The sequence below is a fragment of the Pinus tabuliformis genome, chromosome Q (genome assembly GCF_031772625.1).
Source record: "Pinus tabuliformis cultivar Carrire ecotype Pingquan chromosome Q, CPIR1, whole genome shotgun sequence".
Classification (NCBI taxonomy): Eukaryota; Viridiplantae; Streptophyta; class Pinopsida; order Pinales; family Pinaceae; genus Pinus; species Pinus tabuliformis.
This window is the reverse complement of record NC_142296.1, coordinates 733,956,645-734,011,584: the sequence shown is the minus strand read 5'-3', so window position 1 is coordinate 734,011,584 and position 54,940 is coordinate 733,956,645. Positions and strand designations below refer to the sequence as shown.

The 54,940-nt window shown below is 36.0% G+C and overlaps 1 long non-coding RNA gene and 2 pseudogenes across 2 annotated transcripts; 1 reads left to right on the top strand and 2 right to left on the bottom strand.

Moving 5' to 3' along the window:
• Positions 1-7,149: 7,149 nt before the first annotated feature.
• On the bottom strand, positions 7,150-8,242 carry LOC149221624 (deoxyuridine 5'-triphosphate nucleotidohydrolase pseudogene; annotated as a pseudogene).
• Positions 8,241-14,702, top strand: LOC149221623 (deoxyuridine 5'-triphosphate nucleotidohydrolase pseudogene; annotated as a pseudogene).
• A 736-nt stretch (positions 14,703-15,438) lies between these two features.
• LOC149221622 (uncharacterized) lies at positions 15,439-25,190 on the bottom strand. Of its 2 annotated transcripts, none has more exons than XR_016248865.1 (3): positions 24,991-25,190; positions 24,652-24,778; positions 15,439-16,008 (listed from the first exon to the last, which is right to left on the bottom strand). It is a non-coding gene; the product is annotated as an uncharacterized LOC149221622 (long non-coding RNA). The 2 variants fall into 2 exon arrangements; XR_016248864.1 differs by lacking the exon at positions 15,439-16,008 and adding an exon at positions 16,427-16,538.
• Between the last annotated feature and the right edge of the window lie 29,750 nt (positions 25,191-54,940).

Sequence of the window (54,940 nt, the reverse complement as noted above, 5' to 3'; positions counted from 1 at the left end):
AACTAGAGTATTTCACCACCATAAAAGATTTACCAAAACAAATACTCTACCTCTTTTACAAAATGATTTTTACACTGCTGTGTAAAATCTTCATCCACTGCTGTAAAATAAAATTTACATAAGTTTACTGCTGTAAACAAAATTCACTCAGACTTACAAAAAAAACTTCACCATTTTCTTTATGCACTGATGTGCAAAACCACACATGGTTTTTTTTTACACCAAAAATTACATCATCTGGTTCTTTCTTTCTTTCTTTTTTTTTTTACACACTGCTGTGTGTTCAATACATACCACACATGGTTTTCGCTTCACCACACTGATTTTTTGCTCTACTGTGAACTCACACTAAAACCTCCCGTGTGCCATCCAAGAAAAAAAATGGTCAACACAGTAATAAATTACATACTCATATCCCATACAGAATTTATGTAATAAGTACATACGCCCATACCTTTTCATAAAAAACTTACGAACTCTATGTAAAACTTTAATATTTTACCTACCACTATGACATTTCATTAAGACGTATGGTCAACCAAAACTTAGATTTACTCCACGCAACATTTAATATTTGCCGTCGGGTGAATTTCAAACATTATGCAATTTGGTTTTGGGAAGCCATCGGGTCCACTCCATCGCATCGCAACTTTACTCATGTCAAAGACCCCGACCCTATGATATTGCCGATAGCGATGTGCCGATGCGATATCGGCGATCGCTTATCGCAAACACAAAAGCTTCTTTATAACTCCTTCACTTTGACTTTGCCGATGCGATATCGGCGATCGCTTATCGCAAACACAAAAGCTTCTTTATAACTCCTTCACTTTGACTTTGCCGATGCGATATCGGCGATCGCTTATCGCAAACACAAAGGCTCCTTTATAATTCCTTCACTTCATTTTGCCGATGCGATATCGGCGAATGCAGTTGAAATTATATTTTCAACACTCCCCTTTAATTTCAACTGTCGGGCATTCAATCATACCCAAACACTTCCTCAAAAATTCAAAGCTCTTCTGATCCAATGGCTTTGTCAAAATGTCTGCTACCTGTTCCTGAGTACTGCAATGTTGTAGCACAATTTCTCCATTGTTCACCAATTCTCTGATATAGTGAAACCTTGTATCAATGTGTTTCGTTCTCTTATGAAACACTGAATTCTTTGACAATGCAATAGCTGAGCTATTGTCACAAAAGATGACTGTCGCTTTTGCCTGCTCTTGGCCTAAGCTTCTCAACATTCTTCTCATCCACACTGCTTGACATGCTGCTGCTGTAGCTGCCACATATTCAGCCTCTGCTGTAGACAGTGCTACAATGGACTGCTTCTTGGAAGCCCATGAAATGGCTCCTGAACCCATATTAAAAACATAACCGGAAGTGCTCTTCCGATCATCTACACTTCCAGCCCAATCGCTATCTGTGTACCCAACCAAATCTGAATGTTCTGAGGCATGATATAGAATTCCAAACATTTTAGTGCCTTTGACATACCTCAAAATTCTCTTTGCTGCCTGCCAATGTGCCTCCTTTGGCCTCTCCATAAACCTGGAAATCAAACTAACAGCATACATTAAATCAGGCCTAGTTGCTGTTAAATACATAAGGCTGCCCACAATGCTTTTATACAAGCTAGGATCAAAATCCTTGCTGCTGTCCTCTCTGCTAAGTTTTAATCCCATTACTGTGGGAGTGATGGCTGTCTTGCATTCTTCCATGTTAAATCTGCCCAAAACTTGATTTACATATCTTGCTTGAGATATAAAAATTCCTTTTTCATTTTGATCTACTTCTATGCCTAAGAAGTATCTCAACAAACCCATGTCAGTCATTTCAAATTCATCCTTCATGACTGATTTAAAATTCTCAATAAGATAACTATCATTTCCAGTGAAAATAACATCATCTACATACAAGACAACAATTAAAATTTTACCATCCTTTTCCTTGATGTAGACTGTGGGTTCTCCTTCACATTTGTCAAATTCATTCTCCAATAGATATGAATCTATCCTGCTGTACCATGCTCTTGGTGCTTGCTTCAGCCCATAAAGAGCTTTCTTCAATTTGCACACTTTGTGCTCTTCACCTTTCTTCTCATATCCGAGAGGCTGTTCAACATAAACCTCTTCTTTTAACACTCCATTTAGGAATGCTGACTTCACGTCCATTTGGTAGACTTTCCATTTGTTTTGTGCTGCTATGGACAGCACTGCTCTCACGGTTTCCATTCTTGCAACCAGGGCGAAAGTCTCCTCATAATCTCTCCCATACTGCTGCTTGTAGCCTTTAACAACCAGCCTTGCTTTATGCCTTTCAATCTTGCCTTCAGCATTGCTTTTGGTCTTGTAGACCCATTTCACACCAATTACTTCTTTGCCTTTTGGTAACTCAACCAAATCCCATGTTTTGTTTCTCTCTATGGCATTCATTTCCTCATCCATAGCTTCTATCCATTTCCTATCTTTAATTGCTTCTTCGAAATGAATAGGATCATCAACATGACAATACAAGGCAAATAAGGAATTCATTCCTTCTTCATAAATTTCACTTAGATTTCTAAATTTTTTACCTCTTTCACTTGGTGTGCAAGTGCTTGAAGATGCACTTGAATTTCCTCCTTGTGGTGTGCTTGGAGAAGCACTTTCATTGATCCTCAATGGTGTACCTTGCTGTCCTTGTGTTGGTGCTGCTGTTTGGGGATGTATTTCAACCACCTCCTCATCATCTTCATCATGAGACAAACAGTTTTTGACATTCACTGTTTTCTCTATGCTTCCATCCCAAGCTTCTTCCTCAATGAATTGAACATCCCTGCTTACAAAGAACTTCTTGGTAGATGGAATGTACAGCCTGTAGGCTTTGGATTCATCACTGTATCCAATGAAGATGCATTTCTCCCCTTTGCTGTCCAACTTCCTCCTTAGCTGATCTGGTATGTGTGCATAGGCCACACACCCAAAAACTCTCATGTGGGTGACTCCTTGCTTTCTCCCACTCCATGCCTCTTCTGGCACCTTGTTCATGACTGCTTTTGTAGGACACTTGTTCAATATATAAACTGCACAATGTACAGCTTCAGCCCAATACTCATTTGGCAAATGCTTTGCCTTCAACATGCTCCTTGCCATATCCATAATGGTCCTGTTCTTCCTTTCAGCAACTCCATTTTGCTGTGGGGTGTACCGAGTTGTAAACTGTTTATGAATTCCATTTTCTCTACAAAATCTTAGGAATTCCTTGGAGATATACTCACCTCCTCTATCAGTTCTCAAAACTTTTATATGCAGCCCGCTTTGGTTCTCCACAAGTGCTTTGAAATTTTGGAATTTCTCAAACACTTCACTTTTGTTTTTAAGGAAATATATCCAAGTTCTTCTTGTACAATCATCAATGAATGTCAAGAAATATTGGCTGCCAGCTAATGATGGAGCTTGCATTGGTCCACATAAATCTGAGTGGATAATCTCTAAGGGTGTCTTTGCCCTTATGCTCTTACCTGATGGAAAACTTTCTCTGTGTTGTTTTCCCAAAATACAGCCTTCACATAGGCTGTCCGGTTTCTCTATCAATGGTAATCCTCTTACCATTCCTTTTCTGCTCAATAAGTTGAGGCCTCCAAAATTTAGATGCCCGAATCTCAAGTGCCATAACCAGTTCTCATCCTTTGGCACGCTTTGGAAGGCCTCTTGGGTGACTGCTGCAATTTCACCTTTGTTTTTCATGTCTGCCCTGATCCTGAGAGGGAACATCCTGTTCCTTGTCATCTTCACTTCAGCAATGCATCTTTTGCTGGGTGGTATGTCCATGATGGTGCACACATCATTTTTAAAGAAAACATTGTACCCCTTATGGACAAGCTGTCCAATACTCAAGAGATTACATCTCATTCCGGGGACATAGTATACATCTGCTATGGTTTTCCTTTCTCCTTGCTTTGAAAGTATTTTTATTTCTCCTTTTCCCATAACAGACACTTTACTATCAGTTCCTAGTGTGACTTCTGATTTCACATTTTTATCTAGAGCAGAAAAGAAGGCTATATTTCCGGTCATATGGTTGCTGCAACCTGAGTCTAAAAACCATATGTCCTCACTATGTGTTTCAGCCATGTTACAAGCTAACAGAACATTGTCTTGACTGCTGTTTTCTCTTGTAACATTTGCATTTTGTCTGCTGTTCATATCATGTTGTTTCATTCTGCAATCACTAGCATAATGTCCATACTTTTTGCAATAATAGCATTGAACATTAGATTTATCATACCTTTGTCCTTGAGCATGATGTTGATGTCTTTGTTGGCTGCTGCCTTGACCTTGGTTCTGATTTGGATTGCTGCCTCTTCCTTGTGCATTTGATGGGTTGTTCCTTCCACCTCTGTTCTGGCTTCTGCCTCTTCCTCTTTTGTTTCCTCTGCCTTGACCTCTGCCTCTTCCAAAGGACATCTGGGTCTTGAAGGCTTGCTCAAGAGATGAGTTTTCATTCCTACTCAACCTCTGCTCATGTGTTATCAGTGATGCATGTAGCTCATCAACTGAATAGCTTGAGAGATCCTTTGTCTCTTCAATGGTGGTGACTATGGCATCAAACCTTGAGGGTAAGACCCTCAATATTTTCTCCACAATTCTTCTGTCTTCAATGGTTTCTCCATGAGTTCTCATTTGTGTGATTACACCAATCACATGAGTGAAGAATGAGTCAATATTATCTGACTCTTTCATGTTCAAGTTCTCAAAATCCTTTCTCAGCAATTGTAGTTTTGCTGTCTTCACTCTCTCCATGCCTTGATAGGCTGTCTTAAGGGTTTGCCATGCTTCATTGGCTGTCTTAGCTGCTGCTAACCTTGGAAACATACTCTGGTCTACTGCTAGATACAACAACACACGGGCTTTTGAGTCCTTCTTCCTATTGTTCTTCAGCAGATCCTTCTCTCCCTGAGTTAATGCATTGAACTCAGTTTCATCTGCTGGTTCTTCAAACCCTTCTTCAACTATTTCCCATAAATCTTGGGAAGCAAGCAGGGCTGTCATAGTTATTGACCAATAATCATAGTTCTTCCCATTAAACTGTGGGAGCTGGGTGTTAAACAAACCCATACCAGTGCTTGTGCTGGCCATTCCTTGACTGTGTATTTAAAAAAAATGACTGTTTCTTTCAGCAGCAACACAAAGAAAAATCTTTGAGAAATACCTGAACCCTTGTTGTCTGAGTCTTCTGTCTGACTGAGAAGTTTTGCTGCAGCAACAACCTTCTCCCTTCAGCTTCTTTAACCTCTTTAAAGAGCCTGAGCCTGCTCTGATACCACTGTTGGATATTTTTCTTTAAATGGGAAAATACCAAAAACCAATATTTTAAACACACTGAGGCAATGCTCTGTTTTTACTTTGCTCCAGGATCTTTTGTGCATAGAAGACTTAAAAGAAATTTCACTCAGAGAACTAGAGTATTTCACCACCATAAAAGATTTCTATTCATTAAAACAAGAACTGATACATCCTCTTTTACTGAGAGGGATTTACCAAAACAAATACTCTACCTCTTTTACAAAATGATTTTTACACTGCTGTGTAAAATCTTCATCCACTGCTGTAAAATAAAATTTACATAAGTTTACTGCTGTAAACAAAATTCACTCAGACTTACAAAAAAAACTTCACCATTTTCTTTATGCACTGTTGTGCAAAACCACACATGGTTTTTTTTTACACCAAAAATTACATCATCTGGTTCTTTCTTTCTTTTTTTTTTTTTTTACACACTGTTGTGTGTTCAATACATACCACACATGGTTTTCGCTTCACCACACTGATTTTTTGCTCTACTGTGAACTCACACTAAAACCTCCCGTGTGCCATCCAAGAAAAAAAATGGTCAACACAGTAATAAATTACATACTCATATCCCATACAGAATTTATGTAATAAGTACATACGCCCATACCTTTTCATAAAAAACTTACGAACTCTATGTAAAACTTTAATATTTTACCTACCACTATGACATTTCATTAAGACGTATGGTCAACCAAAACTTAGATTTACTCCACGCAACATTTAATATTTGCCGTCGGGTGAATTTCAAACATTATGCAATTTGGTTTTGGGAAGCCATCGGGTCCACTCCATCGCATCGCAACTTTACTCATGTCAAAGACCCCGACCCTATGATATTGCCGATAGCGATGTGCCGATGCGATATCGGCGATCGCTTATCGCAAACACAAAAGCTTCTTTATAACTCCTTCACTTTGACTTTGCCGATGCGATATCGGCGATCGCTTATCGCAAACACAAAAGCTTCTTTATAACTCCTTCACTTTGACTTTGCCGATGCGATATCGGCGATCGCTTATCGCAAGCACAAAGGCTCCTTTATAATTCCTTCACTTCATTTTGCCGATGCGATATCGGCGAATGCAGTTGAAATTATATTTTCAACAGCGGACTGAAGCTTGGGGTATCTTTCTGTTTCAATATCTATCACATGACATATGACTTTGTCTAGATACTGGCAAACATCGACGTTTAAGTTTCTGCTTATCTCAAAGACATAGTCTATCTGTTTATTCACAGAGTCATGAAAGCAAGATGAGGTAAAAAGTTCGAAGTATTATGCCTTGTGCCTCTTCCAATAACACTACTTCCTCATACAGGAAACGATTTCCTGATGCTTCTCTCTTTCAACAGATCACAAAAATAACTCTTGAATTTATAGCTTAGGCAAGGAGCGCAATGCATTTCAGGTTCATCCTCGAAATCCTCAAATTCACCCGTAATCATGTGCAAGATACCTTTAATGGCATCCATCACTTTCATAAACTAAACCATTCCTTCAGCAGAATTATAAAAATGTCGAGGCAATGCATCCAATTGTGACTACCTATTGGAAAATGTTAAGTTTCTTCTGATCTTAAAGACACAGTCTATCTTTTTTTTGAAAAGAGTCATGAAAGCAGGATGAGGGAAACACTTCGGAAGTGTTATGCCCTGTGCCTCTTCCAAAAGCACTAATTCCTCATACAGAAATCATTTTCCAGATTTATTGATGAAGAAAGAACAAAGAGTTTCTCACAGGTATTCCAATTGCCATCCATTTTACAAAAATGAGATAATATGGAAGCAATTTTCACCTATACATGGCCTTCTAAACAGGCGTGAAGAGGCTAAAACGATAAACAAGCATCCTCAAAAAATTACATTTAAACCCCATAGACCCAAACCCACAAACTCCCCTGAAAGTGGAATCCAAATCCTCCACTTCCAGAACCTGCGGGGTGAGAATTTTCTCAATAATTAACTGAGCAATATGATCTCCAGCCTTAATCTCAAAACCCTGCTCAAAGTGATTGAAGAGAACAACACTCATTGGACCACGGTAATCTGCAAGAATTTTCTCAATAATTAACTGAGCAATATGATCTCCAGCCTTAATCTCAAAACCCTGCTCAAAGTGATTGAAGAGAACAACACTCATTGGACCACGGTAATCTGCATCTATGACACCAGCACCAACGTCTATCGAGTGCTTCCAAGCAAAGCCCGAACCTAGGAGTTATACGAGCATATGTGCCTTCGGGTATGGCAATGGACAAATCTATTGGTACCAAGGCCTTCCCTCGGGCGGGCACCACACAAGAAGTCGCACTAGATAGATCATACCCAGCGACCAAAGAAGAACTTCCAGACGGAAGAATAGAATTAGGCGAAAGATTCTTTACATGCAATATTGGCTCATAGGCAACTTTCACGCCCTTTTTATTAAAATATGTAGCATTCCCACTCAGCTCCATGCCCCCTGGTAGCCTGTGCCAATAATTCTTTTATTGTTTTTTTCTAATCATCTTTAACTTAAGATTACATGTAAGGTGAACATTCTACTATTCCAGGGATCCAAAAATATATTTCTATTGTTCTTCATGGTAAATAACACATGTCCTCTGATGCATATTCACTATATTTAGTCTCTATAAATCAATGAGTATATCTTTGAATGTAGTTGGTAATACCAATTGCACATGTCTTCTTATGCATATTCACTATATTCATCCTGTATAAATCAACGAGTATATATTTGAATGTGTTTGCTTTTCAACAATGAGTAAATATTTGAATGTGTTTGCTTTTCATATAAGTAAATTTGTTAGGCATAAATCAACTCCTCTGGACTTTCATAGCTTGTGGGATGGTCATGGAGGAAAGCAATTTTGAGACCCATCATAGTTGTTGAAACCCGTCATGGCCGGTATTAGTTAGTTTAGAAAAAGCATTGGATCCTCGGCAAATAAAAACAGGTCAATTGTTGTACTATATGTAAAGAATTATTTTACTGAGTGTCTTCTGTGAGGACGATGATCTCCCATTGGAGAGTCTGGCATACCATTTTGATAGTTATGTTTTTATAACCAATTCATTATTAATGCGGTTTAACATATTTTTTAAACCTAATCAATTTATTTTAATAAATATAATACATGTTTTAAATATATCTTGATATTTATTTATTTTTAGTTTAAATAATAATTTCTTAGGTATCCTTATCCAAATTGATATAGATAACTATTCAGTTGTTTATCTTCACTTTGAATTAGGCAATCTTTATCTAGATACAGAAGTGTGTAAAGAGCTTCAGGTAAACATCGTCAATGGCTATTTATGGCTATTTTTATTGCATTTTATAGCCACTTTAACCCCCCGAATAGGGTTTTAGGTGTGGCTTCCTCAATTGATGTCTGCAGTATTCGTTTCAATGTACATTAGGCGTGGCTTCCTCAATTGATGTCTGCAGTATTCGTTTCAATGTACATTAAGAATAAGAACTCTCAGCGAACTAGATTTTCCATAGTTTTCCTTTCAGCATAGTGGATATCTTCATAGTGAATTCTAGTCATGATTTCTTAAGATAGGGTGATATTTCATAGTTTTCCTTGTAATAGTATTTTATAGGAAGTTGGCGAGTCAAGGAAGAAGTGAAATTCAAGAAATAAAGAGTGACACAGAGCCAACCTTGGATGATGGAGAAAAATATATTTCTATTGTTCTTCATGGTAAATAGCACGGTCTCCGATGCATATTCACTATATTCATCCAATATAAATATGGATTTTAATATTAGGATAATAATATCTTTGTATCAATTTGTGTCTTTGGTAAATTATTTTATTAATAAATCAATTTTTCGTTTTGTTACCAAGTTTTTAGGGGATAAAATCTCTCTTTCGAGATGCAATTGTTTTTTTTTTTTTTTTTTTTTTTTATATAGTGAAAAGAGATTTGATCTTTATCTATATTTAACAAATGTTAACAAATGTCTAGTTAACACAATAAATTAATTTTCTCATTTTCTTGTTACAAGAGAAAACGAACATAGAAGAAAATGGATCTGGAGTTGAGATGTGTCAACCTGAAGGATGAGCCCCTTATCTCCCTTAGAAAATGGATCTGGAATGATTTTGTCAATAATTAAAAGAATTTTTTTTTTTTTTTTTATACAATGAAATATGACTTTTAATATTATGATGATAATATCTTTGTCTTAATTTGTGTTTTTGATAAATTGCTTCTACAATATTTTAAAGTTTTATATTAATAAATTAATTCTTTCATTTTCTTACCAAGCTTTTAGAGAGATCAAATTTTAGATGCAATTTTTTTTTTTATGAGATTTGATCCTTATCGATGTTTAACAAATAACAAATATTAACAAGTGTCGAGTAATGAGATAGAAATAAATGTGTTTTATAATACATGATAACACAAACAATTAAAAATACATGAACACCATATTTTACCCTAAAATCCTTTACCAGAAAATTGAATAATATATCTACTATTTCTAATGGCTTAAAAGAAGCCAAACAAGCGAAAGTGAGCCCTCCACTCAATTCAGGAATATTGCAATAGAAAATCCTCAAGATTTTAACAGCTTCATCACATATAATCAACACCCTCTAAGACCATGGGCCAAAACAGTGATGTGCCCACATTTATGATTTCCTTTTAAATTTATTATTACTTAGTATACAAGCAAATGATGTAATCACGAGTCAAAAACATAGTAAATTACTCCATAATGGCTTCCCTCATCATTTTTAATACTAATAAAAATCTTTGCTATATCTCTCATAACTTTGTAAAAATATTCTTTTCGTAAGAAGTAAAAAAAAACTTCATATGAATGATCCAGTTAAATAATTTCTTTTCAATATTTATCCAGTTTCTAAAATTTCTTATAACATACTACAGCCTTACTGCGTTTCCATTGCAGCAACATGTGGTGCAATTGCTAGTATATATTTCTACTAACATAATTTTTAATAATAATGTAAATCCATAAATAGATTTAACCCAGAAACACAATTAATTGTTTTAGCATGAGTAGTAACGTTGTCATTATGGGTTTGTCCTAATGTATTTTGTTGACCATTTAATAGTACGTTTATAAGTGTACTTTTATTAAAAACTGCGAACATTAAATCACGATACCAACATAATAGCCTTTCACCCAACGGTCAAAAATCAACACCACAAATAACAGGTTAGTCTGAAAAGGAGCTTTGAACCGCTAGTGAGCCTTGAAATAGTTTTGGTCTTTTTTTCAAAAACACTACCCAATTTTAGAGTAGTTTTATTAATTTGAGAACAGATAAGAATGGGTTTAATTCATGGCCTCCGCTTGGCTGGTGACAAGGGAAACAACAGTATATACCAATGCCCTCCACCCCTCTTGCATTCCAAGAGCCCTCCAAAAAAATAACCTCTTCCGTGCAATGAAATTACATGAGATTTAATGCAAGTACTTCTTCCAAATCACTCCTGGTTCTTTGACATTTGTGGCCTTGTACATGTTGATCATGGTTTCATGAATCTCGGTGTCTTCAGGCAATCATGTTTTTGAATTAATTTTTACTCTGAGAGGCTACCACAGATGCGTGAATGATTAAACTTGGGATAAGTTAAAAAATGTGGAATATAGTCGTGGGACAAGGCCACATTTTTTAACTTATCCCAAGTTTAATCATTCACGCATCTGTGGTAGCCTCTGAGAGTAAAAATTAATTCAAAAACATGATTCCCTGAAGACACTGAGATTCATGAAACCATGATCAACATGTACAAGGCCACAAATGTCAAAGAACCAGGAGTGATTTGGAAGAAGTACTTGCATAAAATCTCATGTAATTTCATTGCACGGAAGAGGTTATTTTTTTGGAGGGCTCTTGGAATCCAAGACGGGTGGAGGGCATTGGTATATACTGTTGTTTCCCTTGTCACCAGCCAAGCGGAGGCCATGAATTAAACCCATTCTTATCTGTTCTCAAATTAATAAAACTACTCTAAAATTGGGTAGTGTTTTTGAAAAAAAGACCAAAACTATTTCAAGGCTCACTAGCGGTTCAAAGCTCCTTTTCAGACTAACCTGTTATTTGTGGTGTTGATTTTTGACCGTTGGGTGAAATGCTATTATGTTGGTATCGTGATTTAATGTTCGCAGTTTTTAATAAAAGTACACTTATAAACGTACTATTAAATGGTCAACAAAATACATTAGGACGTTACTACTCATGCTAAAACAATTAATTGTGTTTCTGGGTTAAATCTATTTATGGATTTACATTATTATTAAAAATTATGTTAGTAGAAATATATACTAGCAATTGCACCACATGTTGCTGCAATGGAAACGCCTTAAGGGTGTAGTATGTTATAAGAAATTTTAGAAACTCGATAAATATTGAAAAGAAATTATTTAACTGGATCATTCATATGAAGTTTTTTTTTACTTCTTACGAAAAGAATATTTTACAAAGTTATGAGAGATATAGCAAAGATTTTTATTAGTATTAAAAATGATGAGGGAAGCCATTATGGAGTAATTTACTATGTTTTTGACTCGTGATTACATCATTTGCTTGTATACTAAGTAATAATAAATTTAAAAGGAAATCATAAATGTGGGCACATCATTGTTTTGGCCCATGGTCTTAGAGGGTGTTGATTATATGTGATGAAGCTGTTAAAATCTTGAGGATTTTCTATTGCAATATTCCTGAATTGAGTGGAGGGCTCACTTTCGCTGGTTTGGCTTCTTTTAAGCCATTAGAAATAGTAGATATATTATTCAATTTTCTGGTAAAGGATTCTAGGGTAAAATATGGTGTTCATGTATTTTTAATTGTTTGTGTTATCATGTATTATAAAACACATTTATTTCTATCTCATTACTCGACACTTGTTAATATTTGTTATTTGTTAAACATCGATAAGGATCAAATCTCATAAAAAAAAAATTGCATCTAAAATTTGATCTCTCTAAAAGCTTGGTAAGAAAATGAAAGAATTAATTTATTAATATAAAACTTTAAAATATTGTAGAAACAATTTATCAAAAACACAAATTAAGACAAAGATATTATCATCATAATATTAAAAGTCATATTTCATTGTATAAAAAAAAATAAAAAAATTCTTTTAATTATTGACAAAATCCGATAAGTACACAAATTCATCTAACCGTTTGAAAGTCCTAGCATCACATTAACAATAAAGCATTAGTCGAAGGTCTGGCTAAGGGAGATAAGGGGCTCAGCATTCAGGTTGACACATCTCAAATTCCAGATCCATTTTCTAAGGGAGATAAGGGGCTCATCCTTCAGGTTGACACATCTCAAACACCAGATCCATTTTCTTCTATGTTCGTTTTCTCTTGTAACAAGAAAATGAGAAAATTAATTTATTGTGTTAACTAGACATTTGTTAACATTTGTTAAATATAGATAAAGATCAAATCTCTTTTCACTATATATATAAAAAAAAAACAATTGCATCTCGAAAGAGAGATTTTATCCCCTAAAAACTTGGTAACAAAACGAAAAAATTGATTTATTAATAAAATAATTTACCAAAGACACAAATTGATACAAAGATATTATTATCCTAATATTAAAATCCATATTTATATTGGATGAATATAGTGAATATGCATCAGAGGCCGTGCTATTTACCATGAAGAACAATAGAAATATATTTTTCTCCATCATCCAAGGTTGGCTCTGTGTCACTCTTTATTTCTTGAATTTCACTTCTTCCTTGACTCGCCAACTTCCTATAAAATACTACTACAAGGAAAACTATGAAATATCACCCTATCTTAAGAAATCATGACCAGAATTCACTATGAAGATATCCACTATGCTGAAAGGAAAACTATGGAAAATCTAGTTAGCTGAGAGTTCTTATTCTTAATGTACATTGAAACGAATACTGCAGACATCAATTGAGGAAGCCACACCTAATGTACATTGAAACGAATACTGCAGACATCAATTGAGGAAGCCACACCTAAAACCCTATTTGGGGGGTTAAAGTGGCTATAAAATGCAATAAAAATAGCCATAAATAGCCATTGACGCTGTTTACATGAAGCTCTTTACACACTTCTGTATCTAGATAAAGATTGCCTAATTCAAAGTGAAGGTAAACAACTGAATAGCTATCTATATCAATTTGGATAAGGATACCTAAGAAATTATTATTTAAACTAAAAATAAAATATATTTAAAACATGTATTATATTTATGAAAATAAATTGATTAGGTTTAAAAAATATGTTAAACCGCATTAATAATGAATTGGTTATAAAAACATAACTATCAAAATGGTATGCCAGACTCTCCGATGGGAGATCATCGCGCTCACAGAAGACACTCAGTAAAATAATTCTTTACATATGGTACAACAATTGACCTGTTTTTATTTGACCAGGATCCAATGCTTTTTCTAAACTAACTAATACCGGCCATGACGGGTTTCAACAACTATGATGGGTCTCAAAATTGCTTTCCTCCATGACCATCCCACAAGCTATGAAAGTCCAGAGGAGTTGATTTATGCATAACAAATTTGCTTATATGAAAAGCAAACACATTCAAATATATACTCATTGTTGATTTATACAGGATGAATATAGTGAATATGCATCAGAAGACATGTGCAATTGGTATTACCAACTACATTCAAAGATATACTCATTGATTTATAGAGACTAAATATAGTGAATATGCATCAGAGGACATGTGTTATTTACCATGAAGAACAATAGAAATATATTTTTGGATCCCTGGAATAGTAGAATGTTCACCTTACATGTAATCTTAAGTTAAAGATGACGGAGAAAGAACAGTAAAAGAATTATTGGCACAGGCTACCCAGGGGGCATGGAGCTGAGTGGGAATGCTACATATTTTAATAAAAAGGGCGTGAAAGTTGCCTATGAGCCAATATTGCATGTAAAGAATCTTTCGCCTAATGCTATTCTTCCGTCTGGAAGTTCTTCTTTGGTCGCTGGGTATGATCTATCTAGTGCGACTTCTTGTGTGGTGCCCGCCCGAGGGAAGGCCTTGGTACCAATAGATTTGTCCATTGCCATACCCGAAGGCACATATGCTCGTATAACTCCTAGGTTCGGGCTTTGCTTGGAAGCACTCGATAGACGTTGGTGTTGGTGTCATAGATGCAGATTACCGTGGTCCAATGAGTGTTGTTCTCTTCAATCACTTTGAGCAGGGTTTTGAGATTAAGGCTGGAGATCATATTGCTCAGTTAATTATTGAGAAAATTCTCACCCCACAGGTTCTGGAAGTGGAGGATTTGGATTCCACTTTCAGGGGAGTTTGTGGGTTTGGGTCTATGGGGGTTTAAATGTAATTTTTTGAGGATGCTTGTTTATGGTTTTAGCCTCTTCGCGCCTGTTTAGAAGGCCATGTATAGGTGAAAATTGCTTCCATATTATCTCATTTTTGTAAAATGGATGGCAATTGGAATACCTGTGAGAAACTCTTTGTTATTTCTTCATCAATAAATCTGGAAAATGATTTCTGTATGAGGAATTAGTGCTTTTGGAAGAGGCACAGGGCATAACATTTCCGAAGTGTTTCCCTCATCCTGCTTTCATGACTCTTTCCAAAAAATAGATAGACTATGTCTTTAAGATAAGAAGAAACTTAACATTTTCCAATAGGTAGTCACAATTGGATGCATTGCCTCGACATTTTTATAATTTTGCTGAAGGAATGGTTTAGTTTATGAAAGTGATGGATGCCATTAAAGGTATCTTGCACATGATTACTTTGACGGGTGAATTTGAGGATTTCGAGGATGAACCTGAAATGCATTGCGCTCCTTGCCTAAGCTATAAATTCAAGAGTTATTTTTGTGATCTGTTGAAAGAGAGAAGCATCAGGAAATCGTTTCCTGTATGAGGAAGTAGTGTTATTGGAAGAGGCACAAGGCATAATACTTCGAACTTTTTACCTCATCTTGCTTTCATGACTCTGTGAATAAACAGATAGACTATGTCTTTGAGATAAGCAGAAACTTAAACGTCGATGTTTGCCAGTATCTAGACAAAGTCATATGTCATGTGATAGATATTGAAACAGAAAGATACCCCAAGCTTCAGTCCGCTTCAAGGAAACCTTTTCAAACTCTCATAGAGAGAAAAAAACATGAATGCATTCAGTACATTGAAGAGATGTGATTAAGGAACCTAAAGCCCGACAATTTTCTCCATCATCCAAGGTTGGCTCTGTTTCACTCTTTATTTCAGAAATTTCACTCCTTCCTTAACTGGCCAACTTCCTATAAAATACTATTACAAGGCATTTAACTATGAAATATCACCATATCTTAAGAAATCATGACTAGAATTCACTATGAATATATCCACTATGCTATCAAGGAAAAATATGGGAGGTCAAGGGCTCGGCCTTCAAGCTAACATATCTCAGACTCCAGATCCATTTTCTTCTCTGTTCGCTTTCTCTTGAGCCTCTCCTTCCTTTCATCATCCTCCTTATCAATAAATCTGGGAAATTTGGAGAGTTTAGAGGTAGTCCAAGCTCACACTTTTCCGGCGCATTGATCTTCATTGGTTTTGTTTTGCAGGTGGGAAACGACTCTTACTGATGGTCAGTGGAGCCCATCTCCCCATCCACTTGTTTAACACCTGTTTGATAAGATGGGAAAACAAAATTTTGATCACAAATTTATTATTAAATAATAAAAACCAAAAACAATAATTAACTATCCTTCCTAGTCAAATAACTATTATATATAATAGCAATAAATTACAAAAACAATATCTACATTATATTTTCTAGGGTACCCAGTACACTAAAGTAAACTAATTAAACAACGAGATGTTTTGAAATATCATCCCATCTCTTATTAAAGCATTTCAAGTTTCAAAATAGACCTGTAAATAAATATGACTATCATTTTCCTTTTTTACTGAAAACGAATTTAAATTGCTATCGAGGTATTGGAAGTGTTATCAAATTGAAATCCTTGCTATCGAGGTATTGAAAGTGTCATCAAATGAAAATCCTTGCCTATAAAATACTATTACTATGAAGTATGTACGTACCTAGTTTAAATTCACTTAGGTAAATTATTAAATGCTCTGTTGGTATACCAACAAACCACCTTGTGAAATCCTAGACTTCTCCCAGCTTGCTGTAAATAGGCAGCTTCACTCTGCATTTTAAAACACAGTAAATTTAATAGATGTTGTGATTCTCTTGTTCCTTCTATTGGTTTGAGTCTGTTCATTTTCTGAGTTTTGTTTGTTTGTATGGCGGTTAAGCCTGCAGGGGGAATTTGTTTTAGCAGGAACTAACTACTACAGAAACGGTATTAAGAAACCCAATAGTTGTATACATTTTCTGAGGAGTGAGATGGCTACAATTCTTTCAATGGATTGAGAACATTGGTATATCTATGGCCAAGTTATTTTCCTTTTATCTTAAGAACCAGTAGTACTCATGTAGTAGATATTTCATTCACAGTCACAAAAGATCGCATTGCTCAAGAAATATTACTAATATAGAATGGAAATAATGGTTTAAGGACCCGGTTGAATATATGGCTACTTGATGAGCATTTTTAGGTGAGGGAGAAACCATTGAAGATACTAGGAAGAGGGTAATCGTGACTATCTCTGCAAGCCCTTTGGGCTGAAAGATCACAATCTATCACTCTATATGACTTGGGAAGGACATGCTTCATTATGCATCACCCATCATTTCTATTTTTTTGGCTCATTTGAGAAGGAATAAAAAAGCTAATATTTCGATTACTTTGTTCTGAGGTGATTACAATTTATACTTACACAGGATAAAAAATGGAAGTATGATTACTTAGCTCATCATTGATTACTTTATGTACTTGTCACAACTGCATTTGTGCAGCAATGACGTATGGAAAATTGGAGTCAATTTATAGAGAAATTAGCTGGTCCAATATTATTTGAAGAACCATCATCTATAGGCCTTCACCAACAGCGGAGAGAAGAACCTAGTGATACACAAGAACCATTAGGTAGAAAAGAAAAGAACATAAAGGTAAATTATTAAATGCTCTGTTGGTATACCAGCAAACCACCTTGTGAAATCCTAGACTTCTCCCAGCTTGTTGTAAATAGGCAGCTTCACTCTGCATTTTAAAACACAGTAAATTTAATAGATGTTGTGATTCTCTTGTTCCTTCTATTGGTTTGAGTCTGTTCATTTTCTGAGTTTTGTTTGTTTGTATGGCGGTTAAGCCTGCAGGGGGAATTTGTTTTAGCAGGAACTAACTACTACAGAAACGGTATTAAGCAACCCAATAGTTGTATACATTTTCTGAGGAGTGAGATGGCTACAATTCTTTCAATGGATTGAGAACATTGGTATATCTATGGCCAAGTTATTTTCGTTTTATCTTAAGAACCAGTAGTATTCATGTAGTAGATATTTCATTCACAGTCACAAAAGATCGCATTGCTCAAGAAATATTACTAATATAGAATGGAAATAATGGTTTAAGGACCCGGTTGAATATATGGCTACTTGATGAGCATTTTTAGGTGAGGGAGAAACCATTGAAGATACTAGGAAGAGGGTAATCGTGACTATCTCTGCAAGCCTTTTGGGCTGAAAGATTACAATCTATCACTCTATATGAATTGGGAAGGACATGCTTCATTATGCATCACCCATCATTTCTATTTTTTTGGCTCATTTGAGAAGGAATAAAAAAGCTAATATTTCGATTACTTTGTTCTGAGGTGATTACAATTTATACTTACACAGGATAATGTTAGTTTGACAACGAATTTGGGTAAATGTAGTTAAACAGTTTTGTAACGAGTAATTTAGTTATGTAACGGTAGTTATTCACATGAATATATCGAATGCTCATGTAGAGGAAAATTCATTCTTGAATAAAGCAGATACAAATTCAGTTTTATATTTCTTGGTCTTCTCCCATTTTCTTGCTATTCTTCCTACAATCTCTGCCATTATTTCAGCAAGTGGTATCAGAGCTTGGACAAACCCCTGTTGTGCGAACCTGTGATCAAACCCACACGGCGTGATTTGAAGATCAAATTAATGCTGTAATTCTGCTGTGGACGGCGTGATTGACTTGAACCCGTGGACGGCGTGATTTGAAGATCAAATTAACGTTGTAATTCTGCTGTGGACGGCGTGATTTGAACCCGTGGACGGCTGGAGTCTGACGAAGCTGTTGTGAGAGTGCCTGACAGCGTTGCTGTGGAAACAGTATACCACCGGAGGCTGTGGTTGCAGCGAAAGCTCGATCCCATTGCAGTATCGTGTGAACAGAGCCGCTGTCTCATTACAGTGTCGTGTGAATTGTGCCCAAACGTTGAAGATAAGGTGAATTGGGAGGCTGTCCAGTGAGGCATACGTGCTGTCAGCGTGATTCCAAGACCTGCGTGAGGGCCTGCATAAAGTTGCAGAGGATTTTATGACAGAGCGTGAAATCCGGGTATTGATCGGAGTTTCCAGACTTGTTTTTTTTAGAAGGAATTTTTTTTTTTTTAAACGAACGCTGAAGATTGAAAAGTTGTGGTTTTTATAAAAATATTGAACAAAAGGAAGGGTTTGCAGATTTTTTTTTTAAAGACAGCAGCAGATTTAAAAGGTTGTTCAGATTTTTTTTTTTTAAAGATAGCAGAGATTGAAAAGGATGTTGTTTTTTACAAATATTGTAGAAGAAAAAGTTTGCAAGAGATTTGCAAGAATGTTTTGAAACTAGAAAAACAAAAGGGTTTGCAAGAAACAAAGGATTTGAAACTTGTCTTTCTGTTTGAATTGGGGAGGTTATTTGTTTTTTTTTCTTAGAAAGACTGAAACCCTAGGAAGAAGGAAAAATGGCCAAGATGTCGAATGCAAGATTCGAGGTGGAGAAATTCACCGGAAAGAGCAATTTTGCTCTTTGGAAACTGAAGGTTAAGGATCTGCTTGTGCAACAAGGGTTGCACAAGGCATTAGATGGAGTAACTAAGAAACCTGCAACCATGACTACTACAGACTGGGAGGACTTGGATGCCTGAGCTCTCAGTACCATTCGGTTATGTCTAGCGGATGAAGTTCTCTTCAACATCGTTGAAGAGACTACAGTGTCAGGTTTGTGGGAAAAACTTGAAAACCTTTATATGACAAAATCATTAACCAACAGAATTTATCTGAAACGACAGTTATACAGTCTTCGAATGAAAGAAGGTTCAAGCGTTGCAGAACATTTGAATGTTTTTAATACACTAATTTGTCAATTAATAGATATGGAAGTCAAAATACAGGAAGAAGATAAAGCGATAACCTTGTTTTGTTCTCTGCCTGAATCATGGGATCACTTCGTAACCTCAATCAGCTTCAGCTCTGCTGATTCTTTGACGTTTGAATCAGTCGTGGGAGCTCTTCTGTCTAAAGAAGTACGAAGGAAATCCAGCACTGATACAACTGCATCAGAAGCCATGGTCGCTAGAGGACGCTCAAAGGAAAGAGGAGAAAAACCAAGGGGATCTTCCAGGTCGAAATCGAAGGGCAAGAAGTGTAAGGCAAAATGTTGGAACTGTGGTAAAGTTGGACACTTGAAGAAGGACTGTTGGAAACGGAAGGAATCCGAAAACCTGAAGAACGAAGCGAATCAGGCTGATTCAGGTATGGTAGACGAAGTTTTATCTGCTGAAGAATTGTGTATGATAGATGAAACTTCACCTGAATGTAATGTCTCTCAGAGTTTTGATAGCTGGTTGTTAGACTCTGGTGCTTCGCATCATATGTGCCCACATAGAAACTGGTTTACTTCGTATGAAAATGTAAACGGTAGTTCTGTGTTTATGGGTAACAATATGTCATGTCAGACTGTTGGGATGGGAGATATCAGGATTAAGATGTATGATAACACAGTTAGGACATTAACTAGTGTTAGACATGTACCTGATTTGAAGAAAAATTTAATCTCTTTGGGAGTGTTGGATTCAGATGGTTATAAGTTTACAGGTCATAATGGCGTCTTGAAGGTCTTCAAAGGTGCTCTTACGGTTATGAAGGCAGAAAAGGTCGGAAATCTTTACAGGTTAAAAGGAAGTACTCAGGTCGGTGAAGCAGCGGCTGCGTCAGAAAAGGAGGAAGCAAGTACTCGTCTGTGGCATCAACGTTTGGGTCATATGAGCAAGAAAGGTCTTCACATACTGATGAAACGTAAATCTCTTCCTGGTCTGAAATCCTTGAATTTAGATTTCTGTAAACATTGTGTGTATGGAAAACAGTGTAAACAGAGATTTAAAGTTGGCAATCATAATAGTAAAGATGTTTTAGACTACATTCATTCTAATCTGTGGGGGCCTTCCCCTGTTATGTCATATGGAGGTGCATTGTATTTTTTAACGTTCATTGATGATTACTCTCGTAGAGTTTGGGTCTATATGCTAAAAAGGAAAGCTGATGTATTAAATGTCTTTAAACAATTTAAAGTAATGGTAGAGAAAAGAACAGGCAAATCTATTAAATGTCTAAGAACTGACAATGGTGGTGAGTTCACTTCTGTTGAGTTTGAACAATACTGTAAGGATGAGGGCATTGTTAGACACAAAACTGTTGTTTATACTCCTCAGCAAAATGGTGTTGCTGAGCGTATGAATTGGACTCTTATGGATAGAGCCATAAGCATGATCAGCAATGCTAACTTGCAAAAGGAGTTGTGGGCAGAAGCAGTATCTACTGCTTGTTATTTAGTTAACAGATCACCTTCAGTAGAAATTGATTGTAAAATTCCTGAAGAAGTTTGGACAGGTCAGTCTTGTGACTATTCTCATTTGAGGATATTTGGCTGTGATGCTTATTCTCTTATTCCGAAAAATCAGCGTTTGAAATTAGATCCAAAGTCGAAATGTTATGTCTTTGTTGGGTATGACTATGTAGTGAAAGGATATAGGTTGTGGGATCCTACATTGCGGAAGATAGTCATTAGTAGAGATGTAACATATGATGAATCCTCTTTGTTAAAATCAAATGTTGAAAGAATGGAACAGGAACAGGTATCGCCGAGTCAACGAGTTCAGTTGGAGGCTAGATCTTTCGGTGACAGTCGAAAGGAAGGAGAAACTTCTGGAGACAAAGGTGTTGAAGACACAAAGGAAGCCGTTGAAGCTTCTGAACCAGTGCAAGTTTCTGAACCAGTTCAACAACTAGTCACTCTGAGAAGGTCTACAAGGGAAAGGAAAACTCCCAAAAGGTATGAAGATTCTGCTTCATCTTTTGCTTTGGTTACTGAAGATGGGGAACCGTCTTGTTATCAGGAAGCGATAGATGATGCAGATAGCGAGAAATGGAAAAAGGATATGGAAGAAGAAATGGACTCCTTAGCCAAGAACAATACCTGGGATCTTGTAGAGCTTCCTGAAGGGAGAAGTGTTGTTGGATGTAAATGGGTCTTCAAGCTGAAACGGAAAGTTGATGGTAGTATCGAAAGATATAAGGCGAGACTGGTAGCAAAAGGGTATTCTCAGGTTGAAGGTATAGACTTTCATGAGATTTTTTCTCCAGTTGTAAAACTTGTTTCTATACGTACTGTGTTGGCACTAACTGCGTTGCTTAATCTTGAGTTAGAACAGTTAGATGTTAAAACAGCTTTTCTACATGGTGATTTGAACGAAGAAATATATATGGAACAACCAGAAGGTTTTGTACGAGGTCGCAGCAGAAGATTAGTTTGCAAGCTCAGGAAATCATTGTATGGTCTGAGGCAGTCTCCCAGACAATGGTACAAGTTTGATTCCTTCATGGTGAGCCAGAACTTTATAAGAAGTGAGTATGATCATTGTGTGTACTTCAAAAGTTTCAATGGCATATTCATTATCTTAGCTTTGTATGTTGACGATATGCTTATTGCAAGCAAAAGCATGGAAGAGATCAACAGGTTAAAGGCTTAACTCTCTAGGGCGTTTGATATGAAGGATCTTGGAGCAGCAAAACATATCTTGGGCATGGAGATACACAGAGACAGGAAAAATGGTAAGCTTTGGTTATCACAGCAGAAGTATGTGGAGAAGGTACTTGAAAAGTTCTCTATGAATAATGTGAAACCTGTTAATGTTCCCCTAGCTTCCCATTTTAAGCTTTCTTCGGTTTTGAGTCCTAGAGCTGATGAAGAAAAGCAGTATATGTCTCATGTACCATATGCAAATGCGATAGGCAACTTAATGTATGCGATGGTATCTACAAGACCTGACATTTCACATGCAGTTGGAGTTTTCAGCAGGTTCATGGCAAATCCAGGTAAAGAACATTGGCTAGCAGTGAAATGGGTGCTTCGATATCTAAGAGGCACAAGAGATCATTGCATCGTCTTTAATGGTAGTGAAGGATCAGTCTGCGGATATGTAGATGCTGACTATGCAGGTGATTTGGACAAAAGAAGATCTACTACAGGTTACGTCTTTACTCTTGCAGGTGGAGCAATTAGTTGGATGTCAAAGCTTCAAGACACGGTTGCATTGTCCACTACCGAAGCTGAATATATAGCTGCTTCAGATGCCAGTAAAGAAGCAATCTGGTTAAAGGATTTGCTCGATGAAATTGGAAGAACGCAGGAGAAAGTGAGTGTACTTTATGACAGTCAAAGTGCTATTCACTTGGCCACAAACCCTGCCTATCACAGCAGAACCAAGCAGATTGATGTGAGATATCATTTTCTGAGACATGTGATCGATGGTGGAAAAGTAGCTCTTAAAAAGGTCCATACACGAGAAAATTGTGCAGACATATTCACAAAGCCAGTTACAGTAGAGAAGTTGCGGTGGTGTTTAGCTTCTCTTGGCTTGCAGGAGAGATGATGAATGGGAAAATTGTTGTCAAAGTGGAGTTTGTTAGTTTGACAACGAATTTGGGTAAATGTAGTTAAACAGTTTTGTAACGAGTAATTTAGTTATGTAACGGTAGTTATTCACATGAATATATCGAATGCTCATGTAGAGGAAAATTCATTCTTGAATAAAGAAGATACAAATTCAGTTTTATATTTCTTGGTCTTCTCCCATTTTCTTGCTATTCTTCCTACAATCTCTGCCATTATTTCAGCAGATAAAAAATGGAAGTATGATTACTTAGCTCATCATTGATTACTTTATGTACTTGTCACAACTGCATTTGTGCAGCAATGACGTATGGAAAATTGGAGTCAATTTATAGAGAAATTAGCTGGTCCAATATTATTTGAAGAACCATCTATAGGCCTTCACCAACAGCGGAGAGAAGAACCTAGTGATACACAAGAACCATTAGGTAGAAAAGAAAAGAACATAAAGGTAAATTATTAAATGCTCTGTTGGTATACCAGCCAACCACCTTGTGAAATCCTAGACTTCTCCCAGCATGCTGTAAATAGGCAGCTTCACTCTGCATTTTAAAACACAGTAGATTTAATAGATGTTGTGATTCTCTTGTTCCTTCTATTGGTTTGAGTCTGTTCATTTTCTGAGTTTTGTTTGTTTGTATGGCGGTTAAGCCTGATATTATCCTGCTGTATGTAGTTTGCTTTTGCTGTATGTAGTTTGCTTTTAAAGACTGGAGCCCCTTCTTAAAAACGCCTATTATGGACATCCACCAGAATTATAACCTCTACACAGACCCATTAAATTGACCGTGTATTATATATATCCATTAAAAGTAGCACAACCATCACAGAGAGTCCCTAAAAGTAAAATCACGATGACGGGTTTGGCTTTTGGGGTCGATTTCGTGAATATCTCGTTAGAGACAGACAATGGGAGGGAAGTCATCGATTAAGTAAAAGTTCCTCTTAGCTTTGGTCGAGCGCTTCGTTCCTCGTGCTTTTTCGGGCGAGTCACTAACCGTACCTTGATCTCACAAAGCGTCTATTAGATGGCTTTAAAATCTAATATCTGGATATATATATATATATATATATATATATATATATATATATATATATATATATATATATATATATATATATATATATATAAACAGATATGTAGATGCCGAGAGGGAATCTGATATAAAAGAGACTTCTCTTCCATAGCCAAAATGCAGGCCTGCCGAAGAAGAGTGGTTTTCCACTGATTAGCAGAGATAGGACCGTATTCTGGAAATAAGGATTAAAACCCCCACAAACTTGACAAACACATCGAGACCGCCAGTGGTTCTGGCCTTTGGCCTCTGAAGCAAATCTTTCATCATTTTCAAGGCTTCTCTCTGCAAAGATGCATATGAAACACTATTAACAAGATAATCCATTTAATTGGGGTTTCATGGGGCGATTAAAGGCATAAGAAGCCTACTCCGTGGCTAGAGATTATGTGAAGCTTGAGCAAAATGCGCTTCGATCTTGTGATTCCGCAAGTTTTGCAGGAATAACGGCGCAGATCCTTAGGACGTTTAGAGCCGTTCCCTTCTCCTGTGGCCATTCTGCAGAAACAGAAAACAGTTCGAAACAGACTCAGTAGAATTAAATGAAGCCTGTTGGGTATATAAAAAGATATATAGAATAGAGCATAACTGTGAGTAAACCTGTACCGGAAAAAAGGAAGAGACCTCTTTTCTTAGCTAAAGAATAATATATGTAAGCTACCAAGTATATATACAGATTTATTTCTGCGTGCGAGCTAAGAACAGGTTACATTAAACAGCGGCCTGCTCAGCGAGATTTCAAGCAGCAAAAAAACTGTGCGTGGCCGCCTTGGATCTTTTTCTTCAGATAGAAGCCAACCAGTTCCTCTTCCGTTGGATGGACTCTGAAGAAATCTGAAGCCTAGAAGATCTATTAAAAACGCTGCCTGCAAAACCCTCACTGGGGATAAAAGCTCATTAACCTCCAAGCCCCTGGAGTGGAATGCCCAGAGATGCGCCCTGCTCAGCGAGATTTGAAGCAACAAAAAAACCTGTGCGGAAAGAATATTAAAACTAAACTAAATTACATCCAACGATCTGGAACGTTTGAATCGTCTAACATCAGATCTAATGGCTCAAACAAGTACACGTGACAATTGGGGGAGTTGATTTCAGATGGGTACGCCTTACGTCGTAATAAATTTAATTAGTTAATATATACCAAATTAATTATTATAATATTAAATTAAAATGGACTATCCAACATAAAATTGTAGAAATTTTTAATGTTAATATAATTATACAAATATTTAAAAAAATGATTAAATACTTAAATTTAATTAGTTAATATATATACAAAATAATTATTATAATATTAAATTAAAAGTGAATGTGGAAAATAGAAGTGTAAAAAAAATTTAAATTTCTTATTAATGGTTTTAGATTTTAGGTTATACAAGAATGTGATTTATTTAAACAAATTCATATACATAATATTTTACATTTTTATTATAATGGTTGACTTACATTTCTTAGTACACACTATTTCGAAACACTTTGGCTTATTCATATAAGTTTTCCTCATCAACATGTGATTATAGTATACACTATTTTGAAACACTTTGGCTTATTGATACAAGTTTTCCTCACTAACATGTGATTACTTATGCTTTTCAAATGCAACATTCTAATTAATATCTCCACCAAGAGAGGTTGTTCTTTATAAATAGATATTTAGATTAATCATCAAATTTAACAAGGTCATCGATCATGCTCCAAAACATCTCCTTAAATTTAGGTTTATAACTTCAAAGCCAATTGCTATTTACTTCTCAAAATTGACTAAATAACCATGACTAGCCTAAAATTTGGCAATCTCATTAATTAAGTTGACTTAATCATCAATGCCAGTTGAGCATTTTTCTTTCAATCAAAACTTTCACACTCTGCCTATAGTCTAATAAAATGACATTCATCTCTATAGTCTTAACTTATGCTTGTGCTAAATTGCATTCATGAACATTCATGAACATTCCTCAACACTCTCTTATCTTTACTAACCTATGCTAGTGCTAAATGAGATTCATAATGCATGATTGCATTTTCCATTTCACTAAGCTCTTTACTTCTTGCTGTCGCTGCTACAACACCCTCCAAAATTTGGCTACATTCAAATTTTGGAGCCCACCCTTTGTCATATTAAGTGTCGCTTTTCGTCATCGAGTGTCGTTTCATGTTATTTCATATGTTTCAAGTGCCCTTGTTCTTTCCCGAGTGTCATCGCATCATCAAGAACATCCACAATGCACTTCATAGTCTTAATACACTTTTATTCACAAAACAACACTTTTGGTCACAGTTTCACATCCTTTGTTTGTTATACTTGGAGAGTGTTTGTAAACTGAAGTTTTGATGTATACTTCTCAGTATTGGGTTTTGTCTAAGTTTTACTAATGAGTTGGTATGTGTCGCATTTTTTTATAGTCTAAACTCGTGTTTTCCCATGCCTTACCCTTTAGACAGATAAATTTTGGTTTCATAAAACCTGCCCATTAGGGAAGGAAGAGCGAAAAATGCACTCCCAAGCCTTAGTTGGACCCCCCTTGTTTGTTGAGGATGCACCTTGCACCCAGGCTAAGCCTTCCCTCTCTCTTGGGTGCACAACGTTCTCTCAAGCCACAAGTTCTCCTTGTTCTTCTGAACTGTGCCCTTCTTGAAGCCTCTTGCCCAGCTGAGCACATTGCACATCGATAGTGGTCATTAGTGTCAGGCCAGGAGTAACTCCAGTTTGGCAGAAAACTCAGAAAAATTGATTCGTGTATATTCCATAGGTAACCCATTGCTATATACAATAGGGAGTGATTGTTCAGTTCATCTCCCAATGACTGTTCACCTTCCTAATTTATTTATTTACATAAAAATTCCCAATCATGAAGATTAGGTGTCAACATTCCCCCCCTTAATCTGAAGGGATGTTGGTGAGTCCGAGCATCATTTTGAATCGTTCAAGCTTTTCCTTTCCAAGTGCTTTGGTGAAGATGTCTGCAATTTGCTCATTTGTGGAACAATGACGGAGATGGATTGTTTTGGCCTCAACATGATGTCGAATCAAATGATATTTAGTATTGATATGCTTTGTTCGATCATGGAACTTTGGGTTCTTGGCCAACTTTATTGCAGAGGTATTATCAATCATGAGTGGAGTTGATTGTACTTGTTTTACCTGCAAATCTTCAAGAATTTTCCTGAGCCACACAATTTCTTTCGTTGCTTCAGCTGCTGCCACGTATTCTGCTTCTGTTGTGGAATCTGCTGGAACTGATTGTTTGCGTGATCTCCAGGAGACAGCTCCTGATCCAAGACTCGGCATCGGAAGTGAATACCATTAAACGCTGCTTGAAATACCATTGAACGCAGGCAACTCCGCATCAGAAGTGAATACCATTGAACGCTGCTTGAAATACCATTGAACGCTGGCGACTCCGCATCAGAAGTGAATACCATTGAACGCTGCTTGAAATACCATTGAACGCTGGCGACTCCGCATCAGAAGTGAATACCATTGAACGACTGTGTGACACTACACCATGCGCCCTTAGCTAAGCGCGTGGTGCACCAACATTGAAAATCAAGCCTCCCTTGAGCCCTGACACTGTGCCCTCTTTATGAATCAAGCCTCCTCAGTTGAGCGCATGGCTCATAAACAAACGTCATTGATCCTCCTAGTCCCTTGAGACTGTGCCTTGTGCTCTCAATCAAGCCTCCTTCCCAGTGGAGCACACAACGCACTCTTAATGCTCAACACACAACCCTTGTCTCTTGATAGTGTGCCCTATGCCTAGGAGCTTCCCCTTCCTTTCGTGAGTTCATTGTTGATTCATAGTTGGAAAGTTTGCATGAAACATGATAGAATAGGAGATTTTTTGGGCAGATGTTTGCTTGCCATGAGTGATCTTACTTGTAAGTGTGTTACTAGAACATCATGGCAAGGAGGCATGAGAAGATATATCAAAGGAAGCAACACAAAAAAGAATTCAAAGACAAAGAATATGTGATTGCGACAAGTGAAAGAACACCATATTCCAATGACCAAAGTGATCCATATAGATTCCATACATATCAAGACCCTTTGGAGGGTAAATGGCAACAACAACGAGGAATCTACATTAAGAACTGAAGACTTATGTGGCAACATTGTCAGTCCTAGTCACAGGTCACTATGGGTCCAAGTCATTAATGTTAGTGACTTGCTTGTTGTCGCCACATCATGATGTGGAAATAACGATGTAATTATTGTAAATATAAATATGTGGAAGTCCAAGAGTCATGTGTGGACAAAATAGCCACATGTGGAAGTCTAAAGGTCACATGTAGAATTCCAAAAGACACAAAGGAGTCCAAAAGTCATGTTGAAGTTCAAAAGCCATTTGGAAGACCAAGGGTTATTTAGAAGGTCAAAGGTCACTAGAAGTTGAAAATTTATATGAGAAGCTCAAGAGTCATGAGTGTATCAAGAGTAATGTCTCTAGTTATAAAAGGGGCCTCATTACTCAAAGATAGGACTTTTCACCTTGGATTCTCCCATAAGGCATTAGAGAGATAGAGATAGTTCTTTTGGAGAGCAAGTGGTGGCTCTAACGCTCCACTATTTGGAGCAATTGGTGTTCATTGTACTCATGTATATTGGAACGTTTTCTTAATACTTGAAGCCCATTGGGCCAACAATTTTAATGCATAGATCGTGGAAGTTTTGAGACTATTCTTAGAATGTTTGCGGTTTATGTTGGCATTCTTATGTACTGAAGAAATTGAACCATTTATATGGATTTGGTGCTTATCTTATTGAAAGTGTGTTGTTGTGGTTATAATGACCGTTTCATTTATGTGAACTATTTTGCTTGATGTCTAAAGATTATTTCATGCATATGTTTGTGTGTCTTCACTAGATCAATATTAATACTTGTCTTTTGAAGGCTCACTTTTTTTCCTTTTAGTGAAAGAACCTTGATACATTATATAATTAGAAATTTCATAAGGCTTACTTTCTTTCTCATTCAAAAGTACGTGCACACTTCTCTCTCATGATAACTCCTCAAGCCAAGGAAAATATTTAAGTACATAGCGGCCGTGACATAATCTGGATGGGACTCCTATACCAAATGATGTGAGGTCTAATTGGGACTTCATATCAGGGAGATCCCCTATATGTTGGCATGATCCAACACCATCAACACTTCCTTTACCACATTCAATGTTTCTATTATTTTTCTTATTAGCCCCCCTTAATGAAAAATCATTTTCCTCCATACAAGTATTAATTTGAACTTTTCAAACTTATTATTTCTTATAACAACTCAATTATCACACAAGAGACACATCTTTCTCTTGCACAAAACCTATTATCTTTGCAAATTATTTTCTTAACTAAATTTCCTTGTATCCTACATTTAATATGCCTTTTTACTCTATGCTCGTTGAAGACAATGCAACTATGCATTGCTTTTTATCATGCCAACTGATATATACTCAACTAACATGATATGCAAATCTAGAAGTGAATTTTTTATTGTCTATTGTGTTAGTGAAAAGTTATAAAACCAACTAGCACTAAATCGTTCACACATTGGGAATTCTCCAATCCCCAACCCATTATGCCTTTGACATGTGTTGGCCCAATTTTTTTTTATGAAGGCATAATGTTGTTGATTTTGTAGACAATGAGACCTACATTACGATGCTTAGACCTAAACACAATATGTAATAATAAAATATGATAGATGAGGTAGGAGATGAGAGGTAGAGAATAAGGAGAGATCCTAAGTTTAAAGGAGTTGATTGAAAAAACACTACAAAATTTAGAATACTAAAGGAATGATTGACTAACTAAAAACTATGGAACATTGAGAATAAAGGAATAATGAATTAATAGATATAGTTTACTACGTTTGTTGGGCATTGGTTAATCCAACACTCCATGTGTGTTTTATGACATGTGCTTAACCACCTCTTAAGGATCCGTTAACTCTGGCGATCCATCCATTTATCGACACATGTGGGTTTTGGTGTAATGAAAATCATGATTCCAACAATTGGTATTAGAGCGAGTTCCTTCAAGTTCATCTTAACCGCTGGAAGGTAGACCTGGTTGAATCATGGATCATCAGTGTGCCTGTACTCAGTGCCCACAAACTTTCATGAATGGAAAGAGAAGGTAAAATATGAATTAATTGCTCAAGGGTTTGAAGTCTAGAAGGTAGTTACTAATGGTTATGGTGAAGATCCCCCTTAAAAAAAAGTTCAATAATGGAATGCCCAAGAGAAATGTACAATTTACAACAAACTTCACAATCTGGGTCTTGAGACAGTAATATATCTCAAATATGCAAAAGATATATGGGATAGGTTGCAGGTCCTACATGAAAGATATTCCAGTAGAAACATTGGAGAAAAGAAGAAGAAAAAGGCCCCTCAGAAAGAAAATTTTCAGTTGAATGAGATCTATTATCCTAGTGTGAAAGCAACTAATTGTAAACAAATGAAATCAATTGAAGACCAAGCCAAACTTGACTCAACCTTGGTTGAAATAGAAAGGCTCTCAATGGAAAACCAAGATCAAAAGAAACTTCTGCAAATAATTGAAGAAAGAAAGCATGATTTTAAAGAAGATATTATTAACTTGAAGACTCAATTAGAAGAGGAAAGAAGAATTGAAGAGGTAATGAGCAACTAGCTGAAAGAAAGAAAGGAACAATGTGAAAGATTAGAAGTTGAGGTAGTTTAAAAAAGAAATGAGCTAGAAAAGAGCAGATCTAGCTCAAAGGTAGTGAAAGGAGATAATGAAGCAAAACTTGTATCATAAAATGGAATCATCATGATTAGCAAGGAAGCAAGCAAGAAAAAGCAACAAAACCAATAGTCGAGGAATGAGCAAAAGAAAGTGTTTTTGGAAAGAATTTCATCTACATCTAGAGAAGAATTTAGTAAATCTGCAAGGTTCCAAAGGAGAAATATCAACTCCTTTTCTCCCTTGATTAATAATGTTGAATATTACTTTTGCAATAATGTTGGACATGTTGCAAATGATTGTAGGAGAAATCAAGTAAGGGTTCATCAGCAAAAGATGTAGTATACAAGTAAGATCTCTCAAGAAAGCAATCAAGGAAGATTGTTCCCTAAGAATATCATTAGCCATCAGGTATATAAATTCTTTCTATGACTATTATTATTCATGTGATAATTTTGGCCATAAGGGTGTTAATTTCAAACCCTATGCAAATAAGAGTAGGAGTGCATTGTATGTTGAGGGAAATTCATATGTGGATAACAACACGAGAAGACACAAGTCTTTTCCCCCTTTTCTAGGTCACATAAGATGATATAAATGTGATAATCTTGGCCACATGGCTAAAGATTGCAAATTGACTAGTTCTTTAAAGAAAACCAGACAACTGGAGGAAATCATTCAAAAAAAACTATACACGAAACCAGAAGGGGATGCACATATTAGAAGGCAACCCACCAAAGTTTGGAAAAAGAAGAAAGAGAAGCAGTGACTTCAATAAAAAAATTGAAGTCAATGTCATCTTAGGGGGATTATATAGCACCTTATTGAGTAGCACGAGGATTCATTTAAGATGAAGCTCTAGTAGAAGCATTGTGTGTCTTAGTACTTAAAATCCAAAGACATGTCTGCAGGATAAGAAGAAATGTATGAGCTTAGGGGAAGCTACTAAAGGTAATGAAGAGAATAACATTCCAAGGTTGATAAGGACGCAAGATGTCATTTTTTTTATGCTACAAGGAAAACGAAAAAATGAGAAAAGGATCAAAGATTAAGACTACTTATGACTGCATTGGATCATCTTGAAAGAGAGAAAATTATGTTAACAAAATAATAAGGTTATAAAAAATGCTATCAAAGGAATCACCTTGTACTATAGAGCATCAAGAACTCTGGTAAAGTGTAAATATATGTAGATTTGTTGTACTTCTTATGCTATGGAATAAAAAGAATTGGGAGCTAAGCATTAAGAACAAGAATTGAATATTCTTTAACAAACATCATATGATTAACAACAACTCTGGCCTCATGGAAGCATAATATAATTGGACAGTTGGCATACCTGCATTAAGTTTCAAGATTGATTTATTGGATATACCTTTGAAGACACATTTTGATGGCTGAGATTTTGTGAAAATTTCTTAATCTACACATTAGAAGTCCTATTGCAATCATTGGTTTATCATCTCCTATTTGTTCTTTACATTCAACAAGTTATTTAATTATTCAAACAACGATGAAAACACTATTGCAGACTACACATACATATAGATCATGAACTAAAATAAACTGAGACAATCACACAAGGGACACAATTATTTTTGGACAATCATCCCCGGAAAAACCCAATTTGGGAAAGCCAGTGCAACATATAGAGAGTTTGTATTATTAAGCATATTTTTGAATACAACTAGGGTGCCAAATCCGGCTCACCAAATAAAGAATAAACATGGCAGAAGTACCTCTATCCGGAGACATATATTTTGGTGAATCCAGCAACTGGATGATCAAACCCCACAGATGACAATGTTGTCCCCAGTGCGGGGCAACGATGGCTACTCCAAGCTCTGCGCTGGAACTGCATCACCTACTCTAGGAGCTGCGTCACCCTCTCAGTGAGTCTCCCTTTGAGCAGAAGTCGATATGTTGAACTGCCGCTCTATCTGCCCCACAGAAAACCCCAGCACTGGCTCTAAGGGTCTGTGTCATCCCCTCTAGCTTCTGCGTCACCCTCTCTAGAGCTACGTTGTCTCTCTTACTGCTGCTCTGCGTCTCTGCTATGTATCCTCAGCCTTGGACTGAAGTCCCTCTATCCAACTACCCCTCTCACTGCAACTTAGATCACTTAGCTCGAATTTCTCAGCAAACCACGCTCCATAAAAATTGAACTCTTTGATCTCTTGGTGTATCTCCAACTGACCCTCAAGCCTCTTATACTTTTCCAGTTGATGAATCAACGGTCATGATCTAGTCTCTAATCAACGACTAAGATTAAAACAGGTTTGATCCTCATCACTTAGAACCTTCTCACCCATATTTTTATTAATACACATTAATATTTTTATTTTCTTAAGTTTAGACTTAGAAACTCATTAAAAATATAAATTTTTTTAATAACTCCTCATCCGGGTGGAATTTCTCCGAACGATTTCTGGGTCTTGGAGATCTCATGTGTTCTAGCCCCTACACAAAATTTCGGAGCTAGTGGACATCTGATACTACCCAAAATCAACACTCCCTCTTAGCGAGGAATGTGCTCTAGCAATACTTCTCAACAAAAGTATTACACTGATCCACTACATCGGTCCTCTGTGTTGTTGATGCTTGGCTTGATACACTTCATCCACTGCACCGTTGCTTCTTGTACTACTTCCCATGAATCTACTACTGCCATTGCTGCATCTGTACTACAACTCCCTCTTAAAATGCTGCCTCATGCTGTCCATAACACTGCCGCTTCTAACTGTTGCACTGCAACTCAGTTCTTGAGAAGTAAGCAACTGAAAACTCACCCAAACACTGACATGTTGGTCATTTTGGATGCCTCGTGATGTTGAATCTACCTTTGTTGCTAATCTATGTTGACCCTCTACTGCTACAAACTGCTCTGTGCCTCTCGCATTGCTACAACATCCACTACGCTGCCTCAAACTTTGGCACTCTAGCAATTCCACTATCACTCCATCACACCTCGCTCCAATCGACACTCGTCATTTTTCTACTATCGTTAAGGGGTACCGTAGCCATATGTGATCCAAGAGTTTGGGTACCTCAAGGATCCTACCCCTCCATGCAGTCCTTTTGACTACAACTCCATGTCACCCCACCTCTTCTCCAAAGGCACATGAGCACTCATGGAACAATCGTCATTATCACCTTCCTTGTCAACTTTCGCTGGAGCATCCTTTGATTCAGAAGCCTCCCCCTTGCCCTTCTTTCGGGGGCATTGCGTGGCATAATTTCCCAGTTCCCCACAATTGAAGCATCTGACCTTAGTTATGTCCTTCTTCTTCCGCTTCTGCTGCCCTTGTTGTCCCATTGATGCGAGAGTTGCATCCTCCTCCTCCTCCTTAACTCGAGCTCCTTTGCCACTACCCCATGTCTTGGTCAACTTCCTGAGCTCTTCTTGTCAAAGAGATGCCCACGTCTCCTCCCAACTAGGGAGAGTCGCTCTGCCCAAGATTCTTTGGAAAAAAGTCTCCCAGTCCTCTGTGACTGCATTCAGGGCAGTCCTGACCATGGACTCAGGATCTGTTGTAGACCCCACAGAAGTCAACTGGTCACGAATCCCTTGCAACCTGAGAAGGAAGGGATTGGTCTCTTCTCCCTTCTACATCTGGTATTGTCTCAACTGATTTTCTAATCGCATCTTCTGTTGGATGGAAGAGCCCTAGTACAAGGTGGTCAACTCCTCCCACACCTCCCTTGTCGTGTCCTTCTCAGCAGCATGTGGTGCTACATGATCTTTGACCCCGTCTAGGATCATGCACTTGGCCTTAGCCTGGGCCTCCTCCCACTTCTTCATTGGATCAGTGTCGACCGGCACATCAACTACCTTCAAGGCATAGTCCTTGATGCGATCTTTGTCTAGGATTGCTAGGATCCTGGCCTTCCAGATGACAAAATTGGATGCTCCATCCAATCTATCTTGATCCCTTAACCCATTCATTGCCATCTCTACTCCAAAGTAGGACTAATTCTCTTCTCCCTCTCCTGCTGTCAATCTATAAATACTTGGATTTGGATTTCTTTGGCGTAAGAAACCCTCTAAGGAACAAGCTCCTCTAGGCTCCCTCTGAGTCCTGGTTTCCTTCACAGAAATCCTCCGACCAAATGTTGAGTCACTCCTTTCTAATCCTCCTTTGTTGCTGCAACCCAGATCTAGATTTATTTGGATAAAAATATATCAAGGCAGTGAATCCCTCTTCCTCGACTCTATCTCCACAGACGCTATTATGCACCAACAGAAACAACGTCCCACCAACTCCTCAAATCGAATATGCTCTACTCCTCTAGCCCTGAAAAATGGTTGTTTCAAACCTTTCAAGCTCTGCACTGGCCCAGAGAGCTAATGTAGTCACTGCGTGGGCTCCTCTCTGGCTCTGTGTCACCCTCTACAAGCTTGAAATGCTAATGCAGGCACTGTGTGAGCCTCTGCGTCACTCCTGCAGCTGCTCCTCTACCTCTGAAACAATGTTGTCACTCGGGACAGCTGCTTCTTTGCAGCAAATTCTTTGGATCTCTCGGTTGGTATCTTCAGTCTCCTATGGTTTGCAATGCTCTGGTACCATGTGAAAATTTCTGAATCTGCACATCAGAAATCCTACTGCAATCACTGATTTATCATATCCTACTTGTTCTTTACATTCAACAAGTTATTTAATTATTTAAACAATGATGAAAACACTATTGTAGACTACACATACATACAAATCATGAACTGAAATAAACTGAGACAATCACGCAAGGGACACTGTTATTTTTGGACAATCATCCCTGGAAAAATTGAATTTGGGAAAACCAATACAACATATAGAGGGTTTGTATTATTAAGCATATTTCTGAATACAACTAGGGTGCCAAATCTAGCTCACCCAACAGAGAATAAACCTGGCAGAAGTACCTCTATCCGGAGATAGATATTTTGGCGAATCCAACAACTGGATGATCAAACCCCATAGATGACAATGTTTTCCCCAGTGCTGGGTATCGATGGCTGCTCCAAGCTCTGCATTGGAATTGCGTCACTTCCTCTAGGAGTTGTGTCACCTTCTTAGTGAGCCTCCCTTTGCCCAGAAGTCTATATGCCGAACTGCTGCTCTCTCTGCCCCACAGAAAACCCCAATGCTGCCTCTAAGGGTCTACGTCAGCCCCTCTAACTTCTACGTCACCCTCTCTGGAGCTGTGTTGTCTCTCCTGTTGCTGCTCTGCCTCTTTGCTATGTATCCTCGTTCTTGGAATGAAGTCTCTCTGCCAAACTGCCCCTCTCACTGCAACTTAGATCTCTTAGCTCGACTTTCTCAGCAAACCACGCCCTAGAAAAATTGAACTCTTTGATCTCTTCATGTATCTCTAACTAACCCTCAAGCCTCCTCTATACTTTTCCTGTTGATGAATCAACGGTCGTGATCTAATCTCTAATCAATGGCTAAGATTAAAACAGGCTTGATCCTCGTTACTTAGAACCTTCTCACCCATAGTTTTATTAATACACAATAATATTTTTATTTCCTAAGTTTAGACATAGGAACTCATTAAAAATATTAATTGTTTTAATAAATCCTCATCCGGGTGGAATTTCTCCAAACAATTTCTGGGTCTTGGAGATCTCATGTGTTCTAACACCTCCACAAAATTTCAGAGCTAAAGCACATACAATGCTACCAAAAATCAATAGATTCTACATACCATTGCTTTGGATTTTGATGATGGTAATGGTCTTGGTTGGTAGAGACAATTTGAAGAGCACAACTCTTTAAGGTGGCATTATGATGATGCTTCTTTGATCAAATTTAGTAATGACTTTTTTGTGGTAGAAAACACTACTTCTCTCATGGGAAGTTTGCAAACTGACGATGGAAATGTTGATTTAACGGTTAGTTCACATTCATATTTTAGTATTAATATCTCAACATAGGACAACATGGAGGAAATGGACCATGGACAAGTTTTTAATGAAGAAGGATATGACAAAAAATTCCATGGGAAAATAACCATGAACAAAGGGTCCTTTGCCACGATAAATGCATGGTATATATGAGTGTTACTACTATTTTTGTGTGCTTTGAGTTAAAGATACGGTGAGTTAAAAATATTGAAATGTAGGACTAAGGGATCACACTTCAGGCATGACAAATTTACTATTATTGTTTGACATATCAATGAGGAGTACTAGTAGATCATTGAACATGTCATATATTATGGTTGCACTGTTGGTAAGGCCAATTTGTGCAAGTGGATGAAACTGAAGGTTTCATGAACAAAAAATATAGGAACAAAGGGTTTAAAGATGGATATATCACAACATGGGATCTCCAGCTTGATTCAAAATGGTGCTTGCATAACAAAGAGCCAAATACAATTAACTTAGCAGAAAGGAATCACATATAGAGTCAAAAATTCGAGCATATATCTATGATGATATAACAACATGCATCATTATTGTTTATAGAACTTATAATGATGTGCTACAATACAATACAAAGGCCACATATATTCATACATAGAGAAATAAATAAATAAATTGCAGTGACTACAAAAGACATAAACATAGGGGGAGCTAAACTTATAACATTCAAATGAACAAGGGAAGCAACACAGATGAACAACGACAAAATGAAAAATTAGGGAACCTCTGTTAGTGTCCTATGCAAGTCTAATGCCTGCAAAATGCATTAAAACAACCAAAAAATACATGCATTAAAAGAACCAAAGAACAAGTGTATATATGTGGTTGGTAATCAATGTAATAAATGCACAAACCCTTAGCAACTTTGTTTCATAGTCTAAGGACCAGGAGTTGAAATTAAGAATGAGCCTGAGAATAACACTTCAACAGAGAAGAAGAAAAAGGAGTTCTTGAGTTTTGGTTGACGAAAATGAAGACCAATGAAGTGTTTTCAAGAACTCTGTGTTGAGCAAGACCTTTGAATTAAACTTTAATTCTGGAGCGGGTAATGGAGTAAGAAAAAACAAAATGAGCATATGATGCTAAGACTAGGAAAATAAACAACTGTGCATAGGACTAACAAGTAGGTGTTACATGGATTGGATGAGAGAATTACTGAGTCAATTATAGGATTCACACTGTTACATAGCTCGTCAACCACCGTTACATATCTTGGTTGATATCTTTACATGCTCTAGTCATGAGAACATTACATAATCTATCTCTGAATACATTTACCCTGAAGGCTAAACTTAAGTTATGAAGGGAACACCTACACCTGACCAATGGGAAAATATCTATTCCTGATTGAAGGTAGAATTCCTGATTGGAAGCACCTATATCTGATTGAGAGGAGACCATTACATATTCTATGTTACATAGTCAAATAAGACATTGATAGATTACATGGCATACATAGCACAAAGAATACATAGTTTTATACATAACATACATAATTTCGATAAGCATGCAATACATGTTCTACGCAACGTTATTGTGAGAAAAAATTCTTCCAGGTCAGAACAAAATATGCCGAGTCAGAATAATGTTACTATGAGTAGACCTTCTTCCAAGTCAAATCAACAAGTGTGAACTTGAAGTATGCTAGAGATGCAGTTACCTGAAGTATGTGTTACCTATGAGTATACTGCAGACCAACATTATGTGTTAGAGTGCACATGGTTACAATGGAACATTACCTAGCGAACACATTAGAATAGTTACACACGCCAAGGAATCCAAATCAGAGCAGTTACCTAAATCTAGAGCATACATACCTGAGCATCCAAAGCATATAAAATCCAAAGTTGAAGTCAAGAATTCTAGAGAAAAAGGTATGCAGATACCAGAGCAAGTATGCAAGTTGAAGGAAAGTAAAATTTACCTTAAAAAATGACCCTTTGCCATTAATGTCAAAGGGGGGAGTAATATGCTAGTCTGTGCAAAGGGGAAATAACTCTCAGGGAAAAAGGGAGGACCGAATTTAGTATTTCCATCATTGACAAAGGGGGATATTGTTGGCATGGAATTGGTGTCAAAGAGAGCAATGTTCTCGTGTCAGCAGAAGGATTCCTACTCACAGAGTTTAATTCCTTCTTACATAGTTCAGTTCTGAATCAAGTGTTCAATGTTTATCATACTTTGAGGAGTATTGGTGCAGATCGATCACATGGGTTTTGAAGACCGAATGCACAATATGGTTGTGAGTTATTCCATTCATGCTCAGGTTTCCATTATGTAGCGTGAATCTTCAGTCAAATGTCTAGTCAAATAGGCTTGGTTCCAATCTTGAAATTCCAGTTGAGTGAAGGATTGTGCAATATACATTTAGTTCACCATTAAATAGATCTTGAAATTACTAGTCACTTAGGATTTCCAAACAAATAGGTTGGAGGAAGCACTGTGCGTTTCAGACTCAGTGCACGACAGACTCTGTATACCAACAAGGATGAGTTAAGGCTATATTTAAGAGTTGATGATCAACAATAGTATAAATTCCATTGCTTGGATGGTATTTGAGTTTAGTTTTGATATCGAGGTCACTCAATTGCAATTTTATGATCCTTTAAAATTGTTTGACATTTATTGAAGATCAAAATGAAAATCACCTGTACTGCAATTTATTATGCATAAGAAGAATTCGTAAGGAATCCCAAAGATTGGAATCAACTCTAGAGGAGGCAAGCAAGTTTTAACTATGACAATGAAGTGGCTTAAGTGATCATATTTTTTCTAAAGCTTAGATGGTGACTTTAGTTTTCAAAATGGAATTTGGGGAAATGAAGAAGATGAAGACTGAGGAGATGGCGAGGTTGGGCTACTCATACCATGTGAGTAGAAATATTAGCTAGTCTATCATCTGTTTCAAATGTTGTTGTTGTTCTATGCACCCAACCTACTTTACTCACTATACAAATTATTTATAGTATGTTTCAAATTCTAAATCTCATTTATTTTAATTTAATTACATAGGATCTAAGTGAGTCTCCTCCTTATACATGAAGAAATGAGAGATACACTAAATATTCTTCATTAGTCTTATCAAAATATTGTTGGAAAGAGAAGTAGTTCTTTGTAGAATCAAACTCTTCATGCTCCACAAAATACACATGCTAATGTTGAGACTAGTGAAGAAATTGATGAATGGGTATTGAACTATTGAAGTATATGGTCTCTAAGGAACAATTGTTCAATCATTTGAGTTCCAAATGAAGCTTTGTGAAGAATGATTGAAGAATTGAAGCCAATTTTATGGATCTAATTTTTGTAAATTTCTTTTGGCTATTCAGTCTGTATCTAGTTTGGCTTCTAGAGCTACCATTTTTGCCTCTGATACTTCTGTGGATGTTCCTTTATCACTTGTGATTAAAAGGGATTGACATGTGAAATTGTTTCTCACTAACATAAAGGATATTATTATTTGGGTTGTCTAAGAAAATGAAAAATCCACGGTGAAGAATTGGATCACAACTTCAGATCTACAAGAGATCTAGAAATTAATGCTATATAGAATAAGAAATTTAAGAGAACTTTAGCTACTAACGAGCCTTCCATGTCGAATGAGGTTCCAATGGATTTATGAGGAGGAGTTTTGAAATTCGACATGGAACCTTTGGCATAATATCTACATCAAATAAGAGGTGATGACTTGCCAAGTGTCTTATTCCTAATTTCAAAAGCTGAAGAATATCCATTCCCTTGCTAAGCATTTTGTTATGAAAATGTTGATTTCAACTTTAAGAAGAATGTGAAACGAATTAGTAGACCACCCTTGCATTTCAAATCCCTGAAATGGAATACAAATAGATAACATAATAAGTTATATAAAGAATTATTTTTGGGAATGGATAATGAAATAGTCGATTGAATGGTTGAGAAAGTTGGTTCCATATTTTCCCAGTAAGAGAGAAATACAGAGATAAAGTTGATGCTAAGTTAGTATGACAAAGTGAGGTTGTTGCTGTATGGATAATGGATAGAGCTACTAGTGTTAAGTTCTTAGTTGAAATCTTGTTTGATTGTACAATGCTCACTGAGTTTGTGTGTATATTGCTTCTAGGATATGGCTATTTGAGCCTTGTTGAGTCAGAGTATGTTGCTGAGGTCTGTTAGTCTGATATATTGCTAGTTTGAGATGTATTGGATAGAGTTGTTGATGAGCCAGGGTTTTTTTAGTGAGAATTTGGTTGTTGGTAGAGGATTGTATTGCAAAACTATATTTGGTTTGGGTTTTTGTATTAATACTGAGAATTGAAGGTCGGTGCCTTAAGGGAAAGTGGTGGATTTCTGATTAGGGAGTAGTGGCTTCCTTCAAGTGGGTGCTTGAGAAAGTATTTGGGGGTCAGTGCCTCCAACAGATGGGTGCATGCAAATAGTTGTGGAAGTGGGTGCTTCCACCATGTCATGGCCTAGAGCAGTCAGTGCTTGCATATATCACAAGTCGGTGCTTGCATACTGGTTGGTGCCAGTACATTATAAAAGATGATCAATAAAAGAATAAGAAGAATAAGAAGACAAAGTGTTTGGTGGTTTTTCTCTTGGAAGGGCTCAACCTAAAATCTTTGGTGTTCATTTGTTAAGATTGTGCTACGTATGTAGTTTGAGTTTGTATTTTCATGTATTGTGTTTTGATTTGCTGCTCATATGTTCTGTTGGTTAATTGATGAATAAGTTAACCATTTAATGAGAAGTAAAAATTGGTTAATGATGATCCAATCAATGTTATACTGATTCACCCCCCTTTCAGTGTAACCAATTTCCAACAATTTGTATAAGAGCCAAAGGTTTCAAGTTCGAAACACCCCCGACTCGTGTTGCGGGGGAGATTGTTGGGAATTGGATAATCCACTGCTCCCCATGTGTTTCACAACATGTGCTTAACTGAATCTTGAGGATCCATTAACTCTAGCAATGCGTCCATTTACTAACACCTGCAGGTTTTGTGTAACAACAATTGTGATTCCAACACATCAGTAGTAATCTAATGGTCTAAAGGAACACAAATGCCCGTAGACATGAGTATATGTGTAAAGGATTGGGATTGTAAAGGGTTTGCAAGTGAGAAGGATAATGTTAAGCCTATTTTTTATATTGAGTTGTGTGTAATGTCCCTCTACAAATGATAAAAAGAAAGTTATAAAAGAAAAATCCATGGTATTCTGACGATAAAAGAGAGATTGGAGCTTATTATTTTGACATGCATACTCATTTCCTTATATCAATTTGGAGAGATATCGTGGCTTTGGAGTGTTAAGGTTGAAACTCTTGAGCGAATTTTTTTTGGTGGTGAAATAAATCTCTCTTAGCTGATCAAAAGGAAATATCACTTAGATTTTTCACGACTATTTATTGTTGAAGATTCATCTCATTACCAAGTCATGGGTACACCCACAAATCTGGGTATTGTTGGAAGGTCAAATTTTCTATCTGCAGTTTTTGTGAGAAAAAGGGGCCCAATTCACTCATTGCCACATTGTTGGTTCACTTGAGGATGTTGTACCAACTTTTATCAACAAGTTGAGGGTATTTTTTTGTGGGTAGTTTCAACCCAGATGTTTGCTACCGTATATAGTGCCATTTTTTTCTTGGTAGTTTGAGCCATCATTGTTGGTCCATGGCATCAAAAGAGAAAGTTAGACTAGCTATCAAATCTGCTCTAATATAGTAATTTACATTAATGTAAGGGACATTTCAGCATTGTCATCATTACCTATTTTCTCAGCAAATATTGCTATTAGCCATGATTGTTTATGGGCTTTCAAAAATATATTTTTGTAATTCAAAAGGCTTCTCTAGCATGTAATTCTAGGTTATTACGCCGTAAGGCGTTTCCCTTTGAAAAAGACTACCCTGATTGCCACTCTCCACCATTTTTCACCGTTGATCTTTGTGTTAGACGATTGAGGCATTATTCACCGTCCACGTGAGTTTTGCTGGTTACCGTTTTTCATTGGTTATACAGTCTAACGCCTTTTGTTGGGGCTTAACTTCTTGTTTATTTTTAAATTTGAGTTTCCTGAAAATCGGAGGAATCCTCGACAAATTGCACGCCAATAAACTGAAAACAAATGAATTTGAAAAGATGGGGACCGGAGTCGATCACGAGCCTATGACTACAATACGGAAGATTCGCAGCAATTCATCTGAGCCGTGAAAAGATGGGAACCGGAGTCGATCACGAGTCTATGACTGCAATACGGAAGATTCGCAGCAATTCATATGAGCGGTTCAGAGATCTATTTAAGCCACCCAATGTTCTCCTTCAATTCCCCCCTTCATTTCATTAACATCGTTAGCTTGTTTATGCCCCTCTGTATTACATTTTATTCTGCAAGTACCTGTTTTTTTTCTTTCAACATACATCGCCTCCTTTCCTATTGCATTCGCTCTTCTCCCCATATTCAACATATCTGGTATTCTTTAGAGCCAATCTTCTTTGGTTCTTCTGAAATTGTCGGAGTTTTATAATTGGAACATAATTATCTTGTTTTGATGCCTTTGATGTGCATATACTTCAGTGTATCGGGATGATAATTTTTTGGTATATGTATTGCAGAGTCATCCATAATGGTGTTGGCTGAGAATCGACTCGTGACAGAGCAGGGCCATCGATTTGACTGCCTTCTGTTTGGTGAGCATCACACTTCTTTCTTTGGCTTTTAAGTTTTTCCCTTTTCAATGGTATTAAGCTAAAGTTGTATGTATTCGTTTCTGATTCCAATCCGCTGTTCTAGATCTGGATGACACATTATATCCCTTAAGCTCCGAACTAGCTGCAGCATGCACCAACAACATCAGAGGTAATCTTGTAGCTAATCTGCCCCTAAAAAATTGTGTAATTTCAGTGTTCTTTTTAAGGAAATGTTAATCTTTAGATTTTAATCTAAACCAGAGTCTGAAATGCAACCCGGAAAGCTTGGAGTTGCATATTTAGATTGCCACCGAATAATTTCTTGGAATTTACGTGAGCTTGTTATATGCATCTCCAACTTTGCAACTTGAAGGTGATCAGACCCAGATTGACTATGGGCTTAGTGTTCATATTCAACACGCCCAATATATTGTCTGTAACTAACGCACTGTTGCACACACAGAGTTGGATCACCCCACCCCTACTGGGGTTGTAGATGCAATTAAGACTTCTCTTAAGCCATTGAGGTAACTTTTGAGGTTTGAATTGTGTGTGTGATCCGTTGTTGTGTGACAGATTATGTGAATCAAAAACTGGGAGTTGAAAAGAGCAGAGTCCCTGACTTGAGCAAGACAGCTGTATAAAACTTATGGGACAACCATGGCCAGACTCAGGGTAAGCATTCAATCCCTATTGTTTCATGTAATTCAACATGGTATTTCAACTTTTAAGGTTGAAATGACTGATTTTTAGCATTGGGAGTCTTCTGTAGCTGATTGCTGAGGAATTCCTTGCATATTTTGACAGTATTCTTTGTTCTACGCAGGCAGTGGGCTATGAATTTGACTATGACAATTACCACAGGTATCTAAGAAATCTTGTATCATCTTCTGGTTGGTAAATTTACAGCTATCTAACGTTTCAACTTTCGACAAAATCAGAGAAAATGCCAGTGATTGGACTTTCATTGTTTAGACTGTTTGGAATACCATTGATTGCTTTTGGCCTTACACGCTATCCTGTTTCACTCACTGGAAACAAACATTTCTTATACATTTTTGTTCACGGAAGATTGCCATATGAGAATCTTAAACCAGATCCTATGCTGAAGAACTTGTTATGAAGCATGCCTCACAGGAAAATTGTAAGATCCAAAATCAGAGAAAATGCCAGTGATTTGACTTTCATTGTTCAGACTGTTTGGAATACCATTGATTGCTTTTGGACTTACAAACTATCCTGTTTCACTCACTCGAAACAAACATTTCTTATACAGTTTTGTTCACGGAAGATTGCCATATGAGAATCTTAAACCAGATCCTATGCTGAAGAACTTGTTATGAAGCATGCCTCAGAGGAAAATTGTAAGATCATATGGATCCCTTCAAATTATTTTTACGATGATATTAAATGAAGTCCTAGGTTTTGTTTGGAAACTTATTAACGTGCTCGTTAACCGCTTGTAATTCTGTTCTGCAAAAACAGATATTTACAAACAGTGACAAAGTTCATGCTGCAAAGGTCCTTAACAGGTTGGGATTGGAAGATTGCTTTGAAGGCATAATATGCTTTGAGACACTTAATCCTCTTTCAAATATTACTGAAAGCAATAATGAATGGAATATGCCCGCTAATAACTCTACAATCCCGAAGACATCCATAATTTGCAAGCCCTCAAAAGATGCCATGGAGCAGGCTCTTCGCCTTGCAATCGCTGATCCACAAAAAAGGTATGGTAACAAAGATTTTGATGGCCATTTTCCTTCAGCTACCCATTTTTTCATGAAAAGATTGACTCATCCAGGTACCGTAAAAAGTTTATACCAAATCCCCCTTAGTAAACAAAGAATGATAGCTAACACCTCTGCTTTTGCCCCAGTATTGGAGAGTTCTAAGGATGTGGTTCAACTGGTAATGGAAAAATTTGGTCTCCATAGGTTTTCAATTTGACTTTGAAGGAGGTTAGGAACCCTTTACCTTCACAGATAGGAAAAGAGTATCGGAGAGTCCCTAGAATGTGGTCCAACTGTTACTGTGGAAATTCGGTCTCCATAGGTTTTCAATTTGACTGTGAAGGAGGGCATAAAGAAAAAGAACCTTTTACCCTGAGAAATAAGAAATCACAAATAATAAAGGAGAGTAATAAAAGAGAGTATTGGAGAGTCCTGAGATGTATTCCAAGTGTTAGATGGGGAAATTTAATTTCTATAAATATTGTGATTGGATCCCTAACAAGATTATGTATACCTGACAACTACTCGAAACACAATTTCTTCCCTAAACGAAAAATAATTAATAATAGAGAAAAAGACCTGTGCCATTCTTAAAACCATTCGCAACGAACCCTACGCATAAGAGATAACAATGGAAATGGAGCCGAATCTTAATCATAAGATTCATAAAATCATTGGTAACCTTTGATAGCCATTCGAGATACTTCGTGTAAAAAGTCACCTATTTAAATCCCCATTAATTGACCAACACCCATGAATTAATCAGCTGAAGGAATGATGCCAGAAAACTGTCTCGACGCTGGCGGCAACCCTGTATGGTGGAAAATAGTGTGAAGATCACGGTTACAAGAGTGAAAACCATATAAATACCTTCGTTTCTTTTTTATTTTTTTTAATTATAAAGAATTGTGTAGTTTTATTGAAAATAAATTTAAAATTTAAAATAATTGTTGGTATTTTAAATATAAACCTTTAAAAGGTGGAAAATTTTATCAAACTCAGTTGTCAAACCAACAGTGAGAACAATCATCTGTGGGTGCAATCTGCGATTTGAGGCATCACTGTTATCAAGTAAAACCAAGCCACTTGACCCATCACTGTTATCAAGGAAAATCATCCCACCTGTAATAACCGGCTGGTGGTCCTTAAGGGAGCATGCTATCACTCCTGCCAAATGCTAATCCGCTCCTTAAGTCGAGAAAGAGGAGCTCTTAGCCAAACAAAAACAGTTTTATGGCATAGTCTAGATCACCAAAATATTATTGTTAAGATATAATTGTTAATTAAAAATATACATTAATAAATAAAATAAATTTAAAATAAAAAATTATTAATATTACATTGCATTTATTTGTAACAAAAGTGAGAATTTTTATAAATCTATTCCAAACACTTAAATTCTATAAGTTGGAGTCGGTGATAAAACTTATTTTTTATTGTTTATATCTTGATACACTACAAAGATACCCTACAGAAATATAAATAACTCCTCAAAAAATTTAAACAAAAATAAAACTTACCACACTAAACAATAAAAACAATATATTATATTGATTCGAAACACAGTAATAAGAAAAATTTTATTAACAGCAATTTATTAACTCAATTAAAAGCATAAGCTTCACCCAATTATACAGGTGTTCTCATCGAGTCACCTTTTTTTCTTTATGAATAAGGAATTTTACTTATTTATGGATTTTATTTCATGTAATACTCGAGGGATAGATCACATGAATCATCACTGGACTCATTTTTATGATATTTAAAAAAAATATTATATTATTTATTTAATTTAGTTTATTGTTACATATATAAAATAGCTATGGTAGATTTTCAAAAAGCTAAATTTATTTGTATATTTAATCAATTCAAAAAATAAATTTTGTCAATAAAAAAATATTTTTAATGACTTGAAAAAACCCAAAAATAAAATATTTGAAATTATATAATTTTCTTAACCATCTAATATTTTCAAAAACTAAGGGCCAAGTCGTTCCACTTAAAGAAGGCAATGGAAGCACCACTAGCATAGTTGATGCTAAGGTGCAGAACAAAATCGAGATGAAAGATAAAATTGATGTGGGAAATATTGTAGAAAAATAGGGTAGCTTTTGTGTAAATACTTTAGTTAATAAAATTAGGGACTTTTTTTTTAACACTTTGTTAATTTTTGAAGATAAAATAGTTCATAAAAAGTTGTTTTTATTTTTAAATTTATAATTGGTTTGGTAAAATATAATAATTAATAAAAAATAATATTATTTTTTAGAAGATTATAATATTTTTTTTAAATAACTAATAATAAGTAGAAGTGTTTTTGAGTGAAGTACAATATTTTTAAAAAATAATTTATAGCTTTTCACTAATGTTATATATAATATTTTTTAAAGTAATTTATTGAATTTCATTAATCATATATAATATATTAATGTCATAATTATAATTATGACAGGAATTAGCTATATATATATATATAAATTTAGGTTTATATATTTATTTAAGATCTATGTATGGAAATATTTTTATAATATTTATGGATTTTTATAATATTTATTAAAAACAATTAGATGAGTTCTACTTTACAAGGCTTTGCTCGACTCACCTAACATACTCAGGTCAGTTTGTCAGCCAGTACGACTAGGTCACATACGAAACTCTAGTGATATTAGTTTTAATGTACATTGAGTATTTTTACTGATTTCCTACATTCTTAAGGTCAGATCCCCTATTAGACATTAATCGATATTGGTTTTAATAGACATATTGATTTCTTATTGATCTTAATAGACATTAATCTTCCTCATCAAAATGACAATCCTTTCCAACTGAACCAAACCAAGTTAATTAAATGAATATTAGTCAAAATTGTCCAGCCATCTTGGGTTGCGCCACTGGTAGGGTTTTCATATCTCTCCGCGTCTTACTACAACAATCACCTAGTATTCTGATCAGGTTCCAGTGTTAAGAAAACTCCAGGCTCTCTTTTTTAGTTGCGGTATCATGTGGATGAAAGGCTGCCATTTATACTGGTACCTAGCAGAAGTCCTTAGAAAGTCTAAAACTCCATGGAAAACAAGTATCTAAAACTTTAGCAGGTAGATTTTCATAGTTAAAAATATATGTGATGGGTGTTCACCCAAAAAATCGAACATGTCAACGCGATCACACAATATACCACCAGAGCTTTTCATCATCTAAAACCTTATTTGCTCGCCTAAAGAGTAAATCGTATTAAATGACTATAATTGATCACACAATTTGTTGTTGGGAAACAGATTAAATCTCACCGTGGAAACAGACATCAGTTAGGCATGTTAGTTTAGTTAACATATATCTCAATGGACAAATTAAAAGGCTCTTCAAGCAGCATATTGCCTCTTCAGAGAATTTTGCGGTGAAAGACAAGAGCGTAAGAAAAACACTATGTTATCAAAGAAAATCAATCTTATTATCTAATCAGAGTGAACCAGCCTAGACATTGCCAATTATCAGAAATTGAAAAAGCGAGCAATTATTATCTCATCATGAATGACAATCACAATTAATAAAGGAACATATAACATTTGACATGAATTTATTCAGAGATTTAACTTGAAGGAAGTGGTTAATGTCCACCAACCTGGAAGAAGCGCTGGAATACTCGAAGAGCTTGCCGGTGCTTGAAAAAGTAATGAGCCCAAGTTCTGCATCACAGAGGACCGATAACTCGTGGGCTTTCGAGAGCAGACCACCCCTGCGTTTAGAAAAAGTGACTTGCCTGTTGGTGGTATTTTCGATCCTCTTGATCTCTATCTTTCCGCGCCCCATGCTGCCGATTTGCTTGATTCAGCTATACACTTTTAGGAGGCTGTAATAACTTTTCTTGGATGAATCAATCCGTGCACTATCTGCAACTTCTAATTGACGAGATCAAAGGACAATCCAGGGTTTCAAAATAAGGAAGGAAGAAAAGAGAAGAGGAATTATGGGCCTAGGCATAGACATAGGGGATCAGCTAGCCTCATGTCATGTGGGTTAATTACCCTGGGGAGAAAGAAGACGCGCACAGAAACAGCAACACCAGCAATGCCTTATTGCCCACTGATCTACAAATCCCAATTCATAATGTCATCTGGTTCAAATTCTTTTCATAGAGTCTTCACCGTGGCTTTGACCTGTTCCTGACGTGTTCCAGTTTTAAATTTTCCAATTTTACTGTTACTTTTAATGCAGAACAGCGTTAATGGGCTTTGAACCAGTCCACCCTAGTCTCATTATCATGGCTTGCCAGAGGGGCCTTTGTGGGTAAGCTGAAAGAGGAAACGACAGTCCGTCAATTAGGGTTTGATGCCTGAAAAGGACTAGCCAAACCAATTAGGGTTGTTACTAGTTGCAAGTGAAATACGTTGCATACTATTTTAGATACCCAGATACGAGTCAGGAGAGTCAAGTCAGGAGAGTCAGGGATTCTGTCATCAAGTAAAGCAAGATACGAGTCAGGAGAGTCAGGGATTCTGTCATCAAGTAAAGCAAGGCAGGGGGATGCAGATCACGATGATCGTGTTTTTTCCCTCTATCTGAATTCAACCACCCCTCCCTTTCGATCTCCTACTCTTGGCTTGCCCACAATGGGTTTTACAGGGTTAAACAAGCAATTACTTTCCAATTCTGCTTAACCCAAATCAATTAAATGTAGCTCTCCAGATGAACTATGTCTTACCATCTCCGTCCCCGTCCTTTTCATTCAATTTCAATTTCACTGGAATTGAATACCGTTCAATCACGGATTTTTGCTTTTATCTGTACAGCATATTGTTTAACTTGGTAAATTTGTTTTGACCAGTTGTTTAACTTGGTAAATTTGTTTTGACCAGTTTATCCTTCATTCAACCAGAAAAACCCACTGAATATGAGAACCAGAAATGTACCTGGACACTTAATTCCTTCCCAGCTTGCTTGTGAGAATAGAATGTCATATCAGCTGTCTCCTCATTATTCATTCATGGAAAACTGCTGTCCTCGTCAACTTTGAAGGGCATAACTCACTACTATTTGGAGGTCTTATACAATATACTCCATCCATCTATTTGTGGAGGAAAAGAAGTTAGAGTATTAATGCAACTTTACTTTCTTTGATGAACATTCCTGCAATCCAAAGCAACAAAAGAATGCAAGTAATGTTGTATATCCATTACGTCATCAGTATACTATTAATATGAAGTGACATCATGTTTTATAATGTATGGTGGAAAATAGTGTGAAGATCACTGTTACCAGAGTGAAAACCATATAAATACCTTTGTTTCTTTTTTATTTTTTTTAATTATAGAATTGTGTAGTTTTATTGAAAATAAATTTAAAATTTAAAATAATTGTTGGTATTTTAAATATAAACCTTTAAAAGGTGGAAAATTTTATCAAACTTAGTTGTCAACCAACAGTGAGAACAACCATCTGTGGGTGCAATCTGTGATTTGAGGCATCACTCTTATCAAGGAAAACCAAGCCACTTGACCCATCACTGTTATCAAGGAAAATCATCCCACCTGTAATAACCCCCTCGTGGTCCTTAAGGGAGCATGCTATCACTCCTGCCAAATGCCTCTTGGTCTTGGGCTGTTAATCCGCTCCTTAAGTCGAGAAAGAGGAGCTCTTAGCCAAACAAAAACAGTTTTATGGCATAGTCTAGATCACCAAAATGTTATTATTAAGATATAATTGTTAATTAAAAATATACATTAATAAATAAAATAAATTTAAAATAAAAAATTATTAATATTACATTGCATTTATTTGTAACAAAAATGAGAATTTTTATAAATCTATTCCAAACACTTAAATTCTATAAGTTGGAGTAGGTGATAAAACTTATTTTTTATTATTTATATCTTGATACACTACAAAGATACCCTACAGAAATATAAATAACTCCTCAAAAAATTTAAACAAAAATAAAACTTACTACACTAAACAATAAAAACAATATGTTATATTGATTCGAAACACAGTAATAAGAAAAAAATTATTAACAACAATTTATTAACTCAATTAAAAGCATAAGCTTCACCCAATTATACACGTGTTCTCATCGAGTCACCTTTTTTTCTTTATGAATAAGGAATTTTACTTATTTATGTATTTTATTTCATGTAATACTCGGAGGGATAGATCACATGAATCACCACTGGACTCATTTTTATGATATTTAAAAAAAATATTATATTATTTATTTAATTTAGTTTATTGTTACATATATAAAATAGCTATGGTAGATTTTCAAAAAGCTAAATTTATTTGTATATTTAATCAATTCAAAAATAAATTTTGTCAATAAAAAAATACTTTTAATGACTTGAAAAAACCCAAAAATAAAATATTTGAAATTATATAATTTTCTTAACCATCTAATATTTTCAAAAACTAAGGGCCAAGTCGTTCCACTTAAAGAAGGCAATGGAAGCACCACTAGCATAGTTGATGCTAAGGTGCAGAACAAAATCAAGATGAAAGATAAAATTGATGTGGGAAATATTGTAGAAAAATAGGGTAGCTTTTGTGTAAATACTTTAGTTAATAAAATTAGGGACTTTTTTTTTAACACTTTGTTAATTTTTGAAGATAAAATAGTTCATAAAAAGTTGTTTTTATTTTTAAATTTATAATTGGTTTGGTAAAATATAATAATTAATAAAAAATAATATTATTTTTTAGAAGATTATAATATTTTTTTTTTAAATAACTAATAATAAGTAGAAGTGTTTTTGAGTGAAGTACAATATTTTTAAAAAATAATTTATAGCTTTTCACTAATGTTATATATAATATTTTTTAAAGTAATTTATTGAATTTCATTAATCATATATAATATATTAATGTCATAATTATAATTATGACAGGAATTAGCTATATATATATATAAATTTAGGTTTATATATTTATTTAAGATCTATGTATGGAAATATTTTTATAATATTTATGGATTTTTATAATATTTATTAAAAACAATTAGATTAGTTCGACTTTACAAGGCTTTTATCTAAATTTTTGAATGGTTGGTGGTTGAGAGGAGGGGTTCCAAATGGTGTTATTATTGGGTATGACTTAATACCTATATTGTTAATATATATTAAATTATATAGATACATATAGTTTTTTTAAAGTGGTTTTGTTTGTAATTTTTAATAGAGTTTGTTTATTTTGAATGTTATTTAGGCATGTGATGATATGGAATTATCTCCTCTATGGTTTAAGATATTTATTCCTTTCTTTATGTTATTGATAAGACTTGGTTCTATTAATTCACCTATTTTTGACTTTCAACATTTTCTCTAAAAAATATGCACTTCTTGTATAGGGTTTTTTGGCTCTCATTAAGACTTATTATCCCTAATTTATTTATTTATATATATAGAGAGAGAGTGTGTTTTCCAAATCAAATTTGTCACGAGTGTTACATGGACATTATTTAGATTTGCATGGTGACTCTATTTTTTTTTTTAAAATTAATATTTGAGTATCATTTTAAATTTTAAATACAAATGATAATATGTATATTTTACAATTTTGTATAGTAAGCTATTAAATCATAATTTGGATTCTATTGCTTGCTTTTCTTCTTCTAATTTTAAAAATCTAATCTATTTAATAATAGTTTGAACACAAATTAAAACATGTAATTCTTTAAATTTTCTATATCAAAGTGTTAAATCATAAATAATGTTTAGATAATTAATTTATTCACTACCATCATCTATTGTAAGTTGTTGAAACTTAGTAATATTAGAAGTTCCATATTCTTTTTTCATAGGTGAAAATGCTGTAACACTCTCCTCCCACACTTACTTAAGCTTATGGGTCCAACAAAGTAAATATGTGAGGAAGAGTTATTGTGTGTTGGAAATATTGTTATTGATGACAAAGGAGCACTAGGCAAAGGAGGAGTACACGAACAACAAGCAAAGGCACAGCACAAGAACAACAAGAAAATGAGCAACAAAGAAAGGGACAAAGGAGCAAAAAAATACCTTGATCGCAAGCTGATGGCTTTATGCTTGGATAATGTTGCATGAATTGTTTAATGAAGAATTTGTGATGTGAAATTGTTGATTAAACTTAATTGTTGTGATGCAAAGGCAAGACTCCAAGGAAAAGGAAAATATGCTGCAAAGGTTGTTGTGATGTGTTAATGATCCTATAACCAGATCCTATGCTGAAGAACTTGTTATGAAGCATGCCTCAGAGGAAAATTGTAAGATCATATGGATCCCTTCAAATTCTTTTTACGATGATATTAAATGAAGTCCTAGGTTTTGTTTGGAAACTTATTAGCGTGCTCGTTAACCGCTTGTAATTCTATTATGCAAAAACAGATATTTACAAACAGTGACAAAGTTCATGCTGCAAAGGTCCTTAACAGGCTGGGATTGGAGGATTGCTTTGAAGGCATAATATGCTTTGAGACACTTAATCCTTTTTCAAATATTACTGAAAGCAATAATGAATGGAATATGCCCGCTAATAACTCTACAATCCCGAAGACATCCATAATTTGCAAGCCCTCAAAAGATTCCATGGAGCAGGCTCTTTGCCTTGCAATCGCTGATCCACAGAAAAAGGGTATGGTAACAAAGATTTTGATGGCCATTTTCCTTCAGCTACCCATTTTTTCATGAAAAGACTGATCATCCAGGTATCGTAAAAAGTTTATACCAAATCCCCCTTAGTAAACAAAGAATGATAGCTAACACCTCTGCTTTTGCCCCAGTGTGAGGGTACAGGGGTATCCTATAGCGATACGTTTTCTAAAAATGACCATTCTGGCTAAAATCCCCAGGGTGAATGACCTAGTTGTCTTTTTAGAAGTTATGTTGCAGTGGTATTTTCACAAGAAAAAGATGCATGTTGCTCTAATCATGTCCCACATACTGCACAATTATCAACTTGTCTCTGAAAACAATCCTTTTTCAACGAGGAGGATCTACAAAGAGAATATTGTATTCAGTCCCAAAACATAAATCTGAAGGTGTGTGACAGAGATGTTTGTTAGTCTGATCACATGTGTGACAGAGATGTTTGTTAGTCTGATCACATCCCACATACTGATCAATTATACATCTGTTCCCGAACAACCCCTTTTCAGTGGAGAGGAGCTACAAAGGGACTGTTGTACGCAATTGTAATCTAGACTCAAACCAATCTCGCAACCTGCAATTCGACATCATCAATTTTTATTTACCTTATGCATATCATTTCAACAACATCTATTGTAAGAGTTTCTATTTAATCTATTATGTTTCCGTGCAGATTTTCTTTGATGACAGACCCAGGAAGCGTGCAGGCCTCCATACCATATTGGTAAAGACCATATATGAATTTGACTATGATGATTACCACAGGTATCTAAGAAATATTGTATCATCTTCTGGTTGGTAAATTTACAGGTTTCTAACGTTTCAACTTTCCAAAAAATCAGAGAAAATGCCAGTGATTTGACTTTCATTGTTTAGACTGTTTGGAATACCATTGATTGCTTTTGGCCTTACACGCTATCCTGTTTCACTCACTGGAAACAAACATTTCTTATACAGTTTTGTTCACGGAAGATTTTCATACGAGAATCTTAAACCAGATCCTATGCTCAAGAACTTGTTATGAAGCATGCCTCAAAGGA